Genomic DNA, 71,271 nt, shown 5'->3' with positions numbered 1-71,271 from the left:
AGAAAGAAAAAGAGAACTTTGATCTAATTTTGACATCTTACAAAAAATTAACTAAAAATGGATCTTGTCCTTAAATGTAAAATGTAAAGCAATAAAACTTTTAGCAAAAAAACATATGAAAAATTCCTTGGGAACTAGGAAGAAGAAAAAAATTCTTGGACTCAACACCAAAAACACAATCTGTAAGAAGGAAAAAAATCAATAAATAGGACTTCATCAAAATTAGAAACTTCCTCTGTGACAGATCCTGGATAAAAAGATAAGGTACAGACTGGGAGAATTTATTTGCAAACCACAATATTGGACAAAAGATTTTTTTCTAAAGTATATAAATAACACTCAAAACAGTGAAACACACACACACACACACACACACACACACACAGAAACACTGCACAATCCAACACAGTATAATTTTAAAAATGACCAAAGATATGAGCAGACATTTCACCAAAGAGGATGTACAGATGGGAAATACATAGATGTTCGCCATCATTAGCCATTAGGAAAATGCACATCAAATCTACAATGTGCTGTCTCTATATACTTAATGACTAAGATGAAAAAGTAGTGACACCACCAAACATTGGTAAGGAGGCAGAGAGATGGGACCACTCATATCACTGCTGGAAAGCATTTTGTTATTTTCTTAAAAAAATAAAAACCAATTATGAGCCAGCAATTGCACTCCTGGATGTTTACTGTAGAGAACTGAAAGCTTATATTCACAAGTCTTTATAGCAATTTCTTCGTAATAACCCCAAACTATAAACAACCCTGATATTCTTGTATGGGTCAATGGTTAACCAAACTATGGTCCATCCCTACCTTGGAACAGCATTTGCCAATAGAAAGCAGGGCAATGACCTGTATGAAATGATACAATGGTTGAAATGGAGAACAGAATAGGGATTGCCAGGGGCTAAAGAAGTGGGTGTGGTTATAAAGGAGCAAGAGCAGGGATCTCTGTGGTGATGGAAATAGGTATCTTGACTGCATCTGTGTTAGTATCTTGATTGCGATATTGTACTATATATAACTTGCAAGTCATTTCCTTGGAGGAAAGTGGGTTTGGGGTTACACAGGATCCTTCTCTATTATTTCTTACAGTGGCTTGTAGATTAAGTCTCTCAAAATAAAAATTTTAATAAAAATGCTAGTAAGAGGCAAACAACCCATGTAACCACCATATACAGTTGGCTACAGTTGGTTAACATGCTATTTTCGATCACCTGTTGTGATATTCTTGATCATCATCCCTCAAGCATTACCCTCTGCCCTCTTACTGTCCCCTTGGGGAACTCCATCTGACTCTCTTACCAGCACTTCTAGATCTACCATATTTTCTGTATTTTCCATCACGTTGTATCTCTAATCTAGTCTGACATTCTTTGCTTTTTAACCGGACTGCTTAGTTATAACAATCTGTGATCCAGTTAATGAACTCTCCCTTTTCCTAGGGTTATCTCCAAACTTGCTCCTTACTTAGACTTAGCTCGCACAGGGACTCATAGCCTGTGCCTGATAACTTCAATGCCTGAAAGGCTTTGTAGTTGCTTCATTTGTTTTTCTATTTTCTCTTGCTCAGAGAGTCTGATTTGGAGCCGGGGTGGTTCCTGATATTCTTTGGCTACAGTTTGTGCACTGTATTTGAAAATTATTTGTAGAGGTGCCTGGGTGGCTCAGCTGGTGGAGCATCCAACTCTTGGTTTCAGCTCAGGTCAGGATCTCAGGGTCGTAAGAGCCCACGTTGTGCTCTGTGCTTAGTATGGAGTCTGTTTCAGATTCTCTCTCTCTCCCTCCTTCCTTCTCTCTCTCTGAAATAAATAAATAAAATCTTCAAAAAATTATTTGTAGATATAACTTGAGGCCAAGGGATGTGTGGGTGGCTCAGTGATTGAGTGTCTGCCTTCAACTCAGGGCGTGATCCCAGAATCCTGGGATCGAGGCCTACATCGGGCTCCCCACAGGGAGCCTGCTTCTTCCTCTGCCTATGTCTCTGCCCCTCTCTCAGTGTCTCTCATGATTTTTTTTAAAAAAATCTTATAAAAAAATAATTTGAGGCCAAGAATGGAGGTACTTTAAGAAGAGCTGCATTTGCCTCTGTCAGGTTCCTCAGTTCCTACCAATTAAGAAGGACCTTAAAGGAAGTTTAGGGCTTTAGAAACACTTTGTCAAACAGAGTGACTTGAAAACTGGCTACAATCCTGTGAGGGATGTTCCACTTACAGTCCATCCTGTCCAGTGCGACTTCCTCCTAATGTCTTGGGCTTTGATTCTGTCCTTCTTTTCCGAGGAATTGGTTTCTCTTCCCTTTGGCTTTATAATTTCTTACTCTATTATCATTGGTTATGCTATTAAGATTTTTTTCTTAAAGATTTTTATTTATTTGTTCATTAGAGACACAGAGAGAGAGAGGCAGAGACACAGGCAGAGGGAGAAGCAGGCTCCCTGCAGGAGCCTGATGCGGAACTCAATCCCAGGACTCTGGAATCATGCCCTGAGCCGAAGGCAGATGCTCAACCACTGAGCCACCCAGGTGCCCCTGCCATTGAGATTTTTAAAAAATGTTTACTCACCAATTTTTAGTTGTTTTCACCATATAAATTAGCTTTCTGTGATAGGATAGCATATGGTATCTTTTTTTTTTAATTAATAGATACAACATTTTTAGTAGCTACCAAGTTCTACATAGTAAACAATGTGATCTGAAGAAACAATGCACAATTGAAACCTCACTTGGTAAGATCTGGAAATATTACAATTTCTTGTCACGGATTAAATCATCTTTGAATCCAGAACATAATAGTCCTTTCTTAAGTACTATTTTAAAGCTTCTGTTATTAAGACAAATAAAGATAAGCAACAATGGGAGAGCAGATAATTTTAAAGCAGCGGATGACCTATGAACGCCTCTGAAAGTGCTCTGAGATAATGCATGAATTTCCTGGAGCCGCCACAACAAATCACTGCAAACTGGCTTAGAACAGAAATCCATCTCTTACAGGTCTGGAGGCCAGAAGTCCAAAATCAAGGTGTCAGCGGAGTGGTGCTCCTTCTAGAGGCGCTAGGACAGGGAACCTGTTTCTTGCCCCTTCTAGCTTCTAGTGACCGGACCGCTCTGCTCCCATCTCCGAGCCGGGTACACACTGCTTACTCCCCTTCCATGTGGATCAAATCTCCCTTTGTTTCCTCTTAAGAAGACACTTGTGATGGCACTTAAATCTCATTCAGGTAATCCAGGGTAATCCCCCATCTCAAAATACTTAACTTCATTACATCTATAAGGTAACGGTCACAGGTTCCAGGGATTAGGACACGGATATATATTTTTAAGGAACACCGTGGAGCCCACTATAGGTGATATGATACGAAATAAAATTAGGTATCATCTGTCTTGTAATAACATCTTCTTAGGATGAATAATAGTCATTTAAAAATTCATTTGAATATTGTTTTATCATTATTTCTGCCTGGCTAAATTGCAAGTGTTAAAAAGTATCTCTCTCTGGGATGCCTGGGTAGCACAATAGTTTGAGCATTTGCCTTGAGCTCAGGGTGTGACCCCAGGGTCCTGGGATCGAGTTTCACATCGGGCTCCCCGGAGGGAGCCTGCTTCTCCCTCTGCCTGTGTCTCTGCCTCTCTCTGTGTATCTCTCATGAATTACGAAATAAAATCTTTAAAAAAAAAAAAAAAGTCTCGGGGCAGCCTGGGTGGCTCAGTGGTTTAGCGCCTGCCTTTGGCCCAGGGTGCGATCCTGGAGTCCCGGGATCGAGTCCCACATCAGGCTCCCTGCATGGAGCCTGCTTCTCCCTCTGCCTGTGTCTCTGCCTCTCTCTCTCTCTCTCTGTGTGTCTCTCAGGAATAAACAAATAAAATCTTTTAAAATTTTTTAAAAAGTCTCTATACATACTATATATGTGTATATATATACACACACATGCATAGACTCTATAATAATAATATAAATAATATATAAAATAGTCATAAAGGATTTTAAGCATCTCAGAGAAAAGGAACTAGATTAGAATGGCTTACTATTTACATCACCAATACACGTTGTTTACTTAAATCTAATTTACTTCTTTTTTTTAAGATTTTTATTTATTTATTCGACAGAGTGCACAAACTGAGGGAGAGGCAGAGTGAGAATGGGAGAAACAGGTTCCCTTCTGAGCAGGGAGCCTGATGCGGAACTCGATCCCAGGACCCCAGGATCATGACCTGAGCCGAAGGCAGATGCTTAACCATCTAAGCCAACTAGGTGCCCTAATTTACTTAAATTCTTACTGACAGTGTTTTCATCATATTGAAACAATTACAGTCTTGGTATACGCCCCTCTCCCAATCATTTAAAAGAGCAGACTATCTGAAAATGAAATGTAAAGTTTTAACATTAACTACAGATACTTTTTAAGTTTCAGGCAATTGATGCAAAGCATTCAGGTGATACCCTTCTGTAACTAAGGCAAGTGATGTTGAGCCCTGGGAAAAAGTCATACTTGAACTACATTCAATGCCAACTAAAGAGGACAAAGTTCAGTATACAAATTTTTACTGTAAGGATATCTTTCGGACTATTTATTATGAAAAAGGTGAAGTAAAAAAAAAAGAAAAAGGTGAAGTCATTAATTTTTTTTTTTTTTTAGGAAAAAGGATGTTAAATGCTAAACATCAACAGGCTGTAAGATCAAATAGAATATTGATCAACTGGAATTGAATGCTAGCATTAACTGCTAAGATTGCATAGAATCCTGTCTCTATAAACACAATTTTTTATAAATATGGTTTGTTAAAATAGCGACATGTCTTTGAGCAGTCTAAATTATACAGCCACATTAGGCAAAGACCAATTCGCTGACCTACCTAAATGAGAAACCCAATAAACATATACAGGAGAAATGTGTTTGAAAGTTGTCATTCTATTAGTAGCATGTCTGTGAATGACAGGAATTTATGTTCAGCAACTGCTTGCATATTTGAAAAGGTTCATATTCGGTTTAATTTAAACAATTTTTAAATATTAACTTTACTTTTTTTTACAGATCCTATTTATTTATTTTTGGAGAGAGAGAGAGAGAATGCATGAGGTAGGGGGAAGGGCAGAAGGGGGGAGAGAAACTCAAGCAGACTCCCCACTGAGCGAGGAACCTGACTCGGGGCTCAATCTCATGACCCTAAGATCATGGACTGAGCTAAAACCAAGAGTTGGACGCTTCACTGACTGAGCCACCCAGTTGCCCCTAAATATTAATTTTAAATAGAATTTTTTTAAAAATCGGAGTCAACACACAACTTACATCAGTTTCAGGTGTACAACATGGGGATTGGTCAAGTGCATATATTATGCTCTGCTCAACACAAGTGTAGCCACCATCTGTCACCAAGCAGCACCGTTACAATATCATTGACTATATATTCCCTGACCTGTGTCTTTTATTCTCATGACTTATTATTCCATAACTGGAAATCTGTGTCTCCCATGTTTAATTTTAGATTTTGCATCTGGGAAGATTATCTGAAAATATTGTAACTTCTGAAGAGGAATTTATTTATTTTTTAAATATTTTATATATTTATTTGAGAGAGAGAGTGCGCACATGTGGGCAGAGGGAGAAGGAGAAGCAGACTTTTCCCCCTGAGCAAGGAGCCTGATGCAGGGCTTGATCCCAGGATCTTGGGATCATGACCTGAGCCAAAGGCAGATGCTTAACTGACTGCTGAGCCACTCAGGTGCCTGAAGGAATTTAAATTATATATAAAGTGTGGCATTCTTCCTAAAATTATTGTATTTCAAAGTTTCTAGGGATATGATGGTTCACAGGATAACTCTGTATTTAAAGGGATTTTCCCAATTTCATATGCTATGTGTTGTCTGCTGAAAAAGGATTGGTATTTTATTAATTTACAGTTTTTGTCAAATAGACTTGACAATATTTAAGAAACACTCTTAAGGGGATCCCTGGGTGGCGCAGCGGTTTGGCGCCTGCCTTTGGCCCCGGGCGCGATCCTGGAGGCCCGGGATCGAATCCCACGTCGGGCTCCTGGTACATGGAGCCTGCTTCTCCATCTGCCTGTGTCTCTGCCTCTCTCTCTCTCTCTCTCTCTCTCCTCTCTCTCTCTGAATCATAAATAAATAAAAAAAAATAAAAAAAGAAACACTCTTAAGAATAAAAAATCTAATAAGAGCTGGTTACAGCAGGATTGAACCCCAGAAATCATAAATCCAAGCCTCTTGTTTTAGTCATGATTAAAATGAGGTTGAAAGAGAACTAGGACTTGCCCGAGGTTCTCCTAGCTGGTGAGAGAGAAGATGAAGCTGGAAGTCTGAAGCTTGAAGGTGGGGCTCTGCACTCTGAATTCATTGTTCTTTCTACCATGGGAAGCTACTCATCAAAAAGGTGTATAACTTTTCTTCTTCAAGTAACAAATACGATACTTCTAAAGGAGCCCTCTTATTAAGAGCCTGTGGTAATACATTGTGGTAATACTATATTCTGTTATTTTTTTCTTCTTTTTTAAAAGATTTGAGGGGGAGAGAGAGAGAGAGAGAGAGAGCGAGCGAGCCTGAGTGGGAGGGGCAGAAGGAGAGGGAGAAAGAATCTCAAGCAGACTCTACACCAAGTGCAGAGCTTGACATGGGGCTCGATCCCCAGCCCCAAGATTGGGATCTGAGCTGAAACCAAGAGTCTGGCGCTTAACCCACTAAGCCTTCCATGTGCCTCTGTTACTTTTTTTTGAACCGTATTTATGCTGTTTCCTAACAGGATATATAGAGGGAATGTCAAATCTTTATTTTAAAGATTAAAAAAAGTTTGTCTCACTCTACCATACAATTTAGCAACAGATTTACTTTTTTATTTTATTTTTATTTATCTGTTTTTTTGGGAGAGTCAGGGCAATGGGGGAGGGAGACAGAATTTTAAGCAGTCCCCACACCCAGCACAGAGCCCTGCATGGGGTCAATCTCACAACCCTGCGATTATAACCTGAGCTGAAATAGAGTTGGACTCTTAACTGACTGAGCCCCCAGGCACCCCCAGATTTAGTTTTATAACAGAATATGGACCTGATAAAGACAGTTTGGCTACCGACTAGGTGTTTAATATTGGGATTCTACTTGTACTGGATAATTTTAAAGCTAAAATGTCTCAAATAGTCCTGAAGAATACAGGATGAAATTGAAAAAAAAAATCATAGGATTACAAGCAAGGAATAGTACTTGGATATCTTTTATCTTCTGTCTTCTTTAATTTCTAGACCTTTATTTCTCTGCGAAAAGAGAAAAAAGGAATAAAATAAAAATGGCACAGTTGAAAAAATACAGAATGCATCACGAATTTGCGTGTCATCCTCGTGCAGGGGCCATGCTAATCTACTCTGTAACGTTCCAATTTTAGTCTATGTGCTGCCAAAGCAAGCGCTATCTTCTGTCTTTTATTTTTAAAGATTTTATTTCTTTATTTGAGAGAAAGAGTGAAGGAGAGAGCACAAGCTGAGGGGAGGGAGCACACTCCTGTCTGAGCAGGGAGCCGGACGAGGCTCATCCCAGGACCCCGGGATAATGACCTGAGCCAAAGGCAGACACTTAACTGACTGGGCTATCCAGGTGCCCCTCTTCTGTCTTTTTGACAGAGACTGGCAACTAATGAAACACATGTTAAAATATTCACAAGATAATTTGTATGACATGGTCAGGCCTGCTCTAGGTCAAATTGCAATGTGTCCGGGGCACCTGCACCCCGATGTTTCTAGCAGCCATGTCCACAATAGCCAAACTGTGGAAGGAGCCTCGGTGCCCATCGAAAGATGAATGGATAAAGAAGATGTGGTTTATGTATACAATGGAATATTACTCAGCCATTAGAAACAACAAATACCCACCATTTGCTTCAACGTGGATGGAACTGGAGGGTATTATGCTGAGTGAAGTAAGTCAATCGGAGAAGGACAAACAGTGTATGTTCTCACTCATTTGGGGAATATGAATAATAGTGAAGGGGAATATAAGGGAAGGGAGAAGAAATGTGTGGGAGATATCAGAAAGGGACACAGAACATAAAGACTTCTAACTCTGGGAAATGAACTAGGGGTGGTGGAAGGGGAGGAGGGCGGGGGGTGGGGGTGAATGGGTGACGGGCACGGAGGGGGACACTTGACGGGATGAGCACTGGGTGTTATTCTGTATGTTGGTAAATTGAACACCAATAAAAATTAATTTATAATAAAAAAAATTGCAATGTGTCTTAGGTTTTCCTTATTCTTTTCTCATTCCTCTACCTTCCCTAAGCATCACCTTCTAAAACCCCTGATCACATCCAGTTACCAAAGAAGAGAGAGTAATTACATGGGCACTGTGTTTTCCTTACAAAAGCAAATAAAGCTATATGGAAATTGGGCATGTTATCTCTGCAATGCTAGCAACAATTGCTCCAGAACTGGAGACCCATTGAGAACAGGCTGATGACCCTTCTATAGAATACAGATTGCCAGAGCAACCTGAATGTTCGTGGCTGTCCTTGGAACTTTTTCTATAAGCAGTTAATCAATGTGTATACATACTGAAATTCCAATTTTATACTCATTTCAAAACGATTTCTCTCCTTAAGTGCCTTGGCACACATGGCTCCCTGTACTGTTCTCTGTTGCATTCCTCTCTGAGCCAGAAAATGAAGATGGCTCTCATTAGAGTGGGTACCCCTCTATGCCCTCCACCAGCTCCCCAGAATTTCAACATTATCTTTTTTTAATTTGACAGTGAGCTTTTTGAAAATTTATAATGGAATTGACTTTTTGAGTTTTAGACCATTAAGTAATAGAACCAACATTAAAGGAGTGTTGGCTCTTTTTGATAAACTATATGTAATAATGCTTGGCAAAGAGCTGCATTCTCAGGGCCCGAGTGGCTCAGTGGTTGAGCGTTTGCCTTTGGCTCAAGGCGTGATCTCAGGGTCCTGGGATCGAGTCCTGCATCAGCTCCCCACAGGGAGCCTGCTTCTCCCTCTGCCTGTGTTTCTGCCTCTCTCTGTGTGTCTCTCGTGAATAAATAAATAAACTCTAAAAAAAAAAAAAGAGCTGCATTCTCAAAAGACATTCGAAATTCAGGATATCTTCACATTCCTAAATGGAGGAGAAGGTGATAAAGAACAGAGATTCTGGTCCTCCACCATGGGACCACTCATGTTAGTTTAAAGTCTAGTAACCACATGCTTCTGATTTCTGCATACTTACCTCCTAAGTTTTTTACCAGGAGAACCTTTTAACCCTTGATTAGGGGTTATGAACTACTAATCTAAGGGTCAGATCCAGTTCACTGACCTATTTACGTTTGCCTGCAGAGTTTAAAAATTGGGAAATTCTACATAAAAAGCTGGACTTCTGACTTCTCTTGAGGGATTGGGAAACCTGGCCACGTTGCTCTCATTTCCATGAAAGGACAATAGGTAGGTGACACATAGTAGAAAGCAGCTTTAGAGAGGGTGCACACACCTGTCAGGGTTCACTTGTCCTGTTCCTTACTGAGGCCTGGCCCTAGAAGCCCTGACGTTTCTAACTATTCTTAGAAGAAGCAGTAAGTACCTTGCAGTTAAGACATAACTCTGTGCAGATGAGCTAGCAAGTGAAGAGCAATTTGAAGATATTTTTTTTGGGGGGGGCGCCTGGGTGGCTCAGTCAGTTGGGCATCTGCCTTCAGCTCAGGTCATGACTCTGGGATCCTGAATCAAGCCCCATGTCAGGCTCCCTGCTCAGTGAGGAGCCTGCTTCTCCCTCTCTCTCTGCCTGGGGCTCCCCCTGCGTGTGCGCTCTCTCTCTCTCTCTCTGTGAAATGAGTATATAAAAAAATTATTAAAGCAAACAAAAATTTTGCAGGAAAATTAAGTTCCAGAAATTCAGCAGACTTCAAATGGATGAAAATTCTTCTAGGTTGTGTGATTTTTTTTAAAAAAAAAAATCACTTTTGAAGTTCCCTAATTCTTTTGCTTACCTAAATTCATTTTTCTTTTGCTAAGGATGTGAGAAAATCTAACTGAAACTAAAAATTGAATCAAAGTAATCCAAAATCTTTATCAAGGACATTTTTTTCTTTTTAAAATGAGAAATAGGGGGTTCCCTGGGTGGCTCAGTGGTTTAGTGCCTGCCTTTGGCCCAGGGCATAGTCCTGGGGTCCTGGGATCGAGTCCCGCGTGGGGCTCCCTGCGTGGAGCCTGCATCTCCCTCTGCCTGTGTCTCTGCCTCTCTCTCTCTATGTCTATCATGAATAAATTTTTAAAAAGAGAAATAAGTTTTTTTCTTTTTAATATTGAGTTGTGAACCAGGCAGACAGGTTTCTGATGGTAGAGTTCACTAGAAGCTATTATTTTCACTATGTAGCTGGCAGTTTCATCCATATAATTTTTATTTTCTTGTTTTCTTTTTTGAAAGATGTCATTATTTATTGAGAGAGAAAGAGTGTGAGCGAGCCAGAAAAAGAGCATGAGCGGGGGAGAGGAGAGGGAGAAGCAGGGAGCCCAACGTGAGGCTCCATCCCAGCACCCCAGGATCATGACGGGAGCCCAAGGCAGCCACTTAACCAACGAAGCTACCCAAGTGCCCCTAATCTTTCATTTTTATTTTAAGCACATTTGGATTTTCAACTAACACTTGAATACAGTGCACCAGCAGCTGCTATGGAACACGGAACAACTATTAATGCTCACCTGGTAAGATAATGAAAAAAATAACTAAGTTTTTAAAAAGTCAGCCTTATACTCCATTGCAAGATTCTAGAGTAGAGGGTAAACTGGTGGTACTTCCACTATGTCTGGCTCACACACCCCATTCAAAAATTCTCAATTAATTGTGGACCCGGAAAATTGCAATGCCTGTATGAAGTTTCCACGAGGGGGCGCCTCCAGGACACTCGACGGGCAAAATGATGTGCTTGGCCCCGAAAGGCACTGGAGTTTGTGACCTATGCTCCAAAGTTATTTCTTCTCAACTCAGAAAAAGTGCAAGGAAGCTCATTTTCACCATCTTTTTTTCCTGTTGTTTAAGAAGGATTCGTAATATATAAAGGCATAAAAACTACAAGAAGTAGCTGTTGGAAATGGTGAGGCTAAGATGTGACATCATTGTATTGAGTGTACAACCCAAAGGAATCAGCAAATTCACAGAACTAACTAGAAGATTTAATACAATGACTGCGAACAAGATACATACAGCTATTAAGGTCACTCAAGGATTTCAGAACGGAAAACCTAAGATCATGTCTCCCTTACCTCATCTTTTAAACCTGGATACTAAACACACATCAGTTCCTGTTAAGTGTGCTGGACACATTCCTGAAGGTTGCCACAGAGTTTATGAAGACTGAATCATTGCTTCCTCTTTTTTTTTTTTTAAGAGAGGGGTAGTGGGAGTGGGGCAGAGAGAGAAGGAGACAGTCCTAAGCCAGCTCCACCCACAGCACGGAGCGTGATGCTGGGCTGGATCTCCTAATCCTGAGATCCTGACCAGGGAGGAATCAAGAGTCAGGCACTTAACCGACTAAGCCATCCAGGGGTCCCCCGAATCACCACTTCTAGAGGAATCATAGGCATAGGTTCCTGTGAGCCTCTGGTTACATTTTCATCAATTGATCATAACCTTGTGTTAGTGTATGTTTCTATCGATTGATTTGCAGTTATGATTACATTTTAGTAAGTAGGCAAATTGGAAAATATAGACACTGAAAATAATAATTGACTATAGAGACGCCTGGGGATCAATAGTTGAGCGTCTGCCTTCGGCTCAGGGTGTGATCCTGGGGTCCTGGGATCAAGTCCCACATCAGGCTCCCCGCAGGGAACCTGCTTCTCCATCTGCCTGTGTCTTTCATTAATAAATAAAATCTTTAAAAAAATAAGAATAGACTATAATTATAAATATACTATAAATCCATTTATGATTTTACAAAAAATATATACTTTTTAAAAAACAGCAGTATTTTCTTCAGCTTCTTGGTTGTTCCCCTTCTCATTCTCCTTCTTCTCCCCCATACGTCCTTCCCTAGTTTACGCCAGGGCCCATGGTAATTGATGTGGATGACCTAATTGATGTCATCCTGTCTTTTCCTTATGTTTAATCACATACAAAATAAACATACACTTGTAAACATATATTGTTTTACAAAACTAGAATGAAACACTCTTACCTCTGTCTCACATTTCTTAATATCTCATGGAAATTCATCCAAGTTAGCCAGTATATCTCTACTTCAGCCTTTATAAAGGCTGTCTGATACTCCATGTTTTGGGGGATGTATCTATTTTCTTATTAACACACATTCACTTTGTTTTAATTCTGCTAACATAATGCTACAATAAAGTTCATAGAACATATATTCTTTTATTTCTATGGGCTGGGTCCCCAGGAAAGGGACTGCTGGCTGTTGTCAGATTATTTTCTAGAAAGTCTGATGCTAACATTTCTACCAGCAGTATCTGAGACTACTCCGACTGCATAGCCCTAAAAAGAATACATGCTGTATGTCTTCTCTACTTTTTGCCAGGCTGCTAATAAAAGGATTATTTGGTTGTTATCTTAATTAGAATTTCCCTGAGTATCTTTATTTTTGTTTTAATTTATTTATTTATGATAGTCACACACACACAGAGAGAGAGAGAGAGGCAGAGACACAGGCAGAGGGAGAAGCAGGCTCCATGCACCAGGAGCCCGATGCGGGACTCGATCCCGGGTCTCCAGGATCGCGCCCTGGGCCAAAGGCAGGCGCTAAACCGCTGCACCACCCAGGGATCCCCCTGAGTATCTTTAAATTTGAGCATTTTTTCATGTTTGTTGTCATTTGGATTTGCCTGTCTGTGAACAATCTACTTTTCCATTGGGCTGACTGATCCTTTTTTTTTTCTTTTTGTTGAAATGCAAGAGTTCTTTGTATATTCGAGATCATAAATAATTTGTTCTCTGTTTTTAAGGTATTTTCTAAATTTTTTATTTTTTAAAATTGTTTAAATTCCAGTTAATTAACATACAGCGTAGTATTAGTTACAATGTAGTGACTTAATGTTTTCATACAATATCTAGCGCTCATCACAGCGAGTTTTGTTCTTAATCCCCATCACCTACCTATTCAACCCACCCACCCTCACCCCTCTCCCCTCTGATAACCATCATGTTTCTTGGTTTGCCTCTCTCTCTCTATTTTATTCCCCCTTGGTTTGTTTGTTTTGTTTCTTAAATTACACATATGAGTGAAATGATATGGTATTTGTCTTTTTCTGACTGTCTTATTTCACTTAGCATAATACTCTCTAGCTCCATCTAAAGAATGAATGGCAAGGTTTCATTCTTTTTTATAACTGAGCAATATTCTATTATTTTATATATATATGCCTCTTTTTCTTTATACATTCATCAGATTTTTTTTGCCTTCACGTGTACAGATCAACAATACACCCTGCCCCATTTCTCCACCCTAAATGAAAACCCATAACCTTTTTCTCTTTATAAACATGAAAGGGAAGGACATGTTTTAAGCACCCTCACTCAAGAACACAACAAGCCACCAGACTTTATGATACCTTAATGTCACGTTAGACCTAGTGGCTCAGTACTTCCCTATCTGTGAATAGTTCCCAAACTGGCCCACCCTCTCCATAATATTACATATTGTGATAGTGGAAGACTTTTTAAAAAATATTTCATTTATTTATTCATGAGAGACACACACAGAGAGAGAGGCAGAGACATAGGCAGAGGGAGAAGCAGGCTCCATGCAGGGAACCTGACATGGGACTCTATCCCCGGTTCCAGGATCACACCCTGGGCTGAAGGTGGCGCTAAACCACTGAGCCACCCAGGCTGCCCCATGAGAGTGGAAGTCTTAAAGGCCTCCACCGCAAATGGATCTTCTCCAAAAAGGACGAGGACACTTCAGCTCTCATATTGAACAGGTAACCTCAATCTGTCCCATCTTCCAGAAACACAGTCGTGGTAAAAATGTAAAGATGGAGCAAGGATGACAGCCAGCTCCCTGAGTCCCTTTCCCTGCTGGCAAATAGATTTGATTAAACTTCCAAAGTCTCATGGGTACAAATATATCCTAATGATAGTCTGCCTTTGAAAAAGGATGTCTGGAAGCTTTTCCCTACAAATAGGCTATTGCCCTAACTTTGGCTAAGTCACTGCTAGAAAGAATTTTCCCCACTTGGGGAATCCCTCTGTTGCTCTCTAGGGATAGAGGAACTCACCTCATTGCTCAGGTGATTCTAGATATTCAATGAGTTCATTCATTTACAAAAACTGCATGGTCCGGGATCCCTGGGTGGCGCAGCGGTTTGGCGCCTGCCTTTGGCCCAGGGCGCGATCCTGGAGACCCTGGATCGAATCCCACATCGGGCTCCTGGTGCATGGAGCCTGCTTCTCCCTCTGCCTATGTCTCTGCCTCTCTCTCTGTGACTATCATAAATAAATAAAAATTAAAAAAAAAAAACTGCATGGTCCTTATTACTCTCTATCCCCTTAAATCAGAATGCGCCAGGGGTGCTCTTACACTTAAACCAGTCCACCTCTGAGGAACTCAACCTGACGTAGCCCAAGGTCTTGCCATGAACCTTTGGTCCTTTGATCCTCATTCTCTCAACATTGATTATCCCTTTATGAAATAATTACTGGCAAGCCAGTGAAGATTCCTTACTCTTGTTTGACCATAGAAAATTCAAAATCTGATCGCTTCTAATATTCTTAAATGCTGCCAAGTCTTTATTCAATATTTATTGTTTATTTATTTTTAAATTGGTTTTATTTATTATTTTATTATTTATTATTTCTATTTATTACCAGTAGTTCAAGTCTGTTTTTCCCCCAGTCATCTCACCTCAGCCCTTTAGGTTGAAGATCTAGTCTTCTGGAAGAGATATCACCAAAAGACCAATGTTGAATCTAATCTTAGGACTAATACAGTTAACCCTTGAACAATGCAGGGGGTTAGGGGCAATGATCTTCTCTCCTGTCAGAAATCCATGGGGTATTTTGATTCCCCAAAAATCGTAATGACTAATAGTCTACAGTTGAATGGAAGCCTCACTAATAACATAGTCAATTAACACATAATTTATGTTATATGTATCATATTATATACTGTATAATCATACAGTAAAGCAAGCTAAGGAAAAGGAAATCTTATTAAGAAAATTATAAGGAAGAGAAAATACATTTGCAATACTGTACTGTACAGTTTGAAAAAAATCCGTGTACTAGAGAACCTGCATAGTGCAAACCCATATTGTTCAAGGATCAATTGTACTTTCTTCCTAACCACCAACTTCTATAAACTCTAAGGAGTACAACTTTGGGTTCATTTTTCACAATTTGAAAAACACAAGGCTGCACCTGGGCAGGTTAGTTGGTAAAGTGTCTGCCTTCAGCTCAGGTCATGATCTCAGGGTCCTGGGATTGAGCTCCACATCAGGCTCCCTGCTCAGTGGGGAGTCTGCTTCTCTCTCTCTCTCCCTCTCCCCACTTGTGTTCTCTCTCAAATAAGTAAATAGATAGATAGATAGATAGATAGATAGATAGATAGATAGATAGATAGATCTTAAAAAAAAAACAAAAACAACCCATGTGTCTTAATTGGAGATTGGGGAAATTCACCCCAATAGGAGACCTTAAACTGATACTCTTTTGATAATGACATGAGACAGACTACTTTCTCACTAGATTTGGAACAAGTAGATGACATCAGAGTGGGGTCAGCTTCTGCCCAACAAGTCCCTCAGATTCTCCCACTTAGTCTCTTTCATATCTTTGTCATTCATTGTGTACTGTCCATTATTCCAGGACTTCCTTGAGTCATGCCTTTCCTTTCCTTTTCATTTTTTCTCTATTCTTCATCTACCTACGAACATTCAAGGCCTCTGGTTGCTGCACATTTCTCTCCATGTTGCATATGTTCCCTCAAACCTCCCTGATCTCCACATCATAAGCAAGAACATTTGAGATGCTAACCGAGAAAGTCATTGGATGGCAATGGTGGTCCTGACCCATTATCAAAGGACCTCTCTACACTACTTTCTCTGAATCCACTAGACGGGTTCCCATTGGCCTTGGTTTGCTTCTTAATACAGCCTCTATTGCTTCTCTCCTCTGTTTTGTAATTATCTTCCCAACCAAATGCCTTGCTCCCAGAACCCTTTCTCAGCTCCGGACCACCATCAGACTTCAACAAATGGTTTAGCCAGTGCTCCAACAAGAGTGCCAACAAGGAACTGCTGACTCTGTGGACAGCTTCACTGAGCCTTGACCAAGACTCCACAGAGATTATTCTAACCCCTAAGAGTGTTCTGCGATGAATGATGTCTGTCTTGCGCAAGAGGGGGCACTGGCAAGGCCAGACACTGTTCCTCCAACTCCCCATTCTTTGTCTCATGATAGATTTGCTAAGATTAAAACTGTCCCGCAAACTAGCTAACCACAGAGAAAAACATTTCCTGTTCACATAACTGACTGAGACTTCTGCTTGAAAAACAACCCCAACTATAAATCACTCCATCTGCAACTTGTTTACTCCTCCCTATAAAAGTCTAAGGCAAAAACATCCTGCTGAGACACTCTGATCTTTGGATTTTGCATGTTCCACCCATTACCTGAAAAATGCCAATCTCCTTACCTAATTTTTTTCTTGGACATAAATTGCATGAAAAAGTGATCAAAACTATAGAACTAGTGCAAAACCAACAAATGACCAAGAAACAAAAATAAATCCATGTTATGTGGAAATCTGATGTGTGATAAATAAGGCATCACAAAGGAATGGCAAAAAAAAATTGTTTAATTGATGGTACTGGCCAAATTAGCTCACTCTATGGAGAAAAATAAAGAAAATAAAGTTAAATCACTATCTTATATTAAAATTAAAAAAGGGGGGAGATGTCTCAAAAAGTTAAACTTCTAAATCAAATTGAAGAAAATGTAGGAAAATATCTATGAACTAGAAATGGAGGGAAACTTTCTAACCCAGACTCAAACAGTGGATGAATTTGAGCACAACAAAGTGAAACAATTTCTTTTTTTTTCTGATAAACAATGTACCTGTTGGCAAAATTAACAGAGACATGACAGACTGACTAGGGATTACATCAAGGAGTACTGATTGTAGACTCATTTGTAGACCATTATTGGGGAACAAATTCAGTGTAGTGATTGCAATGAGTATTAAAAAATAAAGTAGAATAGAATGGAAAATGTCAGATTATAGTATTAGGGAAATATAATCAAATTTTAAGTTACATAAATAAAATGTAAATTAAAATATACATCATACACAGTGTGTATTGGTGGGGAATATTATATTTACATATATACATGTAATATATTAATACATAGTAACATAATCACATTTAATTACAAAAATCTAATATACAATCATTTATTGTTATAATCAATATATGCATTGTTAACATATTATCTTTATATGTACTAATATGATATATATTATAGATAATGTATATATGTTTATTATAATGTTAAATATCTTCTTACTGTCAATTATGAGCAAAACAGTGAAAACCATTTGATATTTGCTCAAGCAAATCACAGAGAAAACAATGATACTCAACAGAAAACTGAGCAAAGTATACCAATAGGCAATGAATAGAGAGAGAAGCCTGATTGGCTAACAAGTATATGAAGAGATACTCAAATTTATTAGTAATCTGGCAGATACATTTTAAAACTATGTTTGCAGCAGAATGACAAAAATAAAAAAGATGGATGCTACTCAGTGTTAAGGTATATGGGAACTCTTGTAGTATTGATGAAAGTATAAACTGGTTAGGACATTCTAGAAATAATCATTTGGAGGTACTTGATGGAATTAAGAACACAAATTCTCTTTGACTCAGCAGAGAAAAATCCATGTCTAGGTGTGTATATCTAGGAGTGGTATATATAAGGGCACCTCTGCCCTTAAGGCAGCATAAAATTAGAATGCTTGCTGTGGTGGTGTTTATGGATTGCAACATTGCAGCCAAATCTAGGTTCTATCATTAGGGGGAATGGATACCTAGAATGTGGTAAATGCACATTTATAATATGAATGACTATGCGACAGTTAGAAGTAACAGAGTTGGTGTATACCAAACAAAATCTGGAGTGATAAAGGAAGACACAGAATGAGATCTGCAGCATAATACCATTCAAGTCAAATATATATATGCACATGTTGCATATTTTAACACTTAAAACTAGTTATCTTTAGGTAGTAGCAGTATGGATTTTTTCTCTTCTTTATTCTTTTCGGTATTTTTAAAGTTTTCCACAAGTTTATAGTTTTTCATAATGAGAACATATATAATAAATTTTACTATTAAAAGTCACCTATATGAAAAAATAGTCTTTCCAACAAATAGACATTTTTTCCAAAGAAGATATATAAATGGCTAATAAGCACACAAAACAATTCTCCACATTGTAGTCATTAGGCAAATGCAAATCAAAACTGCACTGAGATACTGTTTCACACACATTTGGATGTCAATAAAAAAGACAGACAATATAAAGTGTTGGCAAAGATGTGGAGAAATTGAAACCCTCTGCCCTGATCATGAGAATGCAAAAACAATGCAACCACTTTGAGAAACAGTAGGGCGCATCCTCAAAATGTTAAACCTAGAGGTCCTATATGACTGAGCACTACTATTCCAAGGCATCTATCCAAGATAGATGAAAACATACGCCCACACAAACACTTGCATGTTCACAGCAGTATGATTTATGAGAGACAAAGGGTCCAAACAACCCAAATGTCCATGAACTGATGAGTGGCTAAATAAAATATGGTATATCTATATAATAAGATACTATCTAGCAGCAAAAAGGAATCAAGTACTTAGTCATACACGAGCTAAAAGCATTTTGTTAACTGAAAGAAGCGAGTCTCACAAGATCACCGACTGTATGGTTCAATTTATAGAAAATGCCCAGAAAAAGCGACTATGGAGACAGAAAGTAGATTATTGGCTGCCTGGGGGTACAGAATGAGGGATGACTCCTAACAGGTATGAGCTTCTTTCTGAGGTGATGACATATTCTAAAATCAGACTATGGTGATGGTTACCTAATTCTTTAACTATGCTCTTTAGACATCGTGATGAGTGTCAGAGCATTCTGCTTATCCCTGTTTTCAGCAATAAGGCGCTGTAACCAAGAATCACCATAATTTTCCCATCATCAATGTCTCCAAATAAAATCTGATCATCTAGAGGAAAAAAAACTATGAAAAGTATCTTTCATAATATTTTTAACTATACTTGTCTCTGGGCAGCGCCCATGGCTCAGCGGTTTAGCGCCGCCTTCAGCCCAGGGCGTGATCCTGGAGACCAGGGATCAAGTCCCACATCCGGCTTCCTGCATGGAGCCTGCTTCTCCCTCTGCCTGTGTCTTTGCCTCTGTGTGTGTGTGTGTGTCTCATGAATAAATAAATAAAATCTTAAAAAAAACAGCTGTTTAAAAAAATAAATATACTTGTCTCATAAAATTAATACAAGCTGATTGTAAAATTTATGGAACATAACAAAATCAAACAGCTATTATCCTCAGTCAGAATATAATTGCTATTAATTTTCTGGTCTGTTTTCTCAGTTTTATGTTTTATTTACTTTTTATTTTTTTAAACATTTTATTTATTTATTCATGAGAGACACATGGAGAGGGAGAAGCAAGCTCCCTGCAGGAAGCCGGATGTGGGACTTGATCCCAGGACTCCGGGATCACGACCTGAGCTAAAGGCAGATGCTCAACCACTGAGCCACCAAGGCATCCCTCAGTTTTTATGTTTTAAATAAAAGTTGTATCTTATATTTGGATTACATATAATGCAGTATTTTATAATTATATTATTTTCTTAACTCTGATTTAGAAACCTAGATCTGGGCACTAGATGTGCTTGTTCCTGGATTATTACTGGTTCTGTGACCTCTCAGGGGGCAGAGGTGGGGGAGGGGACACACTAATCCATCCATTTGCACATACCTATATGTGCACATTTCCATGGCACGTCCTCACCTATAGTGGAGCTAGGTTCTAACTCCCATAGGTGAGAGGCTAATTGAAAGCTGCATTCAAGGAATGCCTCTGAGAGTTGAGCACAGGGCCCTTCCATTGGGCCTCCACACCTAATGGGGACATAGGTTCTAACTCCCTTGTTAGAGGCTTGTCAGAAGCTGACTACAAGGAATGCTTGTTTCTCAGAGTTAAGTAGACCAACATGTCCCTCTGAGCCTCCACAGGTTCTTTTGATATAGGATCTAATGCCAGTAGATGAGAGGGTAGTGGAAAGGTGCACTCAAGGAACTGTGGTGTCCCAGAGGCCCACCAGCGCCCTGGGAACGCTCCTCCACAGTTTGTGGGGAGACAGGTTTGAACTCCCTTCATCAAGAAGCTATCCTTCTAGGAGGATCTTAGCCTCAGCACTCAAGCCAGCTCATTTCCCTTATGCCCCATACACCTGCTGAGGAGGTCTCACAGGCCTCTAGGAGAGGGAGGCCTAGTGGTGAGCATATTCAGGGAGAGCTTGGTCCTCAGAGGAAAGTAGCCTGATTTCCTTTGGCACTGGCCACCACTCCTGAGACACCTGTTCCCATTCCCTGAGGTGAGAAGCTAGCCACCAGGGGGCACTCCAGGAAGGCCTAGATCCCCTAAGGTGCACAGCCCCTTCCAAAGCCCATTGAAACCGCCTGAGAAGCTGGCTTCTCCAGCCCTTCTTGGAGACAGCCCTTCTTGGTGGAAAGCTGCCCTCACTGGCCCCTTGGGCCCGGGGTTCAGGACAGCGAGTTCCTTTGGGTCTCTGGCCTCACGTGGGGCCAGGGCCTACCTACCACCTGGGAGGGGGGCTCACTGAAAATTTCCCTCAAGGAATGGTAGTTCCTCAGCATTTAGGAGGTCCTGGGGTCATTTCACCTCCACAACCACTGTGGAGAGGCTGTGCTAACTCGCCGCGGTGACAGATTCCTGGTTAGCTGCAGGCCAGGAAAGCTGCTTTCTCAGTGAGAAGTATCTGGCCTCTCCCCTGCGCCTTCCCCACTGAGGGTGGAGCTAGCTGCTAACCTCCCTCAGCTGTGAGGGTGGGCATGCCGAAGGGTTCCCTCCAGGAGGGCCTGGTTCTGGGGGCCCGGGCAAGAAGGCGGAGGACTAGGGTCCTCACCTCACTTGGCCCCACCAACTTACCTAGATAGCTTTCAAACCATCCTGAACACCTACGAATTTGATCTGAGATTTATTTTTTTTTTTTAAGAATTGTTTTTGAAGATTTTATTTGGGGATCCCTGGGTGGCGCAGCGGTTTAGCGCCTGCCTTTGGCCCAGGGCGCGATCCTGGAGACCCGGGATCGAATCCCACGTCGGGCTCCCAGTGCATGGAGCCTGCTTCTCCCTCTGCCCGTGTCTCTGCCTCTCTCTCTCTCTCTCTCTCTGTGACTATCATAAATAAATAAAAATTAAAAAAAAAAGATTTGAAGATTTTATTTATTCATGAGAGAGAGAAAGGCAGAGACACAGGCAGAGGGAGAAGCAGGCTCCATGCAGGAGCCTGACGTGGGACTTGATCCCGGGACTCCAGGATCACGCCCTGGGCTGAAGGTGGCGCTAAACCGCTGTGCCCCTGGGGCTGCCCTCGACCTGAGATTTAAAGAGAGAACAGCTGGAACGCCACAAAGAGAAGGGTTTTCGCTTCTAGCAAGGTAGGAAGGCGGAAAAAAATAAAATAAAAAAGAATCCAGTGGGGGAGGGGCCCCGCAAGGAGCCAGGCTAAGGGGGGCGGCGAGAGCCTTGGGGACAGGAAAGTCCAGCCCCGGAGAAGCGGGAACTTTAAGAATCCACACCAAATTTTTCCCGGGTGATAAAGCGCTCTGCAGGACTGGAGGGGCAGTGGAGCCTTCAGTCTCCCGGGGTCACTAACACAGGAGGGGCGCCCCGGGGAGAGCGCACCGCACACCTCGGGCCGAGCATGGTAAAGGGTTGGAGCCGTGCCAGTGGGGCCTTGGGGAGAAGCCGGGGGTCAGGCAAGGGCTCCGGGAGGAGGGGACTGCACCTGTTCCCTTCCGGAGCTGCACCCCAGGAGCGCGATTCCAGCAGCGCAAGCTCCGGAGCCCAGGGCACCGGGGACACAGCCCAGATCCCCCCGGGACAGGTGGAGGCGGGTGGACACAGGACAGCGAGGACGCTCCTGCCCCCGGGCGCCCCCGAGCTGTGCAGGTCAGCGCCCCCCACCACCCTGGGAGCATCCAGGCCAGTGTGGACAGGGAGCTGCGGTGGTTACTGCGGGAGCTGACTCCAGGGCTGGAGAGCTGGCTGCCGCCAGTGGGGTTGTTCCTCCTGGTGACACCGTGTGCCTGGGAGAGGCGGGGCCACCAGGAAACAGGGGCCTCACGGGGTAACCAGCTCCTACTGAGCCCGGCATCCCCCCAGGTGCACACACCTGAGAGTCAGCACAGCAGTCCCTCCCCCAGAAGACCAGTTGTAAGGACAGGGGAAGAGCAAGTTCTTGACCCAGCAGCGCTGGAAAGCTCCAGGACCAAGGGGAAACCGAGAGAACATAGTATATAGAACTAGAGGGTCCCCCCTTTTAAAAATTTTTTTCCTTTTTCCATTACAATTCATTTTTTATATCAGACTAAAAATTTCAATTATTTTTTTCTCTTTTCTTAGCTACAATAAATTACCAGGTCTTCATTTTTAAGTTTCTTCCTTTTTCACTTTCATATTTCTATAATTACATGTCTTAGATATATTTTTCACTTCTGGATTCCCTTCAACATACTCAACTTAATTTTGGGAGATATACGAGATATGGGTTTTTTGTTTTGTGTTTTTGCTTTCTCTGCGTCGTTTTGTTCTACAATGGCAGAAGTTAATACCTTCTAAAACATGACCAGCGTACACTCAGAACCAAGTGGAATAGCATGCTGGTTCATTCTGTGAGATTGTATTCTCTCTTCATTCCTATTCTGCTCCCCCTGCCTTTTCTCTCGTTTATGTTTTGGTGGTCAGTGTTGGGCTTTCTATAAGTATCTCTGCTTTATATAAATTTGGGACTGAGCATCTTCTAACATACAGAACTTAATACACTCAGAACCAAGAGGATCACCCTCTAGGACCCCTCAGGTAGACTACATTCTCCTGCCACTACAACTTATTCACCACCACCATCTCCAAGTCCCCCCCGCCTTTTTTTTCTTTTTTCTCTTTTTCCTCTTTTAGTTTTTTCTTCTTCTTTGGGATTTTTGGCCTTTAATTTTTTACTACTTTGTTTTAAAATTTTTCACTTTAGTGGTCCTTTTGTTTTATTTCCTTCTGATCTTCATTTTCATTTTCTCGTCTCTGACCTTGTCAGAATCATCTAGGCTGAAATTTACTTAGGTTGTGGTTGATATTCTTGACTCAGCCTGCTCATACAGCCACTCTGCATTGAACAAAATGTTACAGAATATGGATTACAGTTCGATGTCAGCCAATTCAGAAGCATGATTATAAAGCTACTGGTGGCTCTGGAAAAAAGTGTACAGGACTATAGAGACTTCGTTACTGCAGAATTTAGATCTAATCAAGTCAAAATTAAAAATAAATGAGATGCAATCCAAACTGGATGTCCTAACGGCTAGGGTTAATGAGGTGGAAGAAAGAGTGAGTGACATAGAAGACAAGTTAGTGGTAAGGAAGGAAGCTAAGGAAAAAAAAAGAAAAACAAGAGACCATTAGGAAAGGCTAAGGGAAATAAATGATAGCCTCAGAAGGAAGAATCTATGTATAATTGGGGTCCCAGAATATGCCGAGAGGGAGAGAGGACCAGAAAGTATATTTAAACAAATCATAGCTGAGAGCTTCCCTAATTTGGGGAAGGAAATGCATTCAGATCCAGGAGATAGGCTCCTCCCCCCTGCAAAAAAAATCAATAAAAACCATTCAACACCTCCACACTTAATAGTGAAACTTGCAAATTCCAAGACAAAGAGAAAATCCTTAAAGTAGCAAGAGACGAGATTCTTAACTTATATGGAAAAAAATATTAGATTAACACCAGACCTCTCCACAGAGACCTGGCAGGCCAGAAAGGGCTGGCATGATATATTCAGGGTACTAAATGAAAATAACATGCAGCCAAGAATATTTTATCCAGCAAGGCTGTCATTCAGAATGGAAGGAGAGATATAGAGCTTCCAAGATAGGCAGAAACTGAAAGAATATGGGACCACCAAACCAGCTCTGCAAGAAATATTAATGGGGACTCTGTAAAAGAAAGAGGAATCCCAAGGAAATAATTCACAAAACAGGGACTGAATAGGTATTACGATGACATTAAATTCATATCTTTCAACAGCTACTCTGAACGTGAATGGGCTAAATGATCCCATCAAAAGACACAGGGTTTCAGACTGGATAAAAAAGCAAGACCCATATATTTTCTGTCTACAAGAGACTAATTTTAGACCCGAGGACACCTCCAACCTGAAAATGAAAGGGTGGAGAACCATTTACCATTCAAATGGTCCTCAAAAGAAAGCTGGAGTAGCAATCCTCATATCAGATATTAAACTTTATCCCAAAGACTGTAGTAAGTGATGAAGAGGGACCTTGTATCATACTTAAATGGTCTATCCAACAAGAAGACCTAACAATCATGAATATTTATGCCTCTAATGTGGGAGCTGCCAAGTATATCAATCAATAACCAAAGTAAAGAGATACTTAGATAATAATACACTAATAGTGGGAGACTTCAACATAGCACACTCTGCAAATGACAGATTTCTAAGCACAACATCACCAAAGAAACAAGGGCCTTGAAGGATACACTGGGTCAGATAGATTTCACAGATATATACAGAACATTCCATCCAAATGCAACTGAATACATATTCTTCTCAAGTGCATGTGGAACTTTCTCCAGAATAGACCATATACTGGGTCACAAATCAGGTCTCAACTGATACCAAAAGATTGGGATTGTCCCCTGCATAGTTTCAGACCACAATGCTTTGAAACTAGAACTCAATCACAAGAAGAAATTTGGAAGAAACTCAAACACATGGAGGTTAAAGAGCATCCTACTAAAAGATAAATGGGTCAACCAGGAAAACAGAGAAGAATTAAAAAGATTCATGGAAACTAATGAAAATTAGGATACAACCATTCAAAATCTTTGGGATACAGCAAAAGTGGTCCTTAGAGGGAAATACATTGCAATACAAGCCTCCCTCAAAAAATTGGGAAAAAACTCAAATACACAGGCTAACCTCACTCCTAAAAGAACTGGAGAAAGAACAGCAAGTAAAACCTACACCAAGCAGAAGAAGAGATATAATAAAGATTCAAGCAAAACTCAATGAAATAGAGACCAGAAGAACTGTAGAACAGATAAAGAAAACCAGGAGTTTGAACTTTGAAAGAATTAATAATATAGATAAACCATTAGCCAGCCTTATTAAAAAGAAAAAAGACTCAATAAAATCATGAATGAAAGAGGAGAGATCACAACCAACACCAAGGAAACATAAACACTTTAAAAAACATATTATGAGCAGCTATATGCCAATAAATTAGGCAATCTAGAAAAAATGGATGCATTTCTGCAAAACCACAAATTACCAAAACTAGAACAGGAAGAAATATAAACCTGAACATGTCAATAACCACAAGGAAATTGAAGCAGTCAGCAAAAACCTCCCAAGAAACAAAAGTCCAGGGCCAGATGGTCTCCCAGGGGAATTCTAAAAACACTTAAAGAAGAATACCTATTCTACTAAAGCTGTTCTGAAGGATAGAAAGGGAGGGATACTTCCAAACTCATTTTATGATGCCAGCATCACTTTGATTCCAAAACCAGACAAAGACCCCATGAAGAAGGAGAATTATAGACCAATATCCCTGATGAACATGGATGCAAAAATTCTCAACAAGATACTCGCCAATAGGATCCAACGGTACATTAAGAAGATTATTCACCATGACCAAATGGGATTTATCGATTTATCCCTGGGATGCAAGGTTGGTTCAACACTCGTAAAACAATCAATGTGGTATATCACATCAACAAGAGAAAAAACAAGAACCATATGATCCTCTCAATAGATGCAGAGAAAGCATTTGACAAAATACCACATCCATTCCTATCAAAACTTTTCAGAGTGTGGGTATAGAACATTCCTCAGCATCTTAAAAACCATCTGTGAGGGATGCCTGGGTGGCTCAGCAGTTGAACCTCTCTGCTTTTGGCCCAGGATGTGATCCTGGAGTCCTGGGACTGAGTTCCACATTGGGCTCCCTGCATGGAGCCTGCTTCTCTCTCTGCCTGTGTCTCTGCCTATCTCTCTGTGTCTCTCATGAATAAATAAATTTTTAAAAATCTTAAAAAATAATGAAAAAGAAAAAAGCCGTCTGTGAAGAGCCCACAGCAAATATCATTCTCAATGTGGAAAAACTAAGAACCACTCCCCTAAGATCAGGAACACAACAGGGATATCCACTCTCACCACTGCTATTCCACATAGTACTAGAAGTCCTAGCCTCAGCAATCAGACAACAAAAAGAAATAAAAGGCATTCAAATTGGCAAAGAAGAAGTTAAACTTTCCATCTTTGCAGATGACACGATACTGTACGTAGAAAACCCAAAAGCCTCCACCCCAAGATTGCTAGAACTCATACAGCAATTCGGCAGTGTGGCAGGATACAAAATCAATGCCCTGAAGTCAGTGGCATTTCTATACACTAACAATGAGCTGAAGAAAGAGAAATTAAGGAGTCAATCCCATTTACAATTGCACCCAAAAGGATCAGATACCTAGGAATAAACCGAATCAAAGAATTAAAAGATCTATACCCTAAAAACTACAGAACACTTCTGAAAGAAATTGAGGAAGACACAAAGAGATGGAAAAATATTCCATGCTCATGGATTGGAAGAATATTGTGAAAATGTCTATGCTACCCAGGGCAATTTACATGTCCAATGCAATCCTTATCAAAATACCATGGACTTTCTTCAGAGAGTTGGAACAAATAATCTTAAGATTTGTGTGGGATAAGAAAAGACCCCGAATAGCCAGGGGAATATTGAAAAAGAAAACCATAGCTGGGGGCATCACAATGCCAGATTTCAGGTTGTACTACAAAGCTGTGATCATCAAGACAGTGTGGTACTGGTACAAAAACAGACACATAGATAAAAGGAACAGAATAGAGAACCCAGAAATGGGACCTCAACTCTATGGTCAACTAATATTCGACAAAGCAGGAAAGACCATCCACTGGAAAAAGGACAGTCCCTTCGATAAATGGTGTTGGGAAAATTGGACAGCCACGTGCAGAAGAATGAAACTAGACCATTATCTTACACCAGACACAAAGATAAACTCAAAATGGATGAAAGATCTAAATGTGAGACAAGAATCCACCAAAATCCTAGAGGAGAACACAGGCAACACCCTTTTTGAACGAGGACACATCAACTTCTTCCAAGATACACCATTGAAGGCAAGAGAAACAGGCAAAAATGAACTACTGGGACATAATCAAGATAAAGAACTTCTGCACAGCAAAATACAGTCAACAAAACTAAAAGACAACCTACAGAATTGGAGAAGATATTTGCAAATGACATATCAGATAAAGGGCTAGTATCCAAGATCCATAAAGAACTTATTAAACTCAACACCCAGGAATCAAACAACCCAATCATGAAATGGGCAAAGGACATGAACAGAAATTTCACTAAAAAAGACACACATGGCCAACAAGCACGTGAGAAAATGCTCTGCATCACTTGCCATCAGGGAAATACAAATCAAAACCACAATGAGATACCACCTCACACCAGTGAGAATGGTGACAATTAACAAGACAGAAAACAACAAATGTTGGAGAGGGTGTGGAGAAAGGGGAACCCTCTTGCACTGTTGGTGGGAATGTGAACTGGCACAGCCACTCTGGAAAACTGTGTAGAGGTTCCTCAAAGACTTAAAGATAGAGCTACCCTACAACCCAGCAATTGCACTGCTGGGGATTTACCCCAAAGATACAGATGCAATGAAATGCCGGGACACCTGCACCCCGATGTTTATAGCAGCAATGTCCACGATAGCCAAACTGTGGAACGAGCCTCAGTGTCCATCGAAAGATGAATGGATAAAGAAGATGTGGTTTATGTATACAATGGAATATTCCTCAGCCATCAGAAATGACAAATACCCACCATTTGCTTCAATGTGGATGGAACTGGAGGGTATTATGCTGAGTGAAGTAAGTCCATCGGAGAAGGACAAACATTATATGGTTTCACTCATACGGGGAATATAAGAAATAGTGAAAGAGATTCTAGGGGAAAGGAGGGGAAATGAGTGGGAAAAATGAGAGAGGGTGACAAACCATGAGAGACTCCTAACTCTGGGAAATGAACAAGGGGTAGTGGAAGGGGAGGTGGGTGGGGGGATGGTGTACTGGGTGACAGGCACTGAGGAGGGCACTTGACAGGATGAGCACTGGGTGTTATACTATATGTTGGCAAATCGAACTTCAACAAAAATAAATAAATAGATATATATAAAAGGAAAATCAACATCTCTAAAAGCAGAGTTAGGCTTGCCAGTAGTAGAGGCAGGATAGTATATTGGAAACCCACCATAATTAAAGGGAAGTTTCGACCTACATGTTATTCTCTAAAATAAGAGACTTTCAGAAGTTTAATTCTTTTTTAAAGATATTTATTTATTTATTTATTTATTTATTTATTTATTTATTTATGATAGAGAGAGAAGCAGAGACACAGGCAGAGGGAGAAGCAGGCATCCATGCAGGGAGCCTGATATGGGACTCCATCCTGGAACTCCAGGATCACACCCCAGGCCAAAGGCAGGCGCTGAACTGCTGAGCCACCCAGGGATCCCCCAGAAGTTGAATTCTAAAACCATCCAGTTTCCAGTTTTATGAAATGTTCTGACTGGAGGTGAAATGGAATCCTTGAGGATGTTCTCATTTACATAGATGTATTCATTTGTCTAGGCCCGGCCTCTCAAGTTAATTAGAAGATTCAAGAAGTGTCACAGGGACTGAAGAGAAAATCACTTCCTAGATTGGGTACTTAAATATTTTTCTACATAAAGGCTTGAGAAATTTTCCAGTCTTTGAAGGGGGAAGTGTGACTCCACTTATGTAAAAAATAATCCCTTTCTGTTTTGGCCTGGCTGTGGGCTACACTGAGTGCTACTGTCACCTGGTGGTGTTTAGATGAATAACCACTTTTCGGAAGGGTGGGTACTCCAGTTATTCACTCCCTAGTGACTTATTTCACTGGTTGGCATACCAGGTCATTTGTTCTTTGCTTGTGCATGTATATATGTATGTAAGTATCTGTGTGTGTATTTCAAACACATGGTTGATTGATTTTTGTTTATTTATTTAAGTAATCTCTACACCCAAGGTGGGGCTCCAACTCAACACGGAGAGATCAAGAGTCACATGCTTTTCCAACTGAGCCAGCCCAGTGCCCCTCAATGAACACATTATTTTTGAATACTTTAGACTTACAGAAAAGTTATACAGTTAGTACAGAGAGTTCCTATATACTCACCTAGATTCCCCTTCTCATTAACGTCTTACATTACCATGGTACATTTGTCACCTCCAAGAAGCCAACATTGAGGGGGTCCCTGAGTGGCTCATCAGTTTAGCACCTGCCCTCAGCCCAGGGCATGATCCTGGAGTTCTGGGATCGAGTCCCACATCGGCCTCCCTGCATGGAGCCTGCTTCTCCCTCCACCTGTGTCTCTCCCTCTCTCTCTGTGTGTGTCTCTCATGAATAAATAAATAAAATTAAAAAAAATAAGCCAACATTGATATATTGCTAGTTACTAAACTCCAGACTATTTCTGGATTTTACTTTTGCACTAAAGTCCTTTACCTGTCTCAAAAGCCCTTCCAGGATACCAGATTCTATATAGCTACCATGATTCCTTAGTCTTCTCTAGTCTGTCAGTTTTTCAGTCTTTCCTTATTTTTCATGATCTTGATAGTTTTGAAGACTGTTGGTCGGGTATTTTGTAGAACGTCCTTCAATTTGGGTTTGTCTGATAAATTTTTCACAATAGACCAGACTGCGTTCTCTGACATTAACCTTGATGTTAACTAGCCAAGCTTGTACTTGCCAGGTTTCTCCCCCGAAAAGTGACTCTTTCTCCCTTTCATTACTCCATTCCTAAATTCAGCCTAACTTACGGGGGAGAAGAGGATAAACTCCACTTCCTTCTTTTTAATTTTATTTATTTATTTATTTACTTATTTACTTATTTATTCATTCATGAGACACACACACACACACACACACACACAGAGGGACAGACACAGGCAGAGGCTGAAGCAGACTCCTTCTAGGAAGTCCTATGCGGGACTTGATCCCAGGACCCTGTGATCATGACCTGAGCCAAAGGTAGGCGTTCAACCACTGAGCCACCCAGACATCCCTAGACTCCACTTCCTGAAAGGGAAGCATCCATATAAATGATTTGAAATTCTTATATGGAAAATCTAACTCTTCTCCCACATTTATTCATTCATGTATTTATATCAGCATGAACTTGTAGACATTTATTTTATACTTTGGGTTATAATCCAATGTAATCCTATTGGTTTTGTTCAAATTGCACCTTTTACCAGTGGGAGCTCTTTCAGGCTGGTTCTTTTCTCTTTGACAATCTACCTCCCTTTTGTTTTCTGAGTACTTCCTTTGCATATGTATTTTTCATTTAAAAAAACACTTTTATTTTTTTATATATACTTTTTTATTGTTCAATTTGCCAACATACAGTATAACACCCAGTGCTCATCCTGTCAAGTGCCCTCCTCAGTGCCTGTCACCCAGTACACCATCCCCCCACCCACCTCCCCTTCCACTACCCCTTGTTCATTTCCCAGAGTTAGGAGTCTCTCATGGTTTGTCACCCTCTCTCATTTTTCCCACTCATTTCCCCTCCTTTCCCCTAGAATCTCTTTCACTATTTCTTATATTCCCCGTATGAGTGAAACCATATAATGTTTGTCCTTCTCCGATGGACTTACTTCACTCAGCATAATACCCTCCAGTTCCATCCACATTGAAGCAAATGGTGGGTATTTGTCATTTCTGATGGCTGAGGAATATTCTATTGTATACATAAACTACATCTTCTTTATCCATTCATCTTTCGATGGACACTGAGGCTCGTTCCACAGTTTGGCTATCGTGGACATTGCTGCTAAAAACATCGGGGTGCAGGTGTCCCGGCATTTCATTGCATCTGTATCTTTGGGGTAAATCCCCAGCAGTGCAATTGCTGGGTTGTAGGGTAGCTCTATTTTTTTTAAATTTTTATTTATTTATGATAGTCACACACAGAGAGAGAGAGGCAGAGACACAGACAGAGGGAGAAGCAGGCTCCATGCACCGGGAGCCCGACGTGGGATTCGATCCGGGATCTCCACAATCGCGCCCTGGGCCAAAGTCAGGCGCCAAACCGCTGCGCCACCCAGGGATCCCGGTAGCTCTATTTTTAACTCTTTGAGGAACCTCCACATGGTTTTCCAGAGTGGCTGTGCCAGTTCACATTCCCACCAATAGTGCAAGAGGGTTCCCCTTTCTCCACATCCTCTCCAACATATGTTGTTTCCTGCCTTGTTAATTGTCACCATTCTCACTGGTATGAGGTGAGAGGCATTGGCTGGCTCAGTCACAAGAGCATGGGACTCTTGTTCTTAGGGTCATGAGTTCAAGCCTCATGTTTGGCGTGGAGCCTACTTAAAAAAAAGAAAGAAAAAAACACTTTTAGGAAGCAAGAAAACCATCTTTATAATTCCATCATCCCAACACAACCAGTTAGCATTTTAGTATTTTCTTGTTCACATTTTTGAAACATAGTTTTTATTTTATTATTTTTTTAAAGATTTTATTTATTCATGAGAGACACAGAGAGAGAAGCAGAGACATAGGCAGAGGGAGAAGCAGGCTCCCTGCAGGGAGGGCGATGCGGGACTTGATCCCAGGACCTTGAGATCACATCCTGAGCTGAAGACAGATGCTCAACCACTGAGCCACCCATGTGCCCACATAACCTAAATTTCACTATACAGTCTAAACCCTCCAACTCAGTGCTTCACGTAGAGAGGTGCAGTGTGTATTAACACCCAAGTGTGCACACACAGTATCTATCAGCAAAATGCAAGTATACCACTTCCCACTACTAAGGTATCAAAGTATCTTACATGTACCAACAAGATCAGTTATACCTTTGAATGTATCTAGTCTACGCCGTCTATTATTTAGCTTCTTTTTCCTTACCTTATTGAGGTAAATTTGACCAGTAAAAATCATATATATCTAAGGGGCATAATGTGATGGCTTGATCTGTGTTTAGCTTCCCATAGTGGGAGGACTTAATAAAGAATGAAACCATGATATTCAGTCTTAACAGAAATACTCTGCAATGCCTCTAAATCTAAACCAATGGTGTATATCCCAAATTTGGTTCTTTGAGGTATTTTTATTAAAGAGGAAGACGTTACTTTACTTTTCCGCAATTTTCAAACTTTCTTCATACTGACTTTTTTTTTTAAATAGTCACAGAGAGAGAGAGAGAGAGAGAGAGAGAGAGAGAGAGAGAGAGAGGCAGAGACACAGGCAGAGGGAGAAGCAGGCTCCCTGCAGGGAGCCCGATGTGGAACCTGATCCTGGGTTTCCAGGATCACGCCCTGGGCTGAAGGCAGGTGCTAAACCATTGAGCCACCCAGGGATCCCCTGACTTTTTTTTTTTTTTTTTTAGGGACCAAATCATTAAATCATGCCCAACCTCCTGGCTGCTTGGTTTTACAGGTTCTCATACTCCCTGCTTCTCATAATGTCTAGTTTGTAGTAATGATTCAGAATAACAAACTCTACACTAACACATACAAGACAGGTATGAAATATGGCTAACATCTGTTGTGTTTCTGTGGTGTTTGTGAAGCTGTTGGGTTCTCATATCCTTGTGATTGCTTCTCTTCTTTGGCAATGGAAGACTATAGGCCTTGCAGCAGGGCAGAGGATACACTTCTGGACCTGCCGCTTACTAGTTGTTTTGCCCTGGACAAGTATTTTTTAACCTTTCTGTGCCCATTTCTACAAGTGAGAAATTGAGTTTTCCTATATTGCAAGATTTTTAAGAGGATTCAATGAGAAAGTACACGGGAAAGCTTTCCTTTAGTCTAGTCTGTCATAGACAAGCATACAACTTTTATTTCTTCCCTTTCACTTTCCAAACTCGACACTGATGCATTTGGACCTACTCCTTGCATTAATTTGTGTTTGATCTTCTTTCATTCCCCCATGTCAGAAGGTCCCATTTGCAATCTCACTTAGAAAACTACTCCTTAGGGGTGCCGGGATGGCTCACCAGCTAAGCATCCAACTTTTGGTTTTGGCTCAGGTCATGATCTCATGATTGTGGGGCACGCTTTGCATCGGGCTCTGTGCTCAGCAAGGAGACTGCTTAAGATTCTCTCCCCCTCCGTCCCTCCCCCTGGTCAGGCTCTTTCTCTCTCTCTCAAATAAATGAATAAATCTTAAAAAAAAAAAAATGAAAAAGAACTACTCTCTATCCCGTGGTCACTAAGAGGAAAATATGCAAGGGACTAAGATTATGTGACCTCAGTGGTTTTCAGTTTTATGTTTTTGGAACCCTCTGTTCAAATGAAGTATCTCTTGGAATTGTGATGTATAAATAAGACATTTTAAGAAGGCCATTTTATTAGCATTCCTTTATTTTATAAGTTCACATAGATCATTTTATAACACTTATTAGAATAACATTCAGAACTGAATGTTCTGATGACACATATCAGAAATCCAGGGTTAGAGTTGACAGCTGCAAACTTATCAACCTCAGCATTTGATTCTGCCTCTTGTTTTGATTGCACAGAACCAGTACAATTGTGATTCAAACAGAAAATAACTTAGCATCTTAACCACTGGCTCATATTTTGATAATAAATATAGGGCAATACACACCTAAAAACCATCTATGATACATCATCACATCCAACACGCTATGGTTGCACCTGTTATCACATAAGCTGACATCTCTCAGAGCATCATACATATGTAGTGACATACCCTCTGGACAATTTTGTATGATAAATTCACAGATGTAAATTTAAATACATAAATACTAGTGCAGAACTACATCCTTCCTAGTCTGTGACACATTTGGGAAACATTAAATAGGCACAGAAATGACAAAGGAGGGCAGCCCGGGTGGTTCAGTGGTTTGGTGCCACCTTCAGCACAGGGCATGATCCCGGAGATCCGGGATAGAGTCCCAACTAGGGCTCCCTGCAGGGAGCCTGCTTCTTCCTCTGCCTATGTCTCTGCCTCTCTCTCTCTCTGTGTCTCTCATGAATAAATAAATAATCTTTAAAAAAAGAAATGACAAAGGATTTAGACAGGGAATGAATTCCTCAGCAGCAAAAGGAAGGGACTGATTAGTATCTATCATTAAGTACACTGACTGTTCTACCTTCATGCTCTGCTTGCTGCCAGCTACCCCTTCCTGGTTGCCTAAGATTCAGGACAAATGCCCTTCTAATACTGCCTGAAAAAGGGCCTCCTCCTCCTCCTCAGCTGCTTCTTCATCCTTTGTCAGTAAGCCAGGGGCTGGGCCGGCCTGTGACAGAGCAAGCTTCCTGCGAAGGGTTCCGTGGATGGCTGCAGCCAGGAACTGGTCTAGGTGGGCCTGATTCACAACATCTTTCTCAATTGCTCCTCTCTCTACCAGTTTCTGTAATAAAGGCTCCAATCTTAGCAGGTAAGCAGACAATTTATCTTCATCTCTCTGATGAGTGGTCAGATACTTGATCTGCAATTCCCTAGGATTATCAATAACCCCAAACATCTGCTCAAGAGCCTGCAGGCATTAAGCAACTGTAAGGAAAGGACTGTTTATCTTGAGGAAACGAATAACATCAAATGCTGGGCCTCTGAGGCTCTCTAGCCATGGCCTTCTTTTCTCTGCATCTGACACCTGCCATGTCTTCGTCATCTGAGTAGTATGAAGAAACAGCCGGGATTCGAATTCGTCTTCTCCTGGTTCTGGAGGCTCACTGCCTGAGAACACTCCCGGCTTTTTGTACAGGCTGAAGGGCTCCCTCTAATGCTTGTGTCAACATAGGGGTCTGTATTTCTGGGATCATGTTCTGGCCTAGGTCAAAAGGGTCGTTTCCATATCCAAGAGCTCTCTCTGGTCAACTCAACGTTGTGCCCTCTCCCTCTAAGAATTCACTTAATCTGCTTAAAAACTCATTATCCAGGTCTGGCGGCTTAAAGATCACTCTCCAGACACCCCCTCTTCCGGGTACCTCCTTAGGGACCAGAGAACGAGTAGTCTCTCCTCGGTCAGCCCGACCAAGGCTACGTTCCTGTTCTCGTCCCGCAGAGCCTCCTCGCTTTCCGCCACGGCACAGGTCGGGGTGGGGAGGGGGATGCCCTCCGAGGGCGCACATCCGTCCCCCCGCGCCAGTCCTCAGCCTCGCGTCACGGTGCCCCAAGCAGCGGATGTCGAGTCTAATCCGGCCGGGGCACAGGTGGCGCCGCACTCCACGCCGTGTCTCCGCGGCAGCCCCCAGGTGAGGCCCGGGCCGGAGGCCTGCGAGCACCAAGCAGTCGGGTCAGCGGCGGGGGCCGGTGACCCCGGCCCCGCCAGGCCCCCCCGGAGGGCGACCTCCCGGCCGTCTCACCCTCGGCCGTGCAGTCGTCCGCGCCCGCGCCCCTCGCCGGCGCAGCGGGGGGCCGGCCTCCCCGCACTCGGAGGGCGACCGGGGGGACGGCGGCCCGCGGCGAGGCGCCGGGCGAGGACTCGGAGCCGGACCGAGCAGCTCCGGGGAAGACGCCCGCGGCCCCCGCCCCCGTCCCCACCTGAGCCGGCCGAGCGCGCGCGCCGGGAGGCGACCCGGCGTCACGACGGGCGGAGCGCGCGCGCTTCCGGCCCGAGCCGGAAGTCCCGACTGTGGCAGCTTCCGGGACGGCGGGCGGGCGGGCCAAACGGGACGGGAAGGTGAGATCCGGGAGCTGCCGGTCTCTGCAGGCTCGGTGGGTGGCCGCTGCCCGGCCCCGGGCTCCCGGCGCTGCGAGGCGGAGAGGCCCGGGCCCGGCGCCGCCCGCGCGCCTCTGGTCGCGGCCGCCGGCGCTGCGGCGCGGCGGGGGGCGGGGCCGGCTGCCGGGGAGGCCCGCGGGGGGGCTGGGGAGCCTCCGGGCCCGGCCCGCTGACACGGCTGGGGCTCCGGCCGCCGCCACAGGGGCCGGGCCGCCGCGTGACTGGCGCGGTCACGCTGTGCTTAATCACAATTAGCTCGTGCTCCGGGCCGGCCGGCCGCGCTCCCGTGTCTCCCAGCCGGTGACCCCGGGGATTTCTCTTAGGGTGGCTTTCTCTGAAATGCCAAAACCACCCGATTATTCAGAACTGAGTGACTCTTTAACGCTTGCCGTGGGGACAGGAAGATTTTCGGGACCACTGTAAGTGTTTAAGAGTTGCGGTCTTACCGTGGGGGCTCCGACTTTGGTTTGACTTGCCGCATCGAGCGTTCACGTCCAGAACAGGACTGTTCAGTCAGAAACTACTGGGACTGTAGGAGCGAAGTCTTCCTGAGGAAACCAGTTTAGTTTAGTTCCAGTTCCTCACGGGAAGGTGTGCTGGACCTGGTTCAGCCGGATGTTCGGTGATTGGTCTATTCTGTGGGATTCACATAAAAAGCACTGTCCATATATATATATATGTATATGTATACATATATACTGAAACTTCACCTTTTCATAGCTATTACCTAAAACAAGCTGTGAGTTGTTTACATTTCTTAGTAAAGGTCGATTTAGTTATTTCCCGGCTTAAATGCATTAATGGGGAATAGTTGCCCTGACACCATTTACTACACCCTAACTTTTTTTTGTTTGTTTGTTTGTTTTCTTAATGTGAAGGCACAGAGCATGGAGAATGATGAACTTCCGCCAGAGGATGGGATGGATTGGAGTGGGATTGTATTTGTTAGCAAGCGCAGGAGCGTTTTACTATGTTTTTGAAATCAATGAGACTTACAACAGGCTGGCCTTGGAACACATTCAGCAGCACCCGGAGGAGCCCCTTGAAGGAACCACATGGACACACTCCTTGAAAGCTCGCTTACTCTCCCTGCCTTTTTGGTTTTGGACAGTTATTTTTCTGATACCTTACTTACAAATGTTTTTGTTCCTTTATTCTTGTACGAGAGCTGACCCCAAAACAGTGGGCTACTGTATTATCCCCATATGCTTGGCAGTTATTTGCAATCGCCACCAGGCATTTGTCAAGGCTTCTAATCAGATCAGCAGACTACAACTGATTGACACGTAAAATCAGTCACCATTTTTTCATTACAGTTAAAAAACTGCCAGTACCATATGGAGCCCGATCACAAGACTGCAGTTTCTTTGCAGACCTCAGGAAGTTGTGGTGGGACAGCGGCTTTCTAAAAAGTGTGACTAGGGGGCTGTCTTTATCTGAATAATAATGAATTTTTAAGTGAAGCCCGAGATACAGTACTACAAAATCATGTTGATGACTTCAGATTTTGGAAGTAAAATCGTGTCTGTTATTTGCATTCTTTAGAAACTTGAATAAGTACCTGAACTCCTATTTTTATTCTACTGTGCAACATAGTGATGATTCAGAAATTTTTCCTATGGGGAAAAATGAATATGAACATTTCCATTGTGCTTAATGTAAAAAGGTCCAAACATGGTCATAAAATTTAAATTTTATACAATTACTTGGCTTGCTTTAAAATTCTTCAGGCTAAAACACCACTTCAACCTGTTGTAACTAGGCCAACTATTTATGCTTGCTTACTGTCAGTTTGTGAGAAATTGGTATAAAATTATTGAGGTGATGGCTGTCTTGATAAGCAAAGTTTGTGCTTCCTACTGGCACTATCAGCATTATTAATGCTACTAGTTTGATTACTTGGGAAGAAAGTAAATGTTTTTAAGTTGAGAAATCTTACACGGAGAAGATGGAAACGAGGTATTCAGTTAAAATATTTAGTCTGGTCCTTGTCAGATGTGTGACACTCCTCTAAAATATTACCAAGTCATCATCCTTCTGATTTTCTTTTCTGGCCTAAGGTCGTCTTCCGGTCTTCAGGCAACAGGTTAATTGCATAAAGATGTGATCATTGTACTTCTTCCTTTGCTTCTGTACTTACTACCTCATGTCTGGTACCAATACAATTAACTAAAACATGGAAATACCAGATTTTAGGATTTTTTTTTTTTCTGGGTGAGATCAAGATGTATTTTTTATACAGTTAATGTCATTAACACCAAGGAAATGTTTTACACTGATGGATTTTAATAATAATCATAACCTTTTTCGGTGCTTATTCTTTCGGGTCCTGTTCTAAGAGGTTTACATGAATGAACTCCTTTAATCCTCTCAACAACCCTAAGAAACAATTATTATCCAGATTTTATAGATAAGGACACTGAGGTAGAGAAGTTAAGTAACTTGCCTGTTAAGGTCACACACCTGGTGAGCAGCAGAGCCAGAGGTATGACCAGCCATCTGATGCCTTTGTTCCTAACCACTGAGCTGTAGTGCTTCTCACAAATGACATATTTCAGGATACTGTCTGCCTAGCCATGCCAAAGAATGGAAATGGCATTACTTAAAGGTTTTTCTCAATTCATAGGAGCTATTGAAAATTGAAGTGTTTTAACAACCTCAGCATTTAAGTGTGATTTGACTAGAATGGAAGGTTGAACATTTCACAGCAAGCTTTACTCGAAAGATGGAGCAGGTACCTTTGTAACTCAAAAGCAGCAAGATCAGGTCCTTCTCCAGGTAATCAATCTCACTTTCCCTTCACTTCTTCCAGAGGGCTAGAGACTGAAATGATCTATCTTTTGCTACAATACACTGAATCTCCAAAGTAGGCAGCAGTTTGAAATACCGTTTCTGTGAGGGTCAGATAACCAAATCACTTGCATCTTTTGAGTACTTAACTAGTAGTATGCACTGTGTTCTAAGTGATTTACATTTTTCAAAACAGGCCTGTGGGGAGGTTTGTGCTGCTGCTAGTGCCATTTTACAGAAGAGGAAGCACAGGAATTAGTAGCTTGCCTGTAGTCACACAACAGGGATATGGAAGAGCCAGGATTTGAACCCATGTCTGGCTTCAGATCTCTAGCTCTATCACTCCATTATACTGCTTCTCAGGAAAAAAAAAAAAAAAAAAGGATAATTTGAGGAAAATCACTGAGCAGTTTTCTTGCTTGATTTGATTACTCTTGAGGCAGTGGTATTTTAAAAATGATTTAAGAGAATTATTTCAGTTTTTTCGTTTCATAAATGCTTGATATAATGCAAGGTTGTTGAGTTTGTCATTTGTCTTATAAAGTAGTAATTCCTTTTTATTGAAGTGGACTTTTATACTTCAAATTCTAGCATTTTGAGATTTGCTAAGTAAGTGCTTGGTCCATTTCTAGTTTTCAAGACCAGACTGCTTTGGTAGTAAAAATATTAAAATAGGGGCTTCTGGGTGGCTCAGTCAGTTAAGCATCTGCTTTGGCTCAGGTCATGATCCCAGGGTCCAGGGATGAAGCAGGCAGAGCAGGGAGCCTGCTTCTCACTCTCTACCACTTGTGTTCTCTTTCTCAAATAAATATATATATATATTTTTTATGATAGTCTCACACACACACACACACAGAGGCAGAGACACAGGGCAGAGGGAGAAGCAGGCTCCATGCACCGGGAGCCCGATGTGGGATTCGATCCGGGTCTCCAGGATCGCGCCCTGGGCCAAAGGCAGGCGCTAAACCGCTGCGCCACCCAGGGATCCCATAAATAAATTCTTTAAAAAAGAAGTAGAGTGGGAGTAATTCAGCATTTCCAAATAAAATTATTAGGTTTCAGATTGCAGGGTTAATCTAGCTCTGTTAGAATGAGGGGAGATTAAGCTGGTGGAGAGGAGACCCGTGTATTATGTCAGATTATTTATTTCAAATGCACATCATAGTACAATAAGCAGTGAGTACAGGATTAGATAAATGGCAAATACAGGAAATTCTTCAGGGATTTCAGGGAAAGGACAAGCATCCTAGTACCCATACTAGTCAATAATATCTGCTTCTAGAAATGAGAAAAATAATCACGTACCCTAGTTGCTTAATAAGTCACCTTACTTGCAACCACATCTGAAATAAAGCCTGTTGTGTTTTTCATGGAAAATGCCCAGGATTGAGTCCTGCATTAGGCTCCCTGTGGGGAGGCTGCCTCTCCCTCTGCCTATGTCTCTGTCTCTCTGTGTCTCTCATGAATAAATAAATGAAATCTTAAAAAAAAAAATGCGAGGATAGAGAATAGGCAACTAAATTGGAGAAACATCTAATTCATGGAGTCACAATGTAACTTCTAGTTTTAAAGATGCCACCGTTTTTTTAAAAATTTTTTTTGGGGAGTGGCACAGGAGAGGGAGAGACCTCAAGCTGATGCCACAATGAGCCCAACATGGGGCCTGATCTCATGACCCTGAGATCATGACCTGAGCCAAAATCAAGAGTTGGACATTTAACCGACTGGTAGCATCTAAGGGTGCCACCTTAAGGTGGCCTGGGTAGCACCCTTAGATGCTACCAGATTTAAAGTAAAAAAATAAGATTTCCTAAGTTTAGAATTTTTGATTCTATTTCAAAGCTTTTATAATTAATAAACTTTTCTTTGGGGAATCATCAGATAAAGCACTCCTATGAGAGTAATTGCACACATACAATAATCAAACTGGTATGTCTGTTCACAATGGGAAGTGTTATAGTCTTTATTATCTAGTGTTGATTTCCTTCTTGATGGACTTAATAATCTCAATCTCCAAAACACTGTTAGAAAGCTTACTACGATACCGCATGATTCACTTTTGGATCAAGCATGTGCCATCACTTTATAAATTCTCCAACATATTTGTAAAGTTCCATCAAGTTCTGGACCATGATTGGGAATCCTGCATTAGTATTTTTATTTTGGTCTAAGACAGTGCATAGGTCTTGAACTAGAGCTGTATCATAGAATCATCCAAATGAAAAACAAAGCAAAACTCCTCACATAATGCCAAGGTCCCTTCCCAATTTTATCAATCTCTGGGAGGGGAGAAGAGGCCAATTGTGTTTTTAGAGCTCTTCACATGATTGCTTTGGAATCATTGGTTGAGAATCACTGGGCCATGGATTTTTATGTACCATAAAGATTGAACTGTTTGTCATCTCAGCTGTGTTTGTCTTTGGATCAGCTTCAACAAATATTTTGCAGCAAGCTCACCCAGCTATTTGAATTGCAAATCTTTAGAGAGATGTCTGTCTGTATGTTTGTTTGTTTGTTTGTTTTTGAGGCTTAAATAGACTTTATTGTTACAAGCAGGGCCCTACAGAGTGGGACCTTATAAAGTGATATATGTGGTCCCAGGATATCACTATGGAGAAATAAAGATGTCGTGATTGTAGAAGAGGTCACTGTAATTGAAGGCCATGATCCTAGGAGGCCAGCTAAGAATTCAGCAGGTATGATCAGGACAAAGCATGGTCAAGTCACAGGGTGAAGGAGAGGACAATCCCCTTCACTCCTGCTTCCTGTAGCTCTCCAAATGTGACAAGACCCAGCCCCATGGCAGGAGAAAACAAAGCAAGAGGTGAGTCCTCTGGTGATAGTCATGGTCCTGAGCTGTTCCTAGGGCAGCGTGGGATGATCTGGAGCACCGGGAGCTCCATGCTGGGCCTGTTGGGCCCTCTAGTCTAGGAGCAGTGTCAGCGTGGACATGACCATACAGACAGCTAGCTGCCTGCCAGAGCCCAAGGTCAAGGAAAAGTGTGTTTTCTAGTTCTAGTTCCTCTCCTACAGATGATCTTTTTTTTTTTTTTTTCCTACAGATGATCTTGAACATACTTCTATCAGGCTTTTTCCTTTCACTCTACCAAAACTGCTCTCTTGTCAAGAGGTCCCTGGTCACTTGCACCCAACTAAACCCAGTGGTCAAGGCTCAGTAGCCTCATTAGCCGTTTTTGATACCCTCCTTGAGACAGTTTCCTCAGTTGGTTTCCAGACCAGTACTCCCCAGTAGGGCTTTAGGGATGATGGAAATGTTTGATATCTATCTGTACTGTCCAAATCAGTAGCCACTAGCTACATGAAATGAGCCCTTGAGATGTGGCTAGTGTGACTAAGGAACTGAATTTTAATTTTTAATTGGTTCAAATAGTCACATGCGGTTAGCAGCTACCAGATGTTACCCCACTTCTAGACACTCTCCTGGTTTGCCTTCTTCCTCACTAGCTTTTCCTGTCTCCTTTGCTGGTTCCTCTCTGTGGGCTGTGCCCAGCTTGTGAATGTTGACATCCCCCAGTTCTCATTTCTATACCTACTCCCCTTGCTCATCCTATCCAGGTTCATGGCTTTAAGTGCCCACATTTATGTTACTACCTTGAGTCTCTCCTGAGCTCCAGACTTGGATATTCAACCACCTATTTGATATTTACTAAGATGTCTTGCCAGGAATCTGAGCTTTAACCTGTCCAAAACCAAGCTCCTCATCTCTCTACCCACCAAAATCTGATCAAGGCCCCTTTAAGCTCTATCAGACAAGTGGCAAGGGATTCTTTTAAAATGTTACTCCTCTCAAAAACCCTCCTATTTGCTTCCCTTCTGAGAATAAAAGGCAAAGTTAACATGGCTTACAAAGTCCTGAATAAGTGGCCCTCGACAATTTTCGTTTTCTACCACTTTCCATCCCTCACTCCACTCTAGCCATACTGATCTTCCTGCTGATTCTAGAACACTCCAGAAAAACCTGTTTCAGGACTTCTACACTGCACGGACCTTCTGTTTGAGTGCTCAGCCCTGGCCTGCTTGATCACATCTTCAGACCTTTGTTCAGTTGTCAAGTTTCACGAGGCTGCCTCTGACCAGCTATTTTAAATTATCCACCTTCCCTGTTTTTCTCCACAGCACTTACCGTCATGTGACACTTTACACATTTTGTCAGAATCTAAACTCCAGGATGCCTGGGTGGCTCAGCGGTTGAGTGTCTGCCTTCGACTCAGGGTGTGACCTCGGGGTCCCAGGATCGAGTCCCACACTGGGCTCCCCGCAGGGTGCCTGCTTTTCCCTCTACCTGTGTCTCTCATGAATAAATAAATAAAATCTTAAAAAAAAAAAAAGAATCTAAACTCCACGAGTGCAGCGATTTTGTCTATTCACTGTTGTACACCCCATGCCTAGGACAGTGCCTGGCACATAGGTGCTCATAATTAATTCTTCCATGAGTGATTCTTATTGCCACTGGATACTTGCTCTCCAGAGAGAATAAAGGTTAAAGATAACATTTTCTAAGTGCATAGTCTAATCTTTCACATGTTCAAGTTTAGTGGTTAAGCTTTCTCAGGTTTCAGTATGTAGTGATATATTCTGAGGCCAAGATTTAAAATGAGTCCATTTATTTTTGCCAATGGTTGTGATGTTGGTTGTCCTGGGATTTTCCTCATTCATGCAGAAAAATACATAAACCACATTCACAAACAAGTGGTGGTTACAGCCTTGAGCAATTCTCAAGTTACGATCTTTAAGATAAGTTTTCTAAACCCCTAACATATGCATCAAGTGTCATGCCAACCTCTTAGAGCTACAGCACACAACTGCAGTACTCTGGTGTTTAAGGCAATACCTTGGGCCTGTAAATCACTCATTTAAAGTGGTAACATGTTTTACAAGTTAGGGACACCTGAGTGGCTTCAGCAGTTGAGCATCTGCCTTTGGTTCGGGTCGTGAACCCGTGGTCGTGGGATCAAGTCCGCATTGGGCTCCCTGCATGGAGCCTGCTTCTCCTTCTGACTCCCTCTTTGTGTCTCTCATGAATAAATAAAATTTTAAAAAGAAGACAAGTCTTTCCAGCATAATTTTGAGTATTGGAGTAAATTTGTTTTTCTTTTTGCATTGGAGTAAATTTCTATTTAAAACTACCCCGGGGGATCCCTGGATGGCTCACTGGTTTAGCGCCTGCCTTTGGCCCAGGGCGCGATCCTGGAGTCCCGGGATCGAGTTCCGCATCGAACTTCTGGCATGGAGCCTGCTTATTCCTCTGCCTGTGTCTCTGCCTCTCTCTCTCTATGTCTATCATCAATCAATCCTTTAAAAAACCCACAAACATTAAAAAAATAAAATAAAAATAAAACTGTACCTCAATGGCCTTGCTGCTGGCCCAATGTGAGCTGCTACTTTCTAAAACAAATTTAAATAGGGAACCCCGGGTGGCGCAGCGGTTTAGCGCCTGCCTTTGGCCCAGGGCGCGATCCTGGAGACCCAGGATCGAATCCCACGTCGGGCTCCCGGTGCATGGAGCCTGCTTCTCCCTCTGCCTATGTCTCTGTGCCTCTCTCTCTGTGTGACTATCATAAATAAATAAAAAAAATTTAAATAGAGGCTTACATTCTAGCATTCACTGTTTTCTGGGCCATGTCTTTAAATAGGGCAATTCTGATCCTAAAGGTCACCTGAGAACTGGAATAGTTAGGGCAACACTGTTAAATTCATTTTATATTTTGAGAATAATGCACTGGGTAGAGGGCATTTTTTTCAAGGTGAAAGCTAGGCACATCAGTTTTAGAAACCCCTCCTCCCTTTTTTTAAACGTTAGCTCAGTTTCTTAATCTCCTTAGAGGTCATGTTCTCCCTTTTTGACAGAGTAGTAGTCATATGGGAAATGTGGATTTCTTTTAAAAGATTATTTGAGAGAGAGAGTATGCACACGCATAAGCCGGGGAGTGGGGGAGGGCAGAGGGAGAGGGAGAGAATTTCAAGCAGACTCTGCACTAAGCATGGAGCCCATGACCCTGAGATCATGGCCTGACCCAAAATCCAGGAGTCGGCCACTTAACCAAAGAGCCTCCCAGGCACCCCAGCTGTTTTTTGTGTTTTGGGTTTTTTTTTGGAGAGGGAGAGGAAAAGAGAGAATCCTAAGCAGGCTCCATGCCCAGCAAAGAGCCCAACCTGGGGCTCAATCTCATGACCTGAGCCAAAATCCAGTCAGATGCTTAATTGATTGAGCCATCCAGGCACTCCTGTTTTGATTTTTTAAGTCTAGATTAGCTAATTTTTGCCCTGAATTACTCACATGACAAATGTTTTAAACTATTCATTTGGCTGGTCTGCCCTTATTAAATGTAAAGCATGACTTTTTAAAATAAAAAATTGGGTCACTGGCCTGGCTCAGTCAGTAGAGCATGTGACTCTTGATCTCTGGGTCATGAGTTTGAGCCTCATGTTGAGTATACAGCTTAAAAAAAATGTTTAGATAGTTTCAGTAACTTTGCAGGAACAGTAACTTTTTCTGTATTTGTATAGAAAAATACAAAATATGCTTACTTTTTAAAAAGATTTTATTTATCCATGAGAGACACACAGAGAGAGGAAGAGACATAGGAAGAGGCAGAGGAAGAAGCAGGCTCCCTATGGGAAGCTGGATGCAGGATTTGATGCCACGACCCCGGGATCATGACCTGAGCCAAAGGCAGATGCCCAACCATTGAGTCACCCAGGTGCTTCCAAAATATGTTAAATGCAAAGAGAACAAGAGTGTTCTTGTTCTCTCTTTAAGAATATCCCCCCTCTTATTCTCAACCCAACTCTCTCTGCTCAGCAGCAGTCTGGCCATCCTTTTAGATACCACATATGTATCTATTCTCCAATAGTAGCATTCAACACACTAGTCTGTATCTTGCTAGTTTTCATTTAACATTATATTTTAGAGATTGGTCTCTAACACACAGAGCTATACTTTGGTCTTTTATAATGGCTGCACAAAATTATTGTATTAATCTTCTATTTTTATTTAATTAACTAGAGTCTTCTGTGAACGGACACTTAGGTTCTTTACAGTAGTAATACCTAGAATAAATGCTACAATGAATAGTGCTATATAGATCTGTGCACATATGTTCTGTTATCACTGGATAAATTTCTGTAAGTGAAATTGCTCAAAGAACAGTACATCTAACACTTTGACAGAAGTGTCAACTTGACTTTGAAAGAGCTTATACCAGATCACTCTCACCATCAGTACTACATAACCCTCAAGTCCTTTCCAGCTCAATATTGCATCAAAACTTTGGATCTTTCAGTCTGAAAAGTAAAAAGTGGTATTCATTTTATTGAAGTAGCATCTTTTTTCATTTAAAATCCATGTGTATTTTTCTTGTGATCTCCCTATCCCCTTCCTTTGTCCACTTCTATGGTCTGACTGATAAAAGGCAATAATTCTTAGTCATTTGTGCTGAAAATACAAAATACCTTTTCCCTCTCTTTTTAAAGATTTTTATTTATTTATTTCATGAGATGACACACACACACAGAGAGAGAGAGAGGCAGAGACACAGGCAGAGGGAGAAGCAAGCTGCATGCAGGGAGCCTGACGTGGGACTTGATCTCAGGTCTCCAGGATCATGCCCTGGGCTGACGGCAGCACTAAACCACTGAGCCACCCGGGCTGCCCCTTTTCCCTCTTTGTATTTCAACCTTATAGAATGTTCTGTTTTTCATTATGGTATAGTCAGTCATATTAACCAATCTCTTCTATTATCGTTTCTGGATTTAAAAAAAATCTCGCTTAGGAAACCTTCCTCACTCTGAGACTGTAAAAACTATTACTCCATTTTAATACTTTTGTGTTTTATTTTTTACATTAGAAATCTTGATTCTAGGGGCACCTGGGTGGCTCAAACATCTGCCTTTGGTTCAGGTCATGATCCCAGGGTCCTGGGGTGGAGCCCCTGCATCAGGTTCCTCACACAGTGGGGAGTCTGTTTCTCCCTCTCCCCCTCCTGCCTGCAACTCTCCCTGCTTGTGTTCTCAAATAAACAAAATCTTAAAAAAATACATATTATTTCTTAATGTAACCCAAAAGCACTTCAAGAAAAAACATTATGTTGCATATATCCATGTATTTCACACTCTACACTCCATGTCTCAAATTTTAAAAGATTACTTAACTAAGTCTAGTGTCAAGCTTATTTTTAGCTAGTATTGTGAGGCTGACTTTCCTTTACAAAAGTAAATTCAAAAGAAATTCAGATTAACTCTCCTGCTTACCTGTGGCTTATGTTTGTACCCTTAGAAGGCAGCAGATTAGAAAACCTGGCGAGGCATTTCTTCTATACTGGTCCTTCACACTGATATTTGTCACATATGTAGCTCACTTATGAAGAAGACAGTAATAGAGTTAGAATCAGTATTAAAATTAAGGAAAAGATCAAACCTATAACCCAGACCTTAAAGCACTGGACCACAAGCTCAAATATCTTGAAGTTTCTTCTTTATAAATATATTTACTAAACAAAGAAGGGAACAATATTCAGGAGCAAAGTTCAGCTATTACTTCAAAAATATGAACAATTTTTTTTTTAAGATTTTATTTATTCCCCAGGATCACGACCTGAGCCAAAGGCTGACGCTCAACCACTAAGCCACCCAGGTACCCCAAAATATGAACTATTTTAGGGGCACCTGGCTGACTTAGAAGATCATATGACTATTGATCTCAGGGCCATGAGTCTGAGCCCCACGTTGGGTGTGGAGTTTACTAAAAAAAAATAATAAACTTTTAAAAAAGAAAAAAATCTAAAAAAATATATATATGAACTATTTTAACAATGTTGGTAGATTTTTTTTAAGGATCGTATGAAGAAAACAATTATGTCAATAACTGAGTCAAAGTGCCAACATTAGAGACATTATCACAAACTAAACAAGGAAACTTCTATTTATAAAACTTTTCTAGTTGGTATTTTGATTACATAAGAGCACTTAGTGGAAGGCTGATGTAAAACAATACTTTAAAGATAAGAAAAGGTACCTAAGTTCAGTTTCCTCAATAGCATGTACTTTGTAAGCTATAGATTTCAGAATGTGTACCTGGGAAAGTACTATGGTAATCTTTTTTTTTTCTTTTGGTAATCTTTTAAAGGCTATGTGTACGACCCAGCTCTGCCAATGGTTAGCTCAAATTCAGGGCCAACATCTATTTCAAGATTTAATTCACCTCGGAAATGAATCATATAATCTGTAAGGTTACTTCCAGCTCTAAAATTCTGTAACTATTTGCATTTCCTTAGGTACATGCCACTTGATTTCTTTGCGATCTAAAAGAATCAGGAAACATGCACAGTAAATAATAAATGCCTTGGTCCCACTGACAAGCAGAAAAGGAAAACACATACGCATTTTAGAAATATATGTATTTTAAAGGATTCAATAGTACTTCAGTAAACAAAATCAAAGAATAGATACAGGATGAGAATATCTTAAGTTATAGTCAATATCGATGGTTTAAAGACTTATATTTGTGTTTATATACATAACATGCTTATATATATAACATGTTACAGCATAAAAGCACACCCAACTTTGTTCTCTTAAGGTAGAAGTTAAATACATATTGTTGAGTGATATTATCTCTGGGTGTCTGTTTATTGGTTTGAGTGTGGGTTCCAGGTTTCCTTGGGTCTCTCTCAAGGCCTCATTTCCTTCTTCAGTATTTCTCTCTCTTCCTGTTTTCCTTCTTCTTACACAAAACTGGCATTCTCAAATTTAATATCCAATTTTCACCACTTGCTCATGTCACATGGCTCTTTGAAATGTTACTAAGATCTGACAAGTACTTTTAATAACAAGCAGAAGCCAAAAGATCACACAATTCAGTAGCTATTTAAAAAGTAGAAAACAATAAAAATTCAGTTGCCAACTTAGAGGATTTTATACATCATTGAATGTTCTATTTTATTTCCATGGTCTGAAATTTCTCACTCAAGACGACAGATTAATTTCTAAACATTTATTTTATCTCTTTGCTGGAAAGAAACAATTTTTTCTTTGACAAACTGTCCTAGGGGAATAAAACAAATGCTTTTCCAAACCAGAGCACAAGTCTTTCCTAATGTCAGTGTGTGATAATTCAGATATAGTAGCAGTCTTTAAAATTTCATAAAAGCTACTGTTAAGATGGTGGTTTGGGCCGTTTTGCAGATGGTCCATCTGAGTTAGTTCTGTTATCAATGTTATTTTCATCTTCTGCATCATCTTCATCATCACCTTTTAAAATAAACATTTGTTGTATGACAATATGTTCAGTAGCTCAAAGAAACAGATTGCTAAAATGGTTGATAATGAGACCATTTCACTTTTAAGGATTAATAAAATCATACATACATCAGATTCAAAGTGTATGGATAAAAAGATTTCAAGAATTTTGGTGTTTAAAATCTTATGTATCGGGCAGCCGGGTGGCTCAGCAGTTTAGCGCCGCCTTCAGCCCAGGGTGTGACCCTGGAGACCTGGGATTGAGTCCCACGTCAGGCTCCCTGCGGGGAGCCTGCTTCTCCCGCTGCTTGTGTCTCTGCCTCTCTTTCTCTCTGTGTCTCTCATGAATAAATAAATTTTTAAAATAATAAATAAATAAATAAATAAATAAATAAATAATCTTATGTATCACTTTTTTTAGAGATGTAATTCACATACTACAAAATTCACTCTTTTAAAGTGTCCAATTTATTGATTTGTAGTATATTCCCTAGGTTCAGCAACTGTCACCACTATTTAATTCTGGAACATTTTTATCATCCTAGAAAGAAATCCCACATCCATTAACAATCACTTCCCATTTCCCTTGGCAACCTGTAATCTACTTTCTATCTTCAGAGATTTGTCTATTCTGGATATTTCATATACATGGAATCATAAGACATGTGGCCTTTTTGTCTGCCTTCCCTCACTCAACATGTTTTTGAGGCTCGTTGTATTGTTTATTGGCAGACACTCAGCCACTGAGCCATCCAGGTGCCCCCAACCTAAGTTTTATGAGGTCTTCATTTAATATACAAAAACATGTCCTCCAATACAAAGATACTACTGACCTGCCATTAATAGAATAGGTCATTTTTCTGATAAGTAATGATATTTCAAGAAATGGTTCTAGCTGGGGGCACCTGGGTGGCTCAGCTAGTTAACCATCTGCCTTTGGGTCAGGTCATGATCTCCGGGTCCTGGGATCAGGCCCTGCATCAGGCTCCCAGCTCTGCAGGGAGTCTACTTCTCTCTCTCCCTCTGCCTGCTTGTGCTCTCTCTCATTCCCTGTCAAAGAAATAATCTCTAAAAGAAAGAGAGAGAGAGACAGAGAGAGAAGAAGGAGGAGGAGGAGGAGGAGGGAGGGAGGGAGGGAGGGAGGGAGGGAGGGAGGGAGGAAGAAAAATGGTTCTAGCTACACTCATCCTATTCCAATAACATTTTCAACAGAGAGAAGTAATTCTGGAGCCAAGAAATAGGATTTCACTTTTTTTTTTTAAGATTTTATTTATTTATTCATGAGAGACACACACACAGAGAGAGAGAGAGAGAGAGAGAGAGAGAGAGAGAGAGGCAGAGACACAGGCAGAGGGAGAAGCAGGCTCCATGCAGGGGGAGTGTGGGACTCCGATGTCAGACTCGATCTGGAGTCTCCAGGATCACACCCTGGGCTGAAGGCAGCGCTAAACTGCTGAGCCACCAGGGCTGGCCAGGATTTCACTTTCAACCCATGTGGCAACACCCAATTAACAATTCATGGAACCAATGTAGAACTCAGTGTAATGGTCTGAGTTCACATTATCTGGAACTATCAAGATGTAAACAAGATGGAATGAAAAAGGAAAGTATAGTACAGTTTAAGACCCTCTTTAGAGGAGTTAAGTCCTGACTCCAATAATTAATTCTTAGGTTCTTCAGGTTGGGTCAGAAAATGTACCTACCTCTTTTTCTATTCACTTAACTTTCATATTTCTCCTTTCAAATTGTACTTTCTAAAATGTGATCTGGGGGGGGACACCCGGGTGGCTCAGCGGTTGAGTACCTGCCGTCGCTCAGGGCGTGATCCCAGGGTCCTGGGATCGAGTCCCGCATCGGGCTCCCTGCATGGAGCCTGCTTGTCCCTCTGCCTGTGTCTCTGCCTCTGTGTGTCTCTCATGAATAAATAAAGATAATCTCAAAAATAAAATAAAATGGGATATGGGAAACGAGACCCTGGGAGTTAGGAGGGGAGTTGATTCCTTCAACTGAAATCTTCAGAACCTACTGTGCGATGGTTGGCAGTCTAACTGGTCTGTAATTTCACCCCGGTAATAACGCTCGTTTTCATCCTTCAACACGCAGCTCAGAAGTCCTGCCGTCTCTGAAGCCTTCCTGGGTCCTCTTTTCAATAGTTGGAGGGCCCCGGGGTCATACTTCCAATCTGTAGTGAGTGTTCGCTTGTCTAACTCCCACCAGCCTGAGAGTTCCACAAAGAACTGCGTGGCATTCACCTCATTCTAACTCCAGAGCACAGCCCAGTGCCCGTGCCCGGCACAGAGGAGTAGGCATTTGGCACGTTTATTGTGATACAGATGGAAAGAGTCGTGAAAACGCTTAAGTAGGAGGAGACCAGATAATATGGCGGTTAAGTGCCAACGATTTTTTTTTCACTTTTTAAAAATTTTTATTTATTCATGAGAGACGCAGAGCGAGACAGGCTGAGGGAGAAGCACGCTCGGTGCAGGGAGCCCGACGTAGGCCTCGATCCCGGGTCTCCAGGGTCACGCCCTGGGCCGAAGGCGGCGCTAAACCGCTGAGCCACCCGCGCTGCCCTAGTGCCAACGACGTTTAGCTGGATTCCTCCTTCCCCGAGGCTCACTTTCCCCAGGCCGCCCCCTCCCCCGGGCCCCCTGCCCCGCCCCCCGCCGCTCCTGCACCTTCTCAGGGCTCACCGTCCACGGCCTCTTCCGCAGCCGCCGCCTCCCGGTCTTGCGCTTCCTGCTGTACCAAGGGGTCGAAAAGCTCGGCCACCAGCTCTCTCATCTGGGCCACGCCCGACAACAGGCCCTGGAAAGGGTCAGCGTCGGCCGGCGCCTCACAGGGCACCCGCAACAGCCGCTGCTGCCCATCCAGCCCGACGTACTCGCCCAGCAGCTCCATGACGACCGCAGAGCTTTCACAGCCAGCGACCGAGACGCGCCACCCGGAAGCGGAAAGCGGCGCGCGGCGTGCGCAGGCGCGCAGGCCGGAGGGGGGGAGAGGAGTGACTTCCGTTTGCCGGGGGTCGCTCCTCCCCCTTCCTTCGCTTCCCTCCTTCGGGATTGGCTCTTGGGACTGGGCCCCGCCTCCTCCGGCCCCGCCTCTCGCAGCCGCTTTTCCCGCCTCCGCCGGGCCGAGCGGCGGTCCCTCTGACAGTTGAGGATGGCTGGGGCGGAGGGGCCCGCGGGGCGACAGTCGGAACTGGAGCCCGTGGTGTCGTTGGTCGACGTTCTAGAGGAGGACGAGGAGCTGGAGAACGAGGCGTGCGCCGTACTGGGCGGCAGCGACTCCGAGAAGTGCTCCTACTCTCAGGTGGGCGCGCGGCCCGGGCCTCGGCTCCCCGGGCTCCCGCCGAACCCCGGTTGGCCGACCCGACTCTCCCTCTTCCCGGTGGAGGTACGGGGCCGCCGACGGTCGGAGGCGCTCCCTTCCCAGGCCCAGCTGCCCTGAAACCTCCGCCTCCCGGGCCCTCTTTCTCAGCCTGTGACCCGCAGGGCTCCCCTCCTCCCTCGGTCTTCCCCCGTCCGGCCCCTTAGGATTCTCCGGGCTTTGGTCCTGGGGCGCCTACTCTCCTTCCTCTCCCGTCTCTCCTTGGTGCCTCGGCTGCTTTTCGGGACCTGTCCCCGTGACCTCTCGGATCCCGACATCTTTGTTCTTACTTTTCCCATCCCGAGAGTGTTTATTTAGGAACCTAGTGGGAGAGCCCATCCAGAGTTAAAGGAGAGAGCTCTGGATTTGAAAATCCGCCCCCCCCCCGGGGGCTGGGCTCCTTGACGCCTAATCCCCTACAATTTAGTTGGACAAGTGCTGGCTCGTGGCTTTTTTAGGTGAGACGAAGCAAGCACAGAGTCTCTGCAGTCTCTGCAGCCTCCCCCCTCCCGCCATGGGAATAGACCGGAACCACGACAGCAGGTGGCACTGGCAGGGGAGGGGAGGGGGGGACTCGCTTGAAGGGTAAATTTGGCATTTGGAAGACGTTATGAATCAGGACTTGAGGGGGTGCGTTGTAGTGTTGGGTGACTCACGTTGTATTTCTAGGTACAAAAATGGAGCAAGGTGGATAGAAGGAAACTACACAGGATGAGAATTGGTAGGAAGAATAAGGTTATGGGAGGAGGGGGTGCGGCGTGGAACATTGGGGGATGAGGTGAGAGACGTGGGGCCATTATGTGGTGCGGCCTGAGTTCATAATACTAGTTGTCATTGTTGGCCCGTGGAGCTTACCGTGCACAGGGGTTAGGTGGTTGAATTAGCCTGGTATCTACAGATAGTCCCAGATGTTGGTGGGTATTTTAAAAACCTTTGGTCACCACTACAACAACTTCTTTTCCTGCTTTCCTTTGAAGGGGGAAAAGTGTGTATAAGCCCTTCTTGAAATGTAGTTAGCTTTATGAAACGGACTTCCTAAAAATTCTCCTTTTATTGTAGGAAAATACGTGGAAACTTGCACACATCCTGCCTCTGGCTTGGGGAAAAAAGTGAACACATGCATGTACCTACCCCCTCTAGATTAAGAACATGATGGGCATCCCAGAAGCTTCTCTGTCTCCCTCCTCTCTAGAGGAGGGTAACCATGTCAAGACTTCTAAAAGTTTTGCCTTTTTTTTCTCCACCGTTTGATTTTGAAAAATTTTAAATCTACAGATAAGTTGAAAGAACATTACGAACAGTTTTGTACCTCTCACATGTATTCACCTTTTGCCACACTTGTTTTATTGCTCTTCTCTATATAATACATATATTTCCCCCTGAATCATTTGAAAATACATTGAGACATCGTGACATGCTAAATATTTCAGCATGCTTCTCCTGAAATCAAAAGGATTCTTTTAATGCATTGATTTCCTCTTTGGTGGAGTCACAAGTATGATATTGCTAACATAAACCTATACACATTCTCCTATATTTTCATGTCTTAAAATGTTGATGCAGACCAGCTTATTCTTATTTTCAACTGGCTGGGATTTTTAAACTATCAATTTTAAGAAAAAAATGATGAAAATAAGCACTAATATAGGACATAGGTAATGATTTGAAACATGTGACAGTGTTTTGGCATTCTTGTGTAATTATTCTCTCTTTCCATTTTGGGGCTGTCTTTTAGGGCTCAGTAAAGAGACAAGCACTATATGCCTGTAGTACCTGCACCCCGGAGGGAGAAGAACCAGCAGGGATTTGCCTAGCTTGCAGTTATGAATGTCATGGAAGTCACAAACTATTTGAGCTATACACAAAAAGGTAAAGATAGTCAGAGATTGGTACTGAATGTCTTTTAAATGTTTTGATTCTTTCCCACCTGCACTTTTTTTCTTGTTTTTCCATTTAAAGTAGTTGTGCACTGGTAAAATTTAATATAATCGTTTTCTATAACTGGAGAGAACAGTTTTTCCAGAGGGCCTTTTTAAAATTTATTTATTTATTTATTTAAGATTTTATTCATTTATTCATGAGAGACACAGAGGCAGAGACAGGCAGAGGGAGAAGCAGGCTCCCCATGGGGACCCCGATGCAGGAGTCCATCCCAGGACCCCAGGATCACACCCTGAGCCGAAGGCAGACACTCAACTGCTGAGCCCACCCAGGCATTCCTCCTCCAAAGGGCCTTTTAAAATATAATTATTGTACAAACTCAAAGTAGTCATCTTTCTCTGCCATTATTTTACTTTTGTGTATGTGATAATAAATATTTGTCTCTGCATGTTAATTTCCAGAATCATTAAATCTTTTATTGTTATGTGCTTGGAGAAGTTTCAAAGTGGATACATGAACAGCAACCAAGGTCACTTTTTAGATCCTAGAAACGCATTGAAAGGGAAGGGGCTATGATAATGATTTAAAGAGTAACTCATTAGATTTAAAAGAAAAGTTAAAACTGGCTCTTCCTCATTTTTTTTCCAGAAACTTTCGTTGTGATTGTGGAAACAGCAAGTTTAAAAATTTGGAATGCAAATTATTTCCTGTAAGTAAGCACTGTAACTTAAAATGCATTGAAAATAGCTCAGATTGATATTTGCCAGAGTGGATAAAAACCATACATTTCCAAAACAAGAAGTTCTCATGCTTATTCTTTGCAAATAGGCAAGTCAGTATTAGAATGTATTCCATTTTTTATTTTGTTGGAAAACTAACCTATTCAGAGCCTACATTACAGATTGCAATTCATATGAAAGATTTTGGTAGGAATGTTCTTTAAAGTAACTCAGGCTTGATTATGTTGTCCTCATGGTTTAAGGCTTTTAAAGCAAAGGGTATGACCTTAAATGCAATTAATAAAAAAAACTTGAAAATAATGTATGTGAGCTAGATGGACACAGGATTTTTTCACTGCTTTTTGGATAATAAAAACTATACTTATAGTAACATTTATGGAAGTAATAGAAATTAAGTAGAAAGTAAGGGATTTTATATTGTTTGGTCATAATTGCTATTTCCCTCCTTTGAAAGTTATTTTTGGACAATTTCCTTGCCTGCTTTTTACTTTCTAGTAATGTGGGAGCTTTGGCTATCAACGCTGGGCATTAAGAAGTATTTAGAAATTCTAGGTCAATGTTAGTTTATATAGGCCAATCATTAATAATTAATTTTTATGAGCATTTCATTATTGATATATTTGGTTTCCCTCAATTACTACAAAGAAGGTACAAAAAATTAATTGTATTTATTCTCTGTATCCTGGAAAAGTATCCTTTTAATAGGAGTGAATTTTTTTTCTTTGAAAGTTCTTTAACTTTGAAAGTTAAAGACCAACTTTTGGGGAGGAAGATATTTAGTGCAGAAATTTATTGAATGCATTAACTTCATGCAACATGACATTTACAACATTTATGATATTATATTCATATTACTTGTATCTTACTGTATTATACTGATAAGTGTAATATGTCATATATACGATATTTATATGACATAATAATTTATACTTTCATGATACTTGAAATTATAGTTAAAATTAGACCATATTATATATTGAAATTAATTTCTTTCAGGACAAAGCAAAGATAAATTCTGGCAATAAGTACAATGACAACTTTTTTGGATTATATTGCATTTGTAAGAGACCTTATCCTGATCCTGATGATGAGGTAAGAGACTGGGAGGTTAATTGGAGGTTAATACCTTCAGTTTGCACTCCTCGGCCTGTTGTCCAGTCTGGATCTCTGTAGCTGTTCAGAGGGGATTTGGGGGATTGTGAAAGGATTCTAGGTTTATCCTTTCTTGGGAGTCTGGGCTGGAGCTGTAACTGGTACAGATCTCAACTGTTCTTCTCACTCTACAGCATGAGAATGAAATACTAGACAGGACTTTTTCAAGGCCAGCACTTTCTTCCTTCTTTCTCGTCTCCTGCCTGCTCCACTCCCCCAAACACTGTCCAGAAAATGACCTTCAACCTCTTGCTTCCCTGAAAGAATAGAAATGTGGTTTACAGACTGGATCCTCTAAAAAATCTCAATATATACAAAATTTAAAAAAAATTTTAAATTAAAAAGAAAATATACACAGAATTTTATAAAAAGTTTTTCTTCTTCCTCACTCCACCTTCTTATTTCCTCGGTATAACCAGTGTTAACACTTTTTTGGGGTATTTTTTTTTTTTTTAATGATAGTCGCACAGAGAGAGAGAGAGAGAGAGAGAGAGAGAGAGGCAGAGACATAGGCAGAGGGAGAAGCAGGCTCCATGCACCGGGAGCCTGACATGGGATTCGATCCCGGGTCTCCAGGATCGCGCCCTGGGCCAAAGGCAGGCACCAAACTGCTGTGCCACCCAGGGATCCCTGGGGTATATGTTTTTACCCTATTTCTGTGCACACATAAGTGGATGTGTGTTTCAATTTGTAATTTTAACAAAAGCGAAAATTCGGTATATTCAGTTCTACAACTTGCTTTTCTCACTTATGTATATCATAGACATCTGTCCATGCAAAACAGCACAAATCCACCTTATTCTGATTGCAACCAGTATTCTTAATGCGACACGCTATAAGTTAGTTACCTAAACGTCCTGTAGCAGACTGGTGGTGTCTCATTTCTGTATTGTAAAGAAAGCTGCAGTGAACATCCTTATACAGTAATATGACTGAGTATATTCCTGCCGGTGTTTATGGATACCTAGACGTAAAACTGGTAAGACATAGGATATTTATATTTCAAATTGCAGTCATGTCTGTCAGAAGAGTTCAGTCACCAACAGTAGGTGATAGCGTATCTTTCCCCACATTCTTCGTCAGCCCTACATACTCGCAATCTTTTAAAATTTTGCCATCTTGATAGAGCAGTTATCTTTCAAAATTTTTAAAAGATAAAATTTATCTATCTTTTAAAATAAAATAAAATTTATTTATCTTTTAAAATCTTTTAAAATTTTTCTCTCCCTGATCATAAGTGAGGTTATGGATCTTTCATGAGCTTATTGAACATTTGTAATTACCTATCTGAAATGTCCTTTCACATTCTTGGCCCATATTCTGACTGGCTTGGATTTTGTTTGTGTATTTACAGATTTGAAGGAGTGTTTTTATGCTTAGAGAAATTAACCTTCTGCCTTCTTCTTGCTTTCTAGTTGTCTTGGAACTGTAATTATTGAACCAAATTATATAGAGGAACAAGTTGAAGATTCGCGTTTTTCCCCTTTGAGGAGTTATAATAGGGAAAAGACAGAACAATGTTGGGATATTAATCAGTAGATGCGAAAGCCTGGGAATGAAAGGAAAACCAACCCCAAAACAGCCTATGCCCTTTGGAATATCATATTCCTAGCAGAATTTAATTACTTAATGATTTAACTAATTCAAGTGAGGGAAATTGCTGTCCATGTCATCAAAAGACTTAATAATATTCACTTTTCGGTTTCAGTGAAATGAAGGAGTTGAAGAATATAGGGTTGCTACATTCTACATTGGTCAGTTCACCTTACCTTTCTGGGTCTTGGTTTACATATAAAATGAGAAGACATTACTTAAACAGTTTTGTAAGAGTTAGATGCCAAGTAACCGAAGTGAATGAGCTTTGATGGTTGTTTCCATAATTTTTTTTTAAGATTTTATTTATTTATTCATGAGAGATACAGAGAGAGAGGCAGAGACAGACAGAGGGAGAAGCAGGCTCCCTGCAGGGAGCCCAAGGTGGGACTCAATCCCAGGACCCCAGGATCACGACCTGAGCCAAAGGCAGACACTCAACCACTGAACCACCCAGGTGTCCCGTGACGGTTGCTTCCAAAGTGCTCATCCCAATGTAACCTTCTGCGACACCAGTTCCTATAAAGTGAGCTTTTTTGGCCTTGTGACCTGCTCTTTCTCCCTGTCTTCTTTTTTTTTTTTTTGATTTTTATTTTTTTTTTATTTATTTATGAGAGTCATAGAGAGAGAGAGAGAGAGGCAGAGACACAGGCAGAGGGAGAAGCAGGCTCCATGCACCGGGGAGCCCGACGTGGGATTCGATCCCGGGTCTCCAGGATCGCGCCCTGGGCCAAAGGCAGGCACTAAACCACTGCGCCACCCAGGGATCCCCTCTCCCTTTCTTCTTGACTGTTGGCATGTGGATAGCAGTTTCATACAATCAGTAGACAATTATTTAATATCTAGTTCTACTCTTGGGCAGATTTACTTGCATCCCAGAATTCATTGTATGTACTCATTAACAGACAAACTGCTTTTCCGTGTTAGATTCCAGATGAGATGATCCAGTGTGTAGTCTGTGAAGACTGGTTTCATGGAAGGGTAAGGAAAGCTTTTACTTTGTAAGGCTGTTGTCTTCATAGAAAGAAAAGTTCTTTTCTTTATACATTGTGCTATGTTTTACATTATAATTACTCTTCTAAAAATAAACTATGAAGATATGATCAGTGTTCTATTGCAATATTTGTTTATTAATTAATGAGCATTTTGGACACTTGGAGACCACAAGAAAAATACTCAGTTTTTTGTATTCACAGCATCTTGGTGCCACTCCTCCCGAGAGTGGGGATTTCCAGGAGATGGTGTGCCAGGCTTGTATGAAGCGCTGCTCCTTCTTGTGGGCTTATGCTGCACAATTGGCAGGTAGGTGTCTCTATGGCATTGGTGTGCCACAGACTTGTGCTTGTGAAATTCCTACATTCAGTCCAGAATTTTTAGCCACTGTTTTTTTTTTTAATTTAAATTCAGTTAATTTACATATAGTGTCTTATTCATGTCAGAGGGTAGTGATTCATCAGTCTTATATAAAACCCAGTGCTCATCACATCATGTGCCCTCCTTAATGCCCATCACCCAGTTACCCCATCCTCCCCTCCAACAACCCTTGGTTTGTTTCCTATGATGGAGAGTCTTTTATGGGGCCTAAGTGGCTCAGTTGGTTAAGCAACTTCCTTTGGCTCAAGTTATGATGTCAGAGTCCTGGGATCGAGCCCCATGTCAGGCTCTCCACTCAGCAGGATGTCTGCTTCTCCCACTCCCTCTGTGCTCTGGTTCTCAAATAAATAAAATTAAAAAAAAAAAAGTCTTTTAGCAACTTTTTTTTTTTTTTTTAACATTGATTGATTGATTTGAGAGAGCACGAGCAGTGGGAGGGCAGAGAGAGAAGCAGATTCCAACACAGGGCTTTGTCCCAGGACACTGAGATCACAACGTGAGCCGAAAGCAGATGCCCAGGCACCCATTAGCAACTGTTTTTAATAGGACTCTGAGGTATAGAAAAAGTGTAAGATACGTTCCTTCTCCACAAAGTGCTTCTAGATTGCTTGGGAAACTACCAAGAACAAATTTGTACTTAAGTAGCATGATAACAGAGGCTGGAGGAGACCAGATTTAGGGAAAAATGGAGGAGGCAGTTTTTGAATGGGATTTTGAAAGATAAATAGAACCAAAAGAAATGGTTCTTAAATGTAAGACATGTTATTGGTTGGAAAGGGTTTAGTACAGTTTGTTATGTAGTGTTTTATTATACACTAAGGAATTGGCCCCAAACAACTATAACTAATCAGCAATGAATGATCTTGAGGCAGTAAATAATTTAATTCAAATGCGTTACTTAATTTATTTTTAGAGTGGCAGTTACTCATAGTGTCAGCTGCTCTGTCCTCATAATGTCTTGCCCTTCTCACCTTTAAGGGAACATTTACCATATGAACTACAAACAACATAGCCATGCCTAAAATCTCACCCTACTCTTTGGTTGTGTCTCAAAATTCTTAAATTCTTTGCACCTTCTTTCTGTTCATACTCTTTTCCATTACATCTCTCACTTTCCACTAGACCTGTATCTATTTCTTACTCATTGGGTTTTTTTTGATGGATCCTCCCCATCTCCCATCTCTTCGTTTACTTCCCTATCAACAGATGACCTAGTGTTCTGTTGAATTGAAATGCCAATTGGAATGAGCTCCCTTATCATTCTTCTTCTCTTTTTTAAAGATTTATTTATTTGTTTATTAGAGAGAGAGGGAAGGAGGGAGAGAGAGACAGAATGTGCCAGTGTGGGGAGGGACAGAGGGAGAGAATGCCAAGCAGACTCCCCTGCTGTGCACAGAGCCTGACTAGGGCCTCAGGACCCTGAGATCATGACCTGAACCGAAACCAAGAGTCAGAAGCTTAACCGGCTAAGCCACCCAGGTGCCTCTCTTGTCTTTTTGATAGTATTTCTGCCTCAAAATCCATCCATTTTTATTTCTTGCTCTCATAGAGAAATGCTGGTTGTTTTTCAAAACTACCCTACCGCCTGTGTTTGCAGTTAAACTTCTCCCTGCTTCTTGCTTCTTGAGATACTCCACCTCCTTTTACCATCTGCAATGTTTTTTTTTTTCCTTTACATATAAAGTGCTTAAGTATTTTTTTTAAGTGCTTAAGTATTGATTGGCATTTTGATTTTTTTTTAAGATTTATTTATTCATGAGAGACAGGGAGAGAGGCAGAGACATAGGCAGAGGGAGAAGCAGGCTCCTCAGAGGAAGCCCAATATGGGACTCCATCCTGGGACCCCGGGATCACAACACCTGAGCCAAAGAAAGACGCTCAACCACTGAGCCACCCAGGCGCCCCATATTCTGAAATATTTTTTAACCAGACTAAGTGATTTCACTGTTTAATAAATAGGTCTGTGGATATGTATGTTTCTTTTCATTGAACCCACAGTAACCAAAGTATCTGCAGAGGATGATGGGTTGGTGCTGAATGTTGATGGAATAGGTGATCAGGAAGTCCTCAAACCTGAAAATGGAGATCATCAAGATAGTACCCTCAAAGAGGATGTTCCAGAACATGGAAAGGATGCTGTCAAGGAAGTTAAAGCAGAACAGACTAGTGAACCCTGTACCAGCTCTAGTTCTGAATCTGATCTCCAGGTAACCAATGAAATAAGAGCCACAAAAGAAATAAAGCTTTAAGCAAAATTAATTCTGTAAGCTCTGTAGCTTTGGATTTCAACTGTACCCTTTGTCTCAAGAAATTCCTCTCTACAACCTAAGCTATGAAAACTGTTAAACTGTAAAAAAAACATACTTCAAAACTTAATTTTATTTCAGACAGCATTTAAGAATCAACATCTCAACATGGAATCACAGTCTAGCTGCAAACTTCAGGAGCTTAATGCTAAGCAGTTTATAAAGAAAGACACTGCCACCTATTGGCCCGTGAACTGGCGTAGCAAGTTATGTACCTGCAAAGACTGCATGGTGAGTACCTCATCAGGGTCAATGTCACTGTGTTTATTATGGATTGATGCCTCAAATAAGGCCATCTGAAAAATATATTTATGAAAGTGATGCTAGGACTATTGAGAACAGTGAGATATTTTATGATTTTGTTTATTTATTTATTTTTTAAGATTTATTTATTTATGATAGACATAGAGAGAGAGAGTGAGAGAGGCAGAGACACAGGAGGAGGGAGAAGCAGGCTCCATGCCAGGAGCCTGACGTGGGACTTGGTCCCCGGACTCCAGGATTGCGCCCTGGGCTAAAGGCAGGTGCTAAACCGCTGAGCCATCCAGGGATCCCGAGATATTTTATATTAAGCAAATTTATGGAATGCTACTGGCAGTCGCTTGTGGAAGTAATTAAGACTCATACAGTACTTTTTATTTACTTATCTTCATTTTAGTGGAAAATAGAAATTATCATTTTTATATTATAGAATTTACTTGGAAATAAATTGGGGAAAACCTGGGTGCCTCAGTGGTTGAGCATCTGCCTTTGGCCCAGGGCGTGATCCCAGGATCGAGTCCCACACCAGGCTCCTTGCAGGGAACCTGCTTCTCCCTCTGCCTGTGTCTCTGACTCTCTCTCTCTGTGTCCCTCATGAATAAATAAATAAAATAAAATTTAAAAAAGAAATAAAAATTGGCTGAAAGTTACAATAAGTCAGTAGTTTTTAAGTAGAGATCTCTTAGACTATACAACACCTACTGGGAAGTTGAGGAGATTTCTAGAAGAGATTTGGGCAAAAAGAAGAAATCACTCCAATTCTGTACTAAGGTTCAGGTTTTCTGGAAGTTAATCTAAAAACATTAAATGACTTTTTAGTGATTCTCATGAAGTTGACCTCCCAAAAATGACATACAGTTCTAATGGGAAACTGGTTTTATTTTTTGAAGAAAATGTATGGCGAGCTAGATGTCCTGTTCCTGACAGATGAACATGACACAGTTCTGGCTTATGAAAACAAGGGCAAGGTCGACCAAGCAGCTGACAGGAGAGACCCTTTAATGGACACCCTTAACAGCATGGACAGAGTCCAGCAAGTGGAACTTATTTGTGGTAAATGCTGTTTGAACCAAAATTCATGAAGTACATAAAGTTTCCTTCACTCTTAAAATATGAATAAGGAGGACCACTAATACCTGTCATTTTGTTTAATACAAAATTTAAAATCGGAAATGCAGAGTAGGCCTCAATTACACTTGCCTAATTGTAGTGTTGCTGGGTATTTAGCTGTTGTCAGAACTGAGTCCGAGTTCTGTACTAGGATCATCATTACATGCTTGAGAGACCTTAACATATGCTGTTTTGATTCATAGTAGATGTACGAGTAAAGAATAATAAGAAAATCAGTGTCTTTTCCATCCATTGAAATAGTTTTCACTGAACATTACAGGTCCTCTTTTCTGACGGTCCCTCAGGCTGCTCCAGGGAACCGCCAGAGGGGAAAAACATCCCTAAGCCCTTCATTGCAGGCGTTTGCATATTTCCCCCAGCATACCCTACAGATTTTGGTAATTTCCATCCCAGCCCGTCTCTACTTGGATGCCAACACCTCTGTGGCATTGATCATTTCTGTCTTTTATTTTTAACAATTTAATTTCCTTTGCCTGTATTAGACTAAAAGCTTTTCAAGGATAGAGGCTGCATCTGAAAGATTTTGTAGCCCTCAGGGTGCCTCATATATAATAGAAACTATTAAGTGAGTGAATGAGTTTTAAACTTAGTATTTGACAAGTTCAGGATTATTTCAACTATTAGAATTCCAGAGAGATAGGGGAGCCTGCTTCTCCCTCTCCCTCTGCCTGCCGCTCCCCCTGCTTGTGCTGTGTGTCAAATAAATACAATCTTTAAAAAAAAAAATTTCTTAGGTAATCTTTTTGGACCTGAGGATTTTTTTTTTTCCTAAGAAGTAGAGTTCTAGATATCAAAGTGAAAGAACTTGGGAGAAATTAGGAGCAAGTTTCTATGCATGTTTCACTTAGAAAAAAATTTAAGGTATTAACAATACTCAAATGTTAGTGGGAAAGTACTTTGTTTTTTTTGTTTTGTTTTGTTTTGTTTTGTTTTTTAGTACTTTGTTTCTAAAAGCAAATGACTTGCCTAAAGTTTACTCCCTTTTTTGTTGTTTTGATTTAGAATACAATGACTTGAAGACTGAACTCAAAGACTATCTCAAGAGATTTGCTGATGAAGGCACGGTATGTTAAGTTAAAGAACTTTAATCATATCCCTATATGTTTTAAATAAACTGTTTATTTTCTTGGATGAAGAAATGACAGTGCATCTTAAACTGGATGCTCAGGAGGTGAATGCAGGCAGAGCTAAAGGAAATCAGTGAGAGGTGGTGAAGGAATGGCCTGGCCACGCTGAAAGACCAGAGGGAAGGAGGGGTGAAGGGGCCACACGGGTCTGGAGAGAATACATGTAGCTGAAGAGAAGGCCATCAGCCATCCTGACTCGGCCTATCCTAACCTTCAGGCAGAGATCCTTGGATGAAGAAGGAAAAATGACCAGGCAGGGAAAAATTAATGCCAGACCCCTTTTTTGGATTATAGAGTCTATAGTTGAGAATAAAAGAATTTCAAAACTGGGACTAAAACATTTTTCTTGCTAGTAAGAGAATCTATACACTTTTAAGGGTGACACTGATTCTAAAATGTGTATATTTAAAATAGTGTTTCAGAGGTGCCTCGGTGACTCGGTTGGGTGTCTGCTTTCAGCTCAGGTCATGATCCCCCAGGGTCCTGGATCGAGCCCTGCATCCAGCTCCCTACTCAGTGAGGAGTCTCCTTCTCCCTCTCCCTGCTCATGCTCTCTCTTGCTGAAATAAACAAAATCTTTAAAAATTAAATTAAATAGTCTCCCTGATGAGTTACAGATACCTCCTGGCTCTTTACTATTCATACACTGGTGACAAAAAATTTTCTTTCTCTTTTGTTTTTTTTTAGATTTTATTTATTTATTCATGAGAGACACAGATACATAGGCAGAGGAAGAAACAGGCTCCCTGAGGAGGCGGGGGGACCCGAAGTGGGATTTGATCCCAGCACCCCAGGATCACGACCTGGGCCAAAGGCAGATGCTCAACCACTTAGCCACCCAGGCATCTCAACAAAAAATTTTTCTGAAATACTTTTCTATCTTCCAAAGGCAGATATTAAACAAAATTTAACTTTTCTTTTCTTGGCCTAAAAGTATCTTTATAGTTGGTTTGCTCTCTGTGTTTAGACACAACTTAAGTCAGGCATGGGCCTAACAGCTGCTGAGGAAGTGTGCTGACACTTGCTGTCTTGGAAGGAGACTTGGCCAGCTTGCTTGAAGCCACTTTCTCCTTGCTCATAAATGTGGCAAGAACTTGGAGCTGCCTGGATGTCTGGACAGGGTCACAGCCCTGCCTTTCTGCAAAATGAGTTGTAAAGTCAGAAGTTTTCTAGTTGGTGTTCTCATGTTTTAGGGAGTGCTCTTTACGGTCCCTATGAACATCCTCCTGCCTCTCAGCAGTTCTTAAACTACAGTTATTGCTGTTCCTCTGGTTAAAGTAGACTCATGTTTCTCTTTTGCTAGAACTGAGAACATTCATGGGGCTCCTGGATGGCCTAGTCAGTTAAACATTTGACTCTTGATCTCAGGTCAGGTCCTAATATCTGGGTTGTGAGTTCAGGCCCCATATTGAGCTCCACACCAGGTGTGGAGCCTACTTTAAAAAAAAAAAAAAAAAAAAGAAACTAAGAATGTTCACAGGTGTAACTATTTTAACCTTGGCACTATTTTTTTATATTGTAGGTGACATACAATGTTACATTTGTTTCAGATGTTTATTAACCTCTGCACTATTAATAGAAATTTGAGGTCTTTCACATGTGGCAAAATATTTTTTTTTATTGTTTGTTCCATGACATTACTAACTAGATCTTTACAAAAACAAATAAGAGCTTTCAGATACAATCAAGTTAATCTGCTTTGGTTGTATTTGTCCACATAAGATAAAAAGTTCTGGATGTTCTCAGATGATGGACTGCCTTTTATTTTATGTTTGTGTTTGACTATAAAAGAACACTTAGAAACTACACAATTTCTTTTTTTTTTTTAATATTTTATTTACTTATTCATGAAAGACACAGAGAGAGGGAGAGACAGGACATAGAGAGAGAAGCAGGCTCCATGCAGGGAGCCCGATGTGGGACTCGATCCCAGGACTCCAGGATCACGCCCTGGGCCAAAGGCAGGCGCCAAACCACTGAGCCACCTAGGCGTCCCAAAACTACACAATTTCTGAGACAAAACAAGAAAATGATTTATCATCAAACCCCAGTATTTATTCTTTAACATTTCTACTGTGCATGTTGGCTATGACCATTTGAGAGTCTAGAAGCTAAAAATTGCACCCTCTAATTTGCATGCTTCCCTCTCCCAATATCCTTGTAGGTAAAATTGTTTTTTGTTTTTTTTTTAATGCCTTTCAGTGTTTAGTGTTGGTGATGCAGCATAGGGATAGATCCTTTGAGTTGAAATTTCCACATGTCCTGTATATTAGCATTTTTGTAAGTGAATTCCCAAGCCATTTAGCAAATGTATTAGAGCTTTGAGCTTCTGTGTCTCGAGTGGATTAGCCACCTAGATCTTGAATCGGGTTCTGATTCCTCACTAGTTGACCAGCTGTCTCATTCTTGGTGCTTGCAAAACTGGTGTATCAGTTACTAGTCTGTGTCGTTCTTCCATTTAGAGGATTAATAAGTATCCTGTCATCCCAAGGAAATTATCCAAATAGGCATGGCTGTTTGTGTACTTTAGCCACACTTATCTTTGGGGGGTGAGAAGGAGAGTTTCAGTTAATACACAAGTATTTATCTACTTTCTTACCTTTTCCCCCTCTCTACCTCTTGCTCACCTGTATTCCCTGGGCTTTCTTTTCCTCTTTTTCTTTCCCTCCCTCTACCTGCCCCACCTTCATTCCTTCATAACAGTAAGAATGTGTTACCTTTGTACTTAAAAAGTAAATGAACAACCTGTCTCTTTTGATGGACTTCAGGCAACGGGTAGGTCCCATCAGCTGGCTAGACACTCTTGTGAGCAGAGACTCCTTCCAGGGTGTCCCACTTCTTCATCCATATTACCCCACTTACCTTATTTTCTCATTTCTAGTATCTTATTTTGCTAATATCATAAACACCTTTGTATGATGCCCTAATAATCCGTTTTCCAAGGAAATGGAAGATAAATTTATCTTTGCATAAAATGGATATTCCATTTCCTAAGAGTAACACTTCTTTATTTTTGGCCAGTACTCTTTTTATGTAGCAAACATTTCTAATTTTGGACTCACGAAGAGGGCGACATTTTTGGTTCCTTTTTTCCAGTAAAGGAGAAAACACAAATCTCAAAGCAAAACAGACTTTGTTTTCTGTGGGCACTCACACGGAGCTGAAGGATCTTCCCAAGAGACAGCTGTGGTCACGAGAGAGGGCGCTGGTCTTGAGAGACCTTCTGGGTGCTGACTTTGCCACTTTCTCTTCAGCCAAGGGACTTACTATGGGCCAGGCCATGTTTTACAGGCATTAAATCTGATCTGATCTCTCAACAACCCTGTTAGTCAGATGGGTCCTGCTTTTACCGTATTTCATGTGAGGGGGCCAGAGTGGGTGATGGCACCTGTGCTCAGCCCTGCTCTGCTCTTCCTCTTTACTGTGTGACTCTGACCAGGCCTGCGTCTGTGTACCTGGAGAGGTTCTATATAACATGGAGACAGTATAATCACAGATTAAAATAATTTTTTGCGTGTGGAAAGGACATTTATTTACCAAACTGTAAATCAGAAGGGGTAGGCAGGGTATAATAGGAGGAGCTGAGTGGTCACGTGTTAGGCATCTGTTCCTCCTCTCTGTCCTCCTGGGCCTGGATCCTGAGCTCCTCAGCTCAGGCCACCTTGGACCACAGGTAGGAGCCACCCACAGATACATCATTCACTTCGAATAGGTGTTCATAGTTTTTCTGGATCTCCTTGGGGCTCAGCTTGGAGACATGGGGACTCTGCTGGGCCTCCTGGAGGCTGAGGCTAGACAGGTTGGAGGTAGCCACAGATTGGTGTCAAGCCCATCTTGGCTGCAAACTCCTGCCACAGGGCTCCATGCAAAGGCCGCGCCTACCACTGCATCCCCATCACGATGATCTGGGCCAGGTGTTTGGCCCTGGTGGCTGCTCCACCTCAGCGTCACAGGCTCCGGCCTCCTGGCCCTGCGGCCCCAGCTCAAGGGTGGCCGGTGTGTCCGAGGTCAAGGGAGAGATCACATTAAAGTAATTCATATAGGGATCCCTGGGTGGCGCAGTGGTTTAGCGCCGGTATTTGGCCCAGGGCGCGATCCTGGAGACCCGGGATCGAATCCCACGTCGGGCTCCCGGTGCATGGAGCCTGCTTCTCCCTCTGCCTGTGTCTCTGCCTCTCTCTCTCTGTGACTGTCATAAATAAATAAAAAAAAAAATTAAAAAAAATAATTCATATAAGCAGTATTGTTCACCTTGTCTGTGACTGTTATGACCAGTTAATTGCCAACCTGTAATGTGTGCCCCTTTCCTAATCTGTGCTTCCCATCAACAGGTTGTTAAGAGAGAGGACATCCAGCAGTTCTTTGAAGAATTTCAGTCGAAAAAGAGAAGAAGAGTGGATGGGATGCAGTACTATTGTAGCTAGAGTGGGGGTCGGCGCCTTCTCAGCGCGGCCAACTTGAAGGCCACTTACTGTGCCAGGAATAAAAGAGGCGTATCTCACATCTGGTCCGGTTCCAGCCTCTCCCTAAAGAGGCCTCCCCTCTGACCTTGAGCTTCCTTTTCTCCCCAGTTCCAATTAGCCACACGGTGTATGCTGATCTGACAACCAGCACCCTGACTCGGCCAAACACGGCTCATTCCTCAGACTTCAGGCTCGCCACCCGACTACCAAATAACCCCCAGGTTATTTGCTTAGAAGTTTGAAGAAGTTTGATTGGGTTTTGAGAAAGTAAACTAGTTTCTTTTCTAACGACTGGTTCTTTAACTCGTGACGTGTCCACCCTGCCACAGAGCTGTTGTCTCCGGGACCTGCTGTGCGGGGCAGGCCGGGCGCCCTTCCGGTCCGCAGAACCCTGCCTAGTCCCTCAACCTCTGATCACGGTGCCTTGGGTTGGAGCCTCCTCGGGCCTGGTCAGCCTCCCACACCCCTGCTCTCTCGAGTGTGGTCACAGTGGGAGGCATCTCGAAACTTGCTTCTCCTGGGCCCAGCCTCCAGGAGAGCCCAGGCTGAGGATTTTCTGGGCTGGTTGCCTGTCGCAGGCAGGGAGGTTGGCCCATGGCAGGATCGAGGAAGCCAACCTTTGTTACAATTTTTACTAATAAATTCAAAGTGAAATTTTCCTTCACAGTTCTCCTGGCACTAGAACATTAGGATTTCAGTACTGTAGTGCTCGCAGGGCTTCCTGGAGAAAATTCGCCCGTGTGCTAGTCCCTCATCTGCTGCTTAGAAAACAGACCGGGTACTACCCTGTGAAATCTTGGTGGTTTACGAAGTCCTCTGGATTTCTTTCTATTATCAGGGATATTCATAAGCGTATAGTAAAAACGGACCTATTTTGATATTGTTCTGTTATGAAAATGTTATTAGAACCCCAGTAAATTATTATTTTTCCCTTTAAATCTGTGTTGAAGAAAAAAGATCCTGGTTTAGCTTACTTGTAGCGAGCAGGGTGGTGAGTGCCCTGTTCCGGAAGAGGCAGACTGTGTAAGAGATTCCAAACTAGGCCCCAGCTGCACAAATGATGAGCTTTATGTAAATAAATGTTCGTGTCCACAGCTGGTTCTCTAATGACCATGAAATCTGCTTTTGAAGACCTTGTGGAATGTTGTATAAAACCCCATGTTTGAGGGGAAGTCTCCTTTCAGTTGGTAGGAAATCTCTCTACGGCCCTCAGTCTATGTGGACAACAGCTTTGCTAAACACAGCCCTCAGTTGCCCTCCGTGTGGAGCAACACGGTCTCTTGTGACAATAGATGACATGCCTTCAGGTATGTGGCCCTAAGTACTGGAGGCTTTGAAGCCACAAAGTGTACATTAATTTTCCTTCATGTGTCCTGTTGCAAATACCAATCCCTGGATGAGATGAATTTGGCCTAGAGAACCTCAAAGAAAATGGTCCAACCCCCAGTTGTCTGCATCAAGCCTCCTAATTCCAGATCCCCCTGAAGAGTGATGTGTAGAGCTGGAAGGTCTTGTGGCCGCAGGAGATGCTGGTGTGCCCTGAGCTGGCCGTGTAGACCCGCGAAGTTGCCAAGCTCAGGGCATCTGGGAGATCGTGAACAGTCAGCCCCCGCTTGGGAACTCCTTTCCAAGCCTGAGGAATTCCGCGGGCCCCCTGCAGGGTTGCGCCAGCACACAGCCGTGGCTTGCAACTTACTGTCTTCACAGACATTTGCTCTAACTGCCACGAAGTTCCTGGCACCTGTGACAGGTCGGGGCCAAGTCTCAGAGGCCACGCGTTACTGCACAGCCCAACGTACGCATCACCCAGTGCAGAAGGGCTCTTTTAGAAAGGTACCAATCCTTCTTTTACATTAACCAGAAAACCTCTTTTTTTTTTTTCTTACCTATGTTCACAACTAGTTTTCTTATTGACCATAATGGACGGTCTCTTCTTGTAGAGACTGATTCTGGCCAACATGTGGCAGTTGAGATAAATGCATGTTTTATGCAAAACAAGAATACGATAGTTGCTTTTAAGGAATTCTGGCATTGTATGTGCATTTTTGTAGAATTGTTACTGGACTTACTTACATACTTTAATCAGGTTTCTGTAAAATTTAAATAAAGCCAGTTCAACAAAATAGCAGCCTTACAGGTTGTTTGTATTCAGTCCTCTTTAAATGTGCGCAGCCTCCCTCTGCAGGTTATAAGAAAAATGAATGTAACGTGAGTGTCATAGCAGCCGTTCCCGCCCTGGGGTCCTGCTCAGGCAGGGACTTTTCTCCTGCTGTTCTAGGAGACGTGGCCTGATCTGAGGTCCGCCGGCAGGCTTCCTGGACTTGCCCGGGCTTTACAACCTCCTCCTTCTTATTTCAAAAGCAAACATGAAAACAACCCAAAAAGCCAATGTAGAGGCCCATGTTTGGCCTCTCCCCTGCTCTTCCATGGGAATTCTTCAGACCCGTGTGGTCATCACCATAGTGAGCCGAGCGCAGGTAAAGTGCTGTCTCCAGTCCTGAAGCTGCCACATGTCTGAAGACGCAGGATTATATAATCCTCAATGCCAGCAAAGCTGCAGTTCTCCTGCTCCCGGACCAAAGGACCCTAGTGGGGCGGAAGGAAATTGAGAGCAAGCCAAGTACCGCAGGACCTTGGTGGTGACCTTGGTCAGCTCCCCAGTGAAGAGGAGTGTGGTCTGGGGGAACGTGGGAAGTACAGCAAACCAGC

At 41.9% G+C, this 71,271-nt stretch overlaps 3 protein-coding genes and 1 non-coding gene across 6 annotated transcripts; 2 read left to right on the top strand and 2 right to left on the bottom strand.

Moving 5' to 3' along the window:
- Positions 1-7,318: 7,318 nt before the first annotated feature.
- LOC129496521 (U6 spliceosomal RNA) lies at positions 7,319-7,425 on the bottom strand. Its single transcript, XR_008661796.1, has one exon. It is a non-coding gene; the product is annotated as a U6 spliceosomal RNA (small nuclear RNA).
- A 28,585-nt stretch (positions 7,426-36,010) lies between these two features.
- Positions 36,011-41,304, top strand: LYSET (lysosomal enzyme trafficking factor). 2 transcript variants are annotated; one of them, XM_055304400.1, is made up of 2 exons: positions 36,011-36,079; positions 36,997-41,304. In XM_055304400.1, exon 2 carries the CDS (start codon positions 37,013-37,015, stop codon positions 37,406-37,408), a length of 396 nt encoding a protein of 131 aa, XP_055160375.1. In that variant the 5' UTR covers positions 36,011-36,079; positions 36,997-37,012; the 3' UTR covers positions 37,409-41,304. The 2 variants fall into 2 exon arrangements, with proteins under 2 accessions (XP_055160375.1, XP_055160376.1); XM_055304401.1 differs by lacking the exon at positions 36,011-36,079 and adding an exon at positions 36,249-36,537.
- A 7,601-nt stretch (positions 41,305-48,905) lies between these two features.
- Positions 48,906-52,127, bottom strand: GON7 (GON7 subunit of KEOPS complex). Of its 2 annotated transcripts, none has more exons than XR_008661672.1 (2): positions 51,844-52,001; positions 48,906-49,177 (listed from the first exon to the last, which is right to left on the bottom strand). XR_008661672.1 is itself a non-coding variant. In XM_055304139.1 (2 exons), the coding sequence occupies exons 1-2, from the start codon at positions 52,064-52,066 to the stop codon at positions 49,083-49,085; spliced, it is 303 nt and encodes a 100-aa protein (XP_055160114.1). In that variant the 5' UTR covers positions 52,067-52,127; the 3' UTR covers positions 48,906-49,082. The 2 variants fall into 2 exon arrangements, 1 of the variants encoding a protein (XP_055160114.1); XM_055304139.1 differs by having other exon boundaries at positions 51,859-52,127.
- A 152-nt stretch (positions 52,128-52,279) lies between these two features.
- UBR7 (ubiquitin protein ligase E3 component n-recognin 7) lies at positions 52,280-70,696 on the top strand. The gene is made up of 11 exons (XM_055304462.1): positions 52,280-52,477; positions 54,270-54,403; positions 55,064-55,124; positions 56,152-56,247; positions 58,828-58,881; positions 59,097-59,202; positions 61,273-61,481; positions 61,662-61,811; positions 62,732-62,894; positions 63,975-64,036; positions 68,431-70,696. The coding sequence occupies exons 1-11, from the start codon at positions 52,328-52,330 to the stop codon at positions 68,521-68,523; spliced, it is 1,278 nt and encodes a 425-aa protein (XP_055160437.1). The 5' UTR covers positions 52,280-52,327; the 3' UTR covers positions 68,524-70,696.
- Positions 70,697-71,271: the final 575 nt, after the last annotated feature.

This window comes from Nyctereutes procyonoides, unplaced genomic scaffold, assembly GCF_905146905.1.
Source record: "Nyctereutes procyonoides isolate TBG_1078 unplaced genomic scaffold, NYPRO_anot_genome, whole genome shotgun sequence".
In the NCBI taxonomy this organism is placed as follows: Eukaryota; Metazoa; Chordata; class Mammalia; order Carnivora; family Canidae; genus Nyctereutes; species Nyctereutes procyonoides.
Note: the sequence above shows the minus strand (reverse complement) of the source record. Positions and strands in the feature narration are given on the sequence as shown.

What these genes read in the sequence shown, in the direction of transcription:
- LYSET (XM_055304401.1), top strand. Translation starts at nt 36,458, where the DNA reads ATGCCAAAACCACCCGATTATTCAGAACTGAGTGACTCTTTAACGCTT. An exon ending in GGAAGATTTTCGGGACCACT is followed by an intron (nt 36,538 to 36,996) that starts GTAAGTGTTTAA and finishes CTTAATGTGAAG; the next exon opens with GCACAGAGCATGGAGAATGA.
- GON7 (XM_055304139.1), bottom strand. Translation starts at nt 52,066, where the DNA reads ATGGAGCTGCTGGGCGAGTACGTCGGGCTGGATGGGCAGCAGCGGCTG. An exon ending in TGCGGAAGAGGCCGTGGACG is followed by an intron (nt 49,178 to 51,858) that starts GTGAGCCCTGAG and finishes TTATTTTAAAAG; the next exon opens with GTGATGATGAAGATGATGCA.
- UBR7 (XM_055304462.1), top strand. Translation starts at nt 52,328, where the DNA reads ATGGCTGGGGCGGAGGGGCCCGCGGGGCGACAGTCGGAACTGGAGCCC. An exon ending in AGAAGTGCTCCTACTCTCAG is followed by an intron (nt 52,478 to 54,269) that starts GTGGGCGCGCGG and finishes GCTGTCTTTTAG; the next exon opens with GGCTCAGTAAAGAGACAAGC. An exon ending in GTTCTGAATCTGATCTCCAG is followed by an intron (nt 61,482 to 61,661) that starts GTAACCAATGAA and finishes ATTTTATTTCAG; the next exon opens with ACAGCATTTAAGAATCAACA.